The sequence below is a fragment of the Mesocricetus auratus genome, unplaced genomic scaffold, assembly GCF_017639785.1.
Source record: "Mesocricetus auratus isolate SY011 unplaced genomic scaffold, BCM_Maur_2.0 Super-Scaffold_100691, whole genome shotgun sequence".
Classification (NCBI taxonomy): Eukaryota; Metazoa; Chordata; class Mammalia; order Rodentia; family Cricetidae; genus Mesocricetus; species Mesocricetus auratus.
This window is the reverse complement of record NW_024429267.1, coordinates 1,411,642-1,482,714: the sequence shown is the minus strand read 5'-3', so window position 1 is coordinate 1,482,714 and position 71,073 is coordinate 1,411,642. Positions and strand designations below refer to the sequence as shown.

Genomic DNA, 71,073 nt, shown 5'->3' with positions numbered 1-71,073 from the left:
TGCTCAATCAGGGGCATAGCTTGTTCTGAATCACCAAAGATGCGACTGGCGGCCTCTGTCATTCTGGCCACAAAGTCTGAAAATGGCTCTTGGGGTCCTTGGACAATCTTTGTAAGGTGTCCACTGGACTCTCCCCTTTTGTGAGGGCCTTCCATGCTTTAATAGCGGCGGCCGACACCTGACCATAGACGCCCCAGATGTAGTTGGTTTGATTAAGGGCATGTTGACCCTGACCTGTCAGCATTTCAAATGTCCACTGCCTCTGATTCTCATCTTCAGCCGTGGCATTAACTCTAGCTTGTGCCTGGGCTGCATCATACCAGAGAGCCTTCCATTCCATGTATTGTCCCATGTTGGGAAGCACTGCTTTCACTGTCGTTTGCCAGTCAGTGGGAGTCATGGCAAAATTAGCAAGCCTTTCCACCTGTAATGTGGTAAAGTTAGCATTGACCCCATAATTACGAACGGATTCGGCCAATTCTTTAATTTGATTGTAATCTACGGGGGTATGTACTCTTCCGCCTTCCACATTCTCGAATACTGGAAAAGCCATTTGTATTTTTCTCCGTTCCTCTAAAGGTAAAAAGGAGTCAGTACCAGTATTCAGCCGAAGCTCATATGGCGGAGGCGCTGAGGGGCGTGAGCCCGCCGGATTTATAGGCGGTGGCCTCACATTCATTTTTGTTTTCAGTGGCCGGTGTCTATCAGGGTGATATCTTTTTTCCTCATACCGTGCCACCTCCTCCTCTAGACCACCTTCTTCGCTAGAATACAGAGTGTCAGAATCAGAATTATCTAGCTCCAAGGCTTCTAGCTCTACTGCAGGGTATAGACTAGATTCTGGCTTTTTCTTTTTCTTAGATTTGTTAAGGGGTGAATGATAACTCCCTTCTTTCTCTCCCCTTTCTTAACTTCCTGGGGAGGGCCTTTTTTCTTAGACATGTCTTTTCTTTTGCGAGCTCCCATTCTCTCACTCCGTTCAGTTTCTGACATGCTATCCTGAACTTCCTCTAAGGTTCCCTGACTTTCTATTATAGCAGGGTGACAGGCCTCATCCTCCAAGCAGTTTTTAACTAGCTTCCAAATGGCTTTGGTACCTAAGCAGAGATCTCCTTCTGCATGCTTCCTGTCTAGTTCTTTACCTAGCTTGTTCCATGAGGCCACAGTGAGGGACCCGGAACAAGCATACCATGGTGCCACTCTATCTACCTCCTTCACAAAATTTTGAAGTGTTCGTGGTGCAATTTTAAGATCTCTTTGTTTTAGCACAGTCTGTAAGGCTGTAACCACTGACTGTGACGACCCCATCGCGCTAGCGGCTTATCTAAAAAACGGCGCTCAACTCCGTTACCAGACTGACAGCACCAGACTGACAGCACCAGACGGACAGCGCCAGACGGACAGCGCCGTTCTGTCAGCACCAGCCACGATGAAGGAGAAGGACAAACAGGACTAGCACCAAAGCCTCCACTGACCCGTCCCACGGTGATGACAAACTAAGGCCAAAGTCGAGAAAAGGGTTGTTCAGGATAAAGCATACCTCTCTGAACCTACGTCCCTGCAGTTCTGAATCCGCCCCGTTTTCCGAGGGGTCTCCCGCGGCGCCGGCGATGTTGAAGAGATCCCGGGTTTCGGCACCAGATGTCCCGCGCTACCGTCTCGCCAGCAAGAACGACGCAGAACACTCGGATCCTTCTGCAGTAAAGCTTTAATGCATCTTGAGAGATAGATGATCAGCTTCTTAGAGGGAGACCCCAAGCTAAGAAACCCAGCCCCTTATATAAGCCTAGGAGCTCCGAGTGAGATGTGTAGAGCCGGGATTGGTGGTTTGCACATCACCCCAGATGACGTCACGGGAGAGGCACAGTTTAAACGGTTAACTCCAACTGACAGCGACAGTTAACTCTAACTGACAGCGACAGTTAACTCCAACTGACAGCGACAGTTAACTCCAACTGACAGCGACAGTTAACTCCAACTGACAGCGACAGTTAACTCCAACTGACAGTGGATGTCAGCGCCATCTTCTAACGGCAATAGCGATAGCGAGGGCGGCTCCTCACACACTGTGATCTTCAAAGAAACAAACTGAGGAAGCTCAATCACTTTCCACACCATAAGTGTTCAGGGTTGTCCAGGTCCAGGTCCAGGGCAGAGCCTGTACCCCTGGGAAAATGCTGATGTCAAGCCCTGTAGGAAGAGGCATTAAATGCTGCAACTCCAGGCCCCACTCTGCTGCCTGCTCTTCTAGGATATCTGGGCAGCTGGGGTGAGCTCAAGGTAAGATCAAGTGAGGTCTGGAAAGGGAAGGGGGCTTTTAGTTGATCTGTGGTCCCCTACAGGAACAACTGTCTCGTCCCTCCTTCCTGTGTCCCTGGCCTGTACTGAGTGTCCCCCCCCCTTTTTTTTTTTTTTGGTTTTTTTGAGACAGGGTTTCTCTGTATTGTTTTGGAGGCTATCCTGGAGCTCTCTTTGTAGACCAGGCTGGCCTCGAACTCACAGAGATCCGCCTGCCTCTGCCTCCCAAGTGCTGGGATTAAAGGCATGCACCACCAACACCACACCCAGCCTGAGTGTCCCCTTCTGATAGCATGGGGCCAGTAGGCTTCATTTAGGGCAGGAAGGGCAGATTGGGCCTCCACTAAGCAGAGCTACCCCAGGTTTGAAGAAAGCAATAGTCGCTCAGTCTCACACCAGGAAGAAGGCAGGGGCTAGCATAGCATTTTGGCCACAGAAGACTGTGGGACAATGCTTAGAAGTATCTTCAGAGCACTCATTCTAGAGTGGCCACTGTGTCATGCATCTGTGAGAGGAGTGTCTCAGCTCCAGGACACTCCAGTGTTCCATATGGTATTTCCTAAGAGGAGGATTCCCCTACCCCTGCCTTAAGCTCTAGGCTCTGCCAATGGGGCTCAGGTAGAAAGTCCAGCACAGACAGCAGAATGGAAGGAGCACTGAACTGCAGTGAGCCATGTTGTGAGTACGCATGTGCATGCATGTATACACCAAAGTGTATGTATTTGCAAGAGTGACACACAAGGAAGCACTGACTGTCAGCTGAAGCTCTGAGGTCCACCAAGAAACTGACCATGTGGCTGTTTGGGGAACATGAGCTATGTCTCCCAGTGACAGGACATGTGACATTGTACCTTCAGGTACTTGTGAGACTGGGCAAGTTTTTAAATCTCCTGTGGTTCAGACTCCTCTTTCTGGTCCTGGATATGAAGGAGAACTGGGAGACAGTAAACAGACAGGACATGTACCCCTTGTTGTCATACCTTGTGCCCACATAACATCCAGAACACAAAGGCTGGCACCTGTCTAAGCTTGCCCAGACAGCAAGAGAAGGGGCTTTCATCCTAGAGAAGGGAGCTTCATCAAAAGAGAAGGTTCAGGCACAGAAAACCCTAAAACCTGGGCCATGTACTCACAGAGAACACTTCAGATAGTAATCATTGTTTTCTGAGAAGCAAGTCTCCAAAGGGCACTTGACATGCCTTCCCGAGAGGCACTCCAAGAACAAGCATCATGGCTTGCTGGGAGGGAGGATCACATCAGGCAACCAAACTCACAAGCTCCACTCTGCACAGATGATGAGAGATGAAGGGGTCGGAGGCTGAGAACTGGTCAGCACCTCTGCTAGAGCCTGACTGTCAAAGCACAGGTTTCATGGAGCTGAGCATCTATTATGAATAAATCTAGTTTGTGTAGTTTGTGGGTGCAGAAGAAAATGGAAGAAGAGTGTAGCTCAGAATCATAGTGTCTACACTAGATGGGTACGTTTCTAAAAATAACTATTATTTAAGTACTGTAAATGTTGTCTATTTGTAAATATCTCTATGAAAATATAAATAAACATATTTTAATAATGAAATCATTGTCACTTGGTAGAAAATAAAAGCTGTTCGAGGATGTGTGTGCGTGCCATAATCCCAGAACTTTTGGGACGGAGGATGAGGGGAATCAGGAGCTAATGGTCATCTTCAGCTACAAACTGAATTCAAGGCCAGCATGGATTGCAGGACATCATCTCAAGAGAGCAAGAGAGGGAGAGAGATAGGGGGAGGGGAGGGAAGGGTAAATGCTGCTACAGGGAGGGGTGGGAGATATATCAGGTAGCCTCTGATTTCTGAGCTCATCATTACAGAGCAGAGCGCCCAGGCTGGGGCAAGCACGGAAAGGAGTCCCGGGGATCGGGTGTGTGCCCCCAGTGGGCTGGCCTCCAGCTCACTGCCTCTCAAGTTAGGGTGGCCAGGCTCTGGCCCACATGACCATGTCCTGGTAGAGGGATTCATACCCTTTCTTCCCCCACCCCCATTGTCCCCTGGGGGTTATTCCTACCAGTTTCAGGTGACTCCTCTGACTCCTGTCATCACTGAGTCTCTGGATATACTGGGGTGGCACTGGTTGTTGGCATAACTCACAGGAACCTGGGCAGCTCCAGAGCTGGCAGGACACCCTGAAAAGATCCCCTCACTCTCCCCCACAGATGGACAGCAAATTATGTAGGGCCCTGTCTTAGCTTCTTTTCCTGCAGCTTTGATTAAAAAACAAAACAAAACTGTGACAAAAGCAACTTAAAGGGAAAAGGCTCTCTTTCGTCTCCCAGTTCCAGGGCACAGTCCATTGTGGCAGAGAAGACAGGAGTGTGAGGCGGCGGTTCACATGGCATCCGCCATCAGGAAGCAGAGAGCAATGCATGCTGGTACTCAACTTGCTTTCTCCTTTTTATGGAGTCCAGGATCCTTCCTAGCCCATGGAATGGTGCCACCCACAGTGGGCAGGTCTTTCCATCTCAATTAGCCCAATCAACAGAATCCCCCCAACCATGCCCACAAGCCCACCCAGGCGATTCTAGATTCTGTCAAGTTGTCAACTGAGACTGGCCATCACAGCTGTGCCCCAACTCAGCCAGAGGTAGCAGAGAACATACAGGGGACATGGCTGGTCTGGAAGAGGTGAACCACTCCTCGTGAATACCGGTGTGTGTGTGTGTGTGTGTGTGTGTGTGTGTGTGTGTGTGTGTGTGTGTGTGTGTGTAAAAGAGTGTTTATGTACTGAACCTGGAAGTCTTCTCTGTTGAGTTGAGGGGTCCTGGAGAAAGGGCAGAGGAAGTGCTGAAGTCTCACAGCAGTCATTTGTCATTTGCATGTTAAGCACCCTAGGCCAAGCAGGCTCAGCAAGAGGTCACAGCTGGGCAGTCACCCTTCTAAGTGTGGGAACTGAGAGGGGGCAGTGCACACAGCTTCTGAGTTCTGAACCTTGGCTGCCAGCTCTGGAGGGTGCTCCCCACCTCAGCAGGGCGCCTGCCGGAGGTGCTGCAAGAGGTCTTGTGAAGGGAAGGCCCGCTCAGACTTCACTACAGCAGCGCAGGGTGGCCGCAACTGTAATCCTTCTCGTATGGTTTTTAAAACGTCTGAAAAGCTGACGTGGTGACACACGCCTTTGGTTCCAGCACTCAGAGGCAGAGGCAGGCAGACCTCTGAGTCTGAGGTCAGTCTGGTCAACAGAGTGAGTTCCAGGACAGCCAGCGTTACACAGAGAAACCCTATCTCAAAAAACAAAACAAAACAAAACAAAACAAAACAAAAAAACAAAAGGCAAAAACAAAAAATGAAACAGAGCAGGAAGTCTGAGGCTGTAGATCAGTTGAGAGTGTTTGCCTAGCAAGTACAAAGACTTGGGTTAGATATCCAGCATGGCAGAAATCCATCCTAGTCTTATGTGTTTGTGATCTTGGCACTTGGGAGGGAGAGGAACAGAAGTTAGTAAGTTCAAGGCTAGAGATTCCACTTTTTTTAAAGCCCTGAAGTCTGAAAGAATATTTACCAAAATGAACAGGACAGTGGGGTGACCTGGGAGCTGGGATACAGTGACCTCTATGACTGTCAGAAACACAGCGGCCTCTGACTGTCATTCTTTTTCCTCCTTGCTTATCTGTATTTTCCCAATTCTCCACACTCTGAATTCATTGTCATTTGAAAATGGTAATGCAGCGAAGCACAGGCGGCACCCACCGTGGAGACGGCCGCCTCCATTCTGGGAAAGGGAACTGAGGGCAGGCAAAGCTGGGGACTCAAGCCTGAGGCCTGGGGGGAGGCAATGTCCCCCCCTCTGAGTAGTGCAGACCCCTGCCTGGGCCGCCCAGCTCACCGGCTTGTTCCGGCTGTGCCTGGCTCAGACAATGTGAACGCACAATCATTCATTATAACTCAATTACAGTGATTAAAGCTGGTGGCATGCAGAGGCAGGAGGGAGTATTGCCAACAAAATTTACACTCCGTGTCATCAGCAAGAGATAACAGCAGCTGACAGGCCCGCTGCCTCCCCTGCCATCTGCTCAGTGTGGCCGCCTGAGGGGCCAAAGCAGCCGCTGTGCTCATGGTGGCCCAGAGTACTGAGATGGGCTGCCTGGGGCCTGGCTAGGATTTGAGCATGGGGCTTATGAGGTGTAGGGAAAGTGGGGGTTCTGGGCCCCACACACAAAGAGCTGGCTCTGACATCCAACATGCAGAAGGGGGTCTGAGGGAGGAGGGATTAAAACTGCTCAGGGGTTTTCACCCACCGTGGCACGGGTCCTCGCCATATTCCAGATGAAGGAACCGAGGCCCAGATACACTAAAGCCCAATCAGCAAGAGAGTCAGTCATCTGGGGGCAGAGTCATAACTCAACCCTCCCTCTGGTTTTCATGGAGATGGTAGACAGAGGGATGTGGGAAGTTGGGGTCACACTCTGCTTCAGGAAGATGGAGCCAAGCTCAGACCATACACTCTGGGATCCAGGATAAGTCCCCGGTGATTTAGAGCAGAGGGTTCTGATGTAATGCAGGAGTACTAAGTCCAGGCAGGGCTGTGGAGAGATAGGAACGTGCGGCAGTTGCCCTGGATATGGGGAGACTCAGGTTTTGGCTATCAGGGGGGACTGGAAGGGGAAATGGAGGCTAAAGTCAGAGGCGAGGGCTGTGCCACAAGGCTGAGGTGAGACAGACAGAAGAACAGAACTGACTGCCTTTGCTTTTTAAAAAAAATAGCTTTTATTTTATGTGCATTAGCATCAGATCCCCTGGGAACTGGAGTTACAGATAGTTGTGAGCCACCATGTGATTGCTGGGAATTGAACCTTGGTCCTCTGGAAGAGCAGCTAGTGCTCTTAACTGCTGCACCATCTCTCCAGCCCCAGGCACTGCTTTTCTTAATGAGGGTGACAGTAAGCAGGCCACCCAGAACTTGGGATTTGCAGCTCTAAGTTTCTGGACAACAGGACTCCTGCACACTGACCCAGCAGAGGCACTGGTTCCCATGGTGGAGGGTCTTTTCTGAGCGCCATGGACCACTGATGGTGACATTGGGATACAGCAGGGAAAGGAGCATGATGAGATCCCTCTTTCCCTTGGTTGTTCTAGAACTATCTTTCTTTGCATGCTTTCTTGACTTTATTTATTCATTTATTTTTTGAGACAGGGTCTCATGCAGCCCATGTTGGCCTCTTGTTATGTAGCCCAGGTTGACTGTGAACTTCTGATCCTCCAGCCTCCACCTCTCAAGTTAGGCAGATGTCACAACACAACGTAATGCTTTGTGCATGCTAAGCAGTTGCTCTGGTTGTCACTCAATCAGTTCATGATCCTCACAAAGCCAGAGCCATATTCACCATGGTCGAGTCCACCCGCCGACTGCCCTCATTTACTAGTCCTTCAGACCTCACTCCATAAAGTTCTCCTTACTCCAAAACTCAGTAGGTACCTTTCTAATGGGTCCCGCAACCTCATGCAGGTGTCTGGGAACACTAATCAATGAATATTGCAGTCATTTAGGAACAAGCATGTTAGTTGTCTTCAACCCCCAACAACAGCTTGGAGGCAGGGACTAGGTCCTCTTAGCTTTTGTTTTTCTTTGTTATTGTTTGGGTTATTTTGATACAGATTCTCATGTAGCTCATGCTTGCCTTGTACTCATAGGTAGCCCAGAATGACCTTGAACTCCTGATCTCCCTGCCTCATGAACGCTGGAATTTCCGGCTTGTGTTACCAAGCCTGGTTTCTGGCTGGGTCCTGTTAGCTTCTGAAGTCTAGGGCCTACGAGACGTAGATCTGAGAAAATGGCGTGGCAGCAAAGACGCTGAAATAGGGGGAGGAAAGCCGACAGGGGCTGCCCACGAGAAAGAGGACCAGTGTGGAGGACAGGAGGTCCTGGGATGGTTGCCCTCCCCATTTCACTCACATATCCACTCCTGTGCCCACCAATTCCTTGATGTCATCTACCTCTGGCTTCCAGGAGGTGGATGGGGCAGATGATGGCCCAGGCTGCAACTTGGAACTGTGGCTTGCTAAGCCCCTGAGAGGGGGAAGCTATGTTCTCTCCCCTGTCCTTTGCTGGTCAGGTCACTTAGAGACTGAGACACTTGGAGGCACAGTAGAAAGCATGAACCCCAGACTGGAGAACACAGCTACCCTGGAGGGCACAGTCCCTGGAATTCCCCATCAAGAACTGAAAGAGGAAGTTTGAGAGGGGTGGTGGAGCTGGGGAGGGTGGGGAGGGCTGCCATGCAAAATCCAGGCACCTGGCTCTGGGTGCCCACCTTGAGCAACTAGTCCCTGTGTTCTGCAATGCACCGGGAACTTGCAGATTTGACAGTTCCTGCTTCCAATGCACGTCTAGTTCATTCCCTGTGTTTTCTGGACCTCAATTTCTCCACTTGTAACACAGAGGTTCTACCAGAGCAGGATGCCCCAGCCGGTAACTTCACAAGCTCCTGCTTGCTGCCAGCACACAGAGCAGGCACTAGCAGTCACTTTCTTGTTGCTGTGATAAAATACCCACACACAGGCATCTTAAGGAAGGAGGTGGAGATGTTTGGCTTACAGTTCAAAGGTAGGGTTCATCATGGTGAAGCTGTCAAAGAGCTTAGGGCCGCTGGTCACATGGCATCTGCAGTCAGAAGCAGAGAGAGCTGAATGCCGGTGCTCACCTGGCTCTCTTTTTGTCTGGTCTGGCACAGAATGGTATTGCCAATAGTTAAGGTGGTCTTCACATCTCTGTTAGCCTAATGCAAATAATATGTCATAGGTATGCCCAAAGGCCTGGCCCCAGCGTGATTCTCAACCTGCCAAGTTGGTGGTCCTGGAGCAAGTTAGGGTGTGAGCGTTGAGGTTCCTGCTCCTCCAAGATGCTGGCTTACCTCTCTGGAAGGACTGGGGACAGGTTTAGCTATGGCACACTGGCCATTGTCAACTCCTGAGAAAATGGTTTTTATTTAGAATTTCCATATCCAGTTACATTTGCTTTCAAGCCTAATTTAAAGATAAGCAAGCCTTTGTCATCTGGTAGGTTCTGGGCTAGAGAAAATGTCACTGGAGGCAGTTTACTGACCACTGTGACTCTTGGGTATCTGGGTCCAGGTGGCTCTGCCCAAGGTAGAGGGCACTTGGAGTTCTCTAAAGAGTAGCCCCACGTTGGCTCTCCAAGCCCTTTATGGTCATGTAGGACCAAACTACTCAGCGTTTTTGAGTTAATCAACTCAAAGATGAGTGTGTCTAAATTAGCTCTCCTCTCAACCAACTCCTACATATCCTACAACAAGTTCAGACATCATCTTCTCTATATCCCTTCTGCTCCTTCTAAGAGCCACACAGACCTCCTGCTGGGGACTCCTACAGCATGCTTTTCAAGTCAATGGTTACTAATAGTGACGCTTTGCGATTGGTGGTGTTTGTTTTTCCTCTCAGCAGGTGCATTCTGGGAGGGTGTGGCCCTACTTTGGTACCCCTGGCCTCCAGCCCAGGTCTGCTTTGCCTGTGTTGCTGAATGCATGCATGACTGGATGGGTGGGGAGACTTGACTTCAGGGTCTGAGCTAATTTTCAGATTCTATTCTTTCTACTTCTCTATTTAAGGAAAGGAAACTATTCGTTGAAAGCATGGTCTTCCAGGCATTCAGTAACTGCTGACCAGGCACCCGTGTGAGACAGGTGCTCTGCTGGGAGCCAAGTACACAGTAGTGACCAAAGATACATCTTTGTCCTCCAGAAAGTCACAGGTGAGCGGCAGAGACAAGGGGCAAAGGGATACAGCAAAGAAAGGATTTGACATTCACCTTAGCTTAGGTGTGACCCACTCAAATTGAGTCTGCTTTGGGAAGGAGAATCAGGCACATCAACAAGGCCACAAAAAATTCTGTAATTCCGTATGTGGAATATCAGCAGTTCTCAGGACATCAACACACACACACACACACACACACACACACACACACACACTACCTCACATGAACACATACATGCACAAAATCCACCACCTTCTCTCCAGAAAGGCCTCCACACAGTGGCCATCCAATCAGCATCCAGTTCCCCTGGTATGAAGATTATGGAGTCTAATTCTATTCTCACTGAAAGGACCCGGGTACGTTGTGGGGAAAAGCAGGTCTTTCTGTGATAGCAGACCTTCAGTGGCCTGCATGGGTGCTGTTAAGCCTGTTGGGAAGTCCTTACCAAGTCTCAGGTGTCTGGGGGCTTCTCAATGAGGACAATCTGATAAGCGGTGAGGACAGCATCTCTTGACGGAAACACACCAAATCTGTTTAAACCCATATTATCATAATGATATTTTCCAAAAGAAATCTTCAGAGGGATCAATTTAAAAAACACCTCTGTGTGTGTGTGTGTGTGTGTGTGTGTGTGTGTGTGTGTGCACGTCTGCCTGTTTGTGTATGTGACTGCAAACCCACGTGTCACGGGTATGCATGTGGAGGTCAGTATTGGTCCTCACTGTCCACCTTATGTGAGGTAGTGTATCTTGTTCACTGCTTTGTACACCAGACTAGCTGGCTTGCCTCCAACCCCCATCTCACTCTAGGAACACTGGGGACTGCAGACAAGTGCTACTGCCCCCACTCCCTGCCCCCCACAGGGCTTTATCCAGTTCTGGGGACCCATAGAAAGTGCTATATCCACTGAGCCAACTCCTCAGACCAACTGGTCAACTGCAGAGGGCTCTAATGATATTACTGCCATCTCATTACTGTCCTTGCCTTGCTTTGTCACTAAGCTATTAACTTACTATTAAAAAAAAACTAGAACATAAAAGTAGATCACACACTTAAATTGTACTGCTTCAAGGTGGCAAAATGGTTGAGGGGAGCGGCAGCTTCTCTTTTGCTCCAAGATTTAAAGGTACTTTGACTTATATTGTCTCCCATGAAAGCACACCTGGTTCCTGGCCTCCCTAACTCCATTCTGTCCCCCTCCAGCTCTCTTTTGCCTCTTTACCCATTTTTCTCTTCCCAGAGTCGGAGTCACTGTCCTCTGCAATTACCCTGGGTTTCAGAAATGACAAGATAGATCAATATCCCTGAAACAACAGCAAGTATTACAGGACAGATCGCCCCTGATAAGATCACCCCCAAAGGTGGCAATTATCCAGGATGGAAGCCGAGGCTGCATCTCAGAGCAGGAGCAATCATCTCCTGGGAACCAGATTGCTTCCCTCACAGAATAACCACAGTAACAACCCAGTCACATCACTGACCTGGCTAGTTACCCATGCTTTCAGCTATGCAAACCCTGCCCCTCCCAATACTTTCCTTTCCTATAAAATCCCAGCATCCCCTACAGCGCCTTGAAGACAGATCTGGGTTTACTCCAGCTCTGTCTGTTTTTTCCAGTGAGATCCCATTGTCAGTGCTCCTCCTTTGTGACTCTCAGAGTTGGAGCTTTTGACCTAAAATTTCAGCGACAAACTTTGATGAGCCAGCCGGGAGAAAGAATGCCTTTTGAGCACTAGCCAAGTACAACGGATCAGTCTCGGGTGAAGAGGGGAGACTGAAGGTCCCACACAGTTGCTGGAGTTCCTTTTATTCTTGGGACTTTTCCTAATCTCCCAACTTGGGGCTTCCTCCTACTATGACTCAGTGAAGCCGAGAAGTAAGTGTACGGATCCACAGTACGACCCCTCAGTCCTTTCCAATAGAGCACACTGGGCCTCCATTTGTGTGTGTGTACGTGTGTGTGTGTGGGGGGGTGTTGTTGATGTTTAGTGTTTGGTTTTGGTTTTCCTTTTGGTTAATCTCTGAAATTAGGGAATCAAGCTGTTTTTTGTTTGTTTGTTTGTTTTGGCAAGCAAATTTGAAATTGTTCAGGAACAGTGGTACCAAAGCAGGCAGAGATACAAGGCACCTTAAAGAGCCAAGGTGTTTGAGAAATCTCTGCTAGGCCTTATGTAGTACTAGTTCTGTACTATGAGGAAGGCCCCAGGAGAATGCTGGTCCAGCCAAGGAGAAGATCATGTGTTTTATGAAACACAGACTAAGAATGCACTACATGCAAAAGATGGGTAGCTTCATGTGAATCATTCCATGTTCTTTTTTCATTATTTTACAGTAGCAATTATTTCCTCAGGAATGTGAGCTGAAATGTGTAACCTACATCAACCTGAAATGGCACTTTGGCTAAAATCTGTCCCACTATTACTTTTTAATTTCTGGAGTGAGAAGCTGGCCCTACTTAGTCATGATATTCCAAACCTGGGCTTCTAGAGTAGTATTTCACCTGCACTAATTATTTAATAAATTTATCTAATGATCATCGGTGATGGCCATTACACAGAAGGAGAAATTCCAGATAACTATGTGCTTTCTCAGAGTCCACAAACCCCAAACGAACTGAGACACTCTAGAGCCATCTGTGACAAATGCCTGACGAACCTGGGAGATTATTTTGGCTCCCAGCTTCAGTAAATCACAGTGGTGGGAGGCATGGTGGTGGTGGTGACTGCAGCTAGGCTGGGAAAGCTGGGCAGCTACTCTTCAGATCTGTCTATAGGTCAGGAAGGAGAGAGCTCAGACAGGAACTGGAAGTGGATATCATGTATCACAGGATACCAAAGCCTGTCCCTAGTAACCTACTTCTAGAAATACCACAAGTCTCTGAGGTTCCACAAACTCCCAAAGCAGCAATGCTAACTGGGCACCACAGGTTCAAACACAAGATCCCTTAGAGAGGCTTGACTGTGTCACATTCAAGCATAGCAATGATATTTTAAAATTACTATTAATTTGTTAAATGGTGGTATCCAGATATGTTTTACAGTTAGAGCCTACCTTTTGAGTTTGGTAAAATTTTTACTACTTCAGCGATGAAATATCTGTGGCTTCCCAGATAAGAGTTCAGTGGAGGTGACTGCATCATGAATGGATGAGCTGGGGTGGTCAGGAGAGATTTCCTGAGATGGCAGTACTGACGGGTGATGGCTATGTGGAGTCATTTCACTGTCCCCTCAGCTTTCTGTGTTTGTTGTTCACAGTGAAAAACTTAACAAACCTTACCCACATTGTTTCTGTGTGACACAGCTGTTCTTGCCTGCTAACAAAATTGTCAGCATCTTGACACCCAGGGGTGGCTTATGAAGCCTCCAATATACATTGGTGGGTGATAAGATGCAGGGCTGGAGACCTGAGAGATCAAGTGGCCCAGCAAGCTCTAGGAGTTTTGTCCTTTGCCACTGGGGATTCCAGGCTACCCTAGGCCCTTTAAGTCATCAGAAACCATTGTAGCAGTGACTCCAGGTGGAGTTCAGATCTTCCCAGCTCTACTTTTTTTTTTTATTAAATTTTAAACCTATAGAGTTTATTTGTTTTTGTTTTTCGAGACAGGGTTTCTCTGTGTAACTTTGGGGTCTATCCTAGCACTCGCTCTGTAGACCAGGCTGGTCTCAAACTCACAAAGATCCTCTCAAGTTCTGGGATTAAAGGCGTGCCCACCAGCCCAGCCTCTATAGAGTATTTTAAATATTAAAAAAACCAAAAAACATGACACTACCAAAGCCACTACACAAGTTACTAAACTATAAGCATTTTAATGTTTTCTCAAGATTTTTTTGCTTTATTTCTCTCTCTCTCTCTCTCTCTCTCTCTCTCTCTCTCTCTCTCTCTTTCTCTCTCTCTCTCGTTCTGTGTATGTGGCACGAGTGTGCTAGGTATCAAACCCAGAGCCACATAAATATTACTAGGGAAATCACTGAGCCATAATCCCAGACTTGCATTTTTAAAACAATACAATGAGATAGATGAATCTGAACTCTGCCAACTCTCATTTCTCTTCTTTCTCTCTCCTGGTTGTGTATGGTTACTCAGGTCAATATATACCTGTGTCTACCTCATCTGTACCTATTTATATTCTATTATGTAGCATCATCTATTTATCATCTATATATCATTCATCCCATCTGTTGTCTATTTACCATCAATCTAGCTAGATATTTATTTAATGTCTATGCTCAAATAGTTGTTTTACATTACCAGAACCATATCTCTGGGACTTGCTCTTTCCAAACAGCACTGTGTTTTGAGACTTAGTCTAGTTGATAAATAAAGTTCTGGTTCATACATTTTAATACTTACAAATGATTTTTATCACATAAGGAAATGCATAGGTTTTGAAAATCCCTTCTTCCATTAATGAACAGGTTGTTTTAGTTATTTTTGTTCAAATGAGGAGGTAATGTTGGTACTACCTATATTTCTTTGTAGGCTTGTTGAAGAATTTCTTTGGAGGCCATTCCTAGGCATGGGGTTGCCAGGTCCTTGAGGCATGATGCTTCCATGTCAAGATTGCCAAGTTGCTCTACAGAGTGGTTGAACCAATTTACACTCTCACAAAGTATTTGACAAGATGAATCTTTCTCCATCCTAGCAGTTTCCTTCTGTCAAACCTACACACTGGCCAATCCAGTGGTAGAGAATTGTTCCCTCTGTGATTGTTTTCAATTTGCATTTCCCTCAGAACTAACAAGATGGAGACTTTTTGAACCTTTACCCCTCTCCAGTGTATTCCTGCCAATGTCTTCTACTTATTCCTTTAGCTTTGTGCATTCCTGTACTGATTCAGAAGAATCTGCATTTAGTGTACAATCTAGATACCCTTGTTTCACTGGTACAAAGTATTGCATTGTATCATTTTATTACTGTTTTCTTATTTCTTGTTTGGCATTTCTTGTTGTAAAAGCAGTTTGAATGCTAATATCAAATTCATCTATCTATCAATCATCTACTTATCTCTCATGATAATAGCTTTATTTTTTATTTTGTGTTCAGCGGTTCTTTCTCTCCTGGTGGTTGTGGGGTGAGTACAAGACCACAGAGTCATGCATGGGGTCTTAGCTACCAGTCAATGAAAGTGAAAGTGATTGGACCTTGAGGGCAGCTTGGCCTTCATTAATGGCTCAATCCATTGATGAGCTCAAAATCTGAGCAGACTATTCAGAGGCAAAGGAACTGTGGGAAGTGGGACCTGATGTAGGCAGTAGGTTGCTGGTATCTTGCCCTGGCTCCTCCTTCTTATTTGGTCTCTGTTTCCTATCCATTATGAAGTGAGTATTCTCTGCCAACAGGCTCCTGCTGCCAAGATGTTTTGTTTCTCCATAGGCCAGAATCAACACACGCAAGGACTTTGAGCTGATGCCTCTGAACCTGTGAGCAAAGAGAAACATTGCCTCCTGAAGCTGTTAGTGTTTGTTTATTTGGTTGGTTTTTTTTTTTGTCACATAGATGCAAAGGCTGACCAACACATTATTAAATATTCTATCCTAAAGCTAAAAAAAATCCATCATTCACCACTACCCCCACACCCAGAATTAATTTTTGCGAGTTCTGTAAGATAGAGAGCAATTTGCCCAACCTAAATTTGGCTATTGGCTGGTAATGTACCTTAGTGGTAGGACACTTGCCTAACACATGCAAAGTCCCAGATTTGCCCCCTGCACTGTGGGTGTGGGGAAAGTTGACCCACTGTCCAGGAAAGGCTTGTGGAATAATGCTTTCCTCTACTGTGTATTTTGGTCTCATTCCCTCTTCACAGGATTCATCTACAGATTCCATATAAATGTGTTTTGTTGGTCGGTCTACACTGCACTGGTAGCACACTTTCTTGTTCTTTTATGATGTCTTACTCCTTCCTTGTTTCTCTTCAAAGTCATATTTGATATTTTGGCTCCTTACTCTTCATATACACTTCAGTATCAGATTACTCAGAAAACAATCTGCTTGGATTTTGCTTAGTATTACATTTATAGACTTCTTAGAAAGGCAGCTTTTTAAATGAAATTGAAATTCCTCTTCATTCCCTAGTTTAGCTTGTGACCTATAGTTTTTTTTTAATCTTTGATACAATGGTGTGGTTTTTACCTCCATAAATATCTTTTGTAGACTTATTCACAGGTAACTTTTCTTGTTGTAAGTGCATTTTCCTTTATATTGGGTTTCCCATTGGTTTCTGCTTAATGGTAAGAGTGCTACTGATTAATGAATATTGATCTTGGATCCCACCATTTAACTAAACTCTCTTATTTGCTTTAATTGTTGTGTATTCTCTTTATATGCAGACAAGATGCCTGCAAGTGATCACAACCCTGCTTCATTTCAATCACTGCATCTGTGTTTGTCACTTAAATTTGCCTTTATTGCATTGGTTAATTTGGGGGGAGTAAATATCATCAAAGCACAGACACTGACAATGCCATAATGAAATCTATTACTTTGTACAATTGATATATGCTAATAAAATTTTAAACCATAGAAAGACCATTCTTGTTTTTTTTTCTTGCTAAAATAGTACTTCTAAAACTTTATCGTAATTTAGTACTTGACCTCAGGCTTAGTAGCTTTCTATTTTGATACTTTAAGAAAAGTCATAAGAGCTAGAGAGATCACTCAACTTTTAAGAGTACTGTCTGCTCTTCCAGAGGACCAGGGTTCGAATCCCATCACCTACATGGTGGCTCACAACCATCTGGAACTCCAGTTCCATAGGATCTGACATCCTCTTCTCTATTCCATGGGCAACACACTACACAGACGTACCTGTAGGCTAACACCTATACATATGAAATAAAACCAAAATCTTAAATACATTTTTAAAAAGTCATGAATGGGTATTGGTTTTTGTAACATCCTTTATCTGCTTATTTTGCTGGTAAGTCTGAATCATTTGGTGCACATGAAAATAATGTGTGCTTTGCAAAGATTGGTTGTGTGGTCCTGCCTCATAACCCTATCAATTATGTCACTTAAACGTTTTCTATCCTTGTTTATTCCTCTCTGGGTAGTCTACCAGTTCCTCTTAGAAGCTTGTTAGAACCTCCATTTCTCATCATTGGGTCAAGCTTTGCTTTATGTAGTTTGGGTGTTAGTCTTAGCTTGGGAACTCCTCATTATGCCTTCTGGGTTTTTATTTATTCAAGGGTTCTCTTTCAGATATGCTAATAAAATTGATGTAGTCCAACACATTGTTTTGTTTTGCTTGTATGTATTGCTGTATATGTATGTACATGGGTGAGCTCCCTTGTGTGGCACATGTGGAGAAGAGAGACTGGATATCTTTCTTACCTGCTTCTCCACCTCACTCTTTGAGGCAAGGTCTCTCCTTGAATCCAGAGTTCACCATTTCAGCTAGACTGGCTGGCCAGTGAGTACCCCAGGATCAAACCCCCAGGGCTGGAGTTCAATGCTCACCCCCACCATGCTGAACTTTTTACTCGTGTACTTTTGTCTTTGATATGGTTTCTATTGCTGCAACGAAACACCGTGACCAAAAAGCAAGTTGGGGAGGAAAGGATTTATTTAGTTTATACTTCCATATCACTGTTCTTCATTGAAGGAAGTCAGTACAGAAACTCACACAGAATAGGAACCTGGAAGCAGGAGCTGATGCAGAGGCCATTGAGGGGTGTAGCTTACTGGCTTGCTACTTGTGGTGTGCTCGGTCTGCTTTCTTATAGTACCCAGGACCACCAACCCAGGGATGGCACCACTCACAATGGCCTGGGCCCCCTCCATTAATTACTAATTAAGAAATTGCCTTTACAGGCTTGCCTAAAACTTGATCTTATGGAGGCATTTTCATAACTGATGTTCTGTCCTTTAGATGACTTCAGCTTGTGTCAAGTTGACACAAAACTATCCAGAACAGCTGGGGATTCAAACTCAGGTCCTCATGCTTGTTCTGAAAGCACTTTACACTTAAGCTGTTTCCTCAGAACCTCAGAAGTCCAGCTTATCTGTATCCTTTTAGTTTGCTGGTTTATTGTTGGGATTGGACATTCTAGTCTTGCTCTTTTCAAATCTGATAATTGATAGGTTTTGAAACATAGAACTATATAGCCCAACACTGGTACAGGAAGACTTCCTCCTGTGAATTCCAGGAGATGCTGTGTTCACATTCCATAGGTCCTCCCTCTTAGTATCATCACAGAGGGCGTGCTCTGAGCCAGGGAGAGTGTGTAGTGGAGGTCATAGCATTGGAAGAGCCTGAGCTGGCCAGGGGGACAGACATCTTTTCATCTCTGGGCTTTTTTTTTTCCATACTCATTACTCCAAGATTTATAATCTCCTTCCACTAGGAATCAGTTCTTTCTGAGACTCTTAAGCATGCCCTCATGAGTCAGCCAATCTACCATACATCCACATATCCAAACTAATCCAAGTCATTCACCCATTTATGACCCAGCCATCCATGTATCCATCTGTGCACCATCCATACCTATCCATTCCTCCATTCCCAATTCATCCATATCTGCCCATCTTTTCATTCATATACCCAGTCCACACCCAACCATCCACACATCCTACATCCTTTCTACTTCCATTATCTATATCTATCTATCTATCTATCTATCTATCTAATCATCTATCCATTCATTCACACATCCATCAGCTTATCTATTTGCCTGTCCACCCACCCATCCCTTTATCTGTCTATCCATCTATCCAGCCAATCAACTACCCAACCAACATCAATGTCATAGAAGTTCTACATCTGTGATGTAGACAAAAGGAATATATTCATAAAGTTCCCTTATTGATGGAATTGTTGGGTCATAGGTTAGGATCTTGTGGAACAGTTATAGACATGCAAAGAAGCTACTTATGAAGCTCTGACTAAAATACATAAAGCACTGTAGAATATTAGCATTGCCTTGATTACACACTCATTCATCAACTAATACTAAGTGCTGTGATGTGCTAAATTCTGGTGTACACACAAGTCAAAGTCCTTGTTCTCAGTTCACTGTCTGACAAGGGGTCAGAAATGGTGGATTTATTAATGCAAGTTAAAGTAAGGAGGGGAAAGATAGGGTGCAGACAGTAACTGTTAGTGCAGTTAGAATGGGTATACCACCCAGAGAAGGTCCCGAGTGTATTCAGTGAGCATATCCCAGTATTTTTAAATGTCAGGCACATTGAGAACCCAGTGGTCTAGAGTCCAGCATGGGCGTTGACCCCTCTGCTCCTGAGCTGTAGCCCTGCTCCTCCTCCCTATTCACCTCTATCCTTTGGCTAAGTGAGGATCTTCTTTGCCTAGGACTCTTCACCAGTCTGCTCTTAGCCTGACTTCAGGCTGGGAACACCAACAGGGAAAAGGCAGCAAGAACTGGAGTTTGAGAAAGCTGGGCTGGAGCAGGAAGGAAGAAGGTGGAGTTAAGAACTAGATGGAGTTGGGTTGGGCATAGTGTTAGGATCATGCTTCTTCCCCAGACCTCAGAACATGCTGTTCCCTCTCTCTGGAACATCCCTTCCCACCTCCCTCCTGTATGCCACCTACATCCTTTCCCACATGCTTAGCTCTTGCTCCTCCCGGGGCCCCTTTGTGCTGAGTCTCTTGCCCAGATTAGAGCCTCTGCCATGCCATCACAGCATAGTAATTGACTTTGTTACTGTCTTAATGGCTAAGAGCTCTATGGAGGTGCTGTCTTGTTGATCCTTGCATCTTAGCAACTAGAACCAGGCCCAGTAACATAGATGACTCTATCACATAAGCACCCATTGGAAGGATGGATGGAATAGATGGACATTAGGTGGGTGAAAGAGCAGATGGATGAGAAAGTAGGTAATGAAAAGCTGGTTGATGGGAGGATGAACAAGATAAGCCAATCAAGAAGTTCTAGAATAGTTCTATGATTGCTCAGGACCATGTGCTCTCCCTGAGAAATCTTGCACCAGTAACGCTTGAGAAGGCCCAGGAAGCCTCACTCCCTGGGTTAGAATGCTCCAAACAAGCTGTTGAGTCTTGCCCAATGGGCAGTTTCCTCCTCCCTTCCTGTCCTTCCTGGGTGCAACAGGTGATAGGTTGAGATGGTTTAGGCTTGAATGCCCTTTTTTAAAAAAACATTGAAGAACTCATTATAAATAACCCTCCAGACACCAAAGGTGACTTTGTAATTTCTGTTTGAGTTGGTGGCTGGGGTGCAGTGGGGTGAAGGTGAGACAAGATCTTACTCTGTAGTCCAGGCTGACCTGAAACTCACTATACAGGCCAGGCCAGCTTCAAATTCACAGCAATCATCTTGCCTCAGCCTCCCAAGTACTGAGATTCCAGGAGTGAGACACTATGCCAGCTGGTATAAGTTTTTAAATGCTTCACGAGTATAGGATATGCTCACTATGCAGACTAGGCTGGCCCTGAACTCAGAGATCCACCGCCTCTGCCTTCTAAGTGCTGGGGTTAAAGTCATGTGCCACTACTCCTGGGCCTTTTCCTGGTTTTTGTTTTTTTAGTGTAGACTATTTATTAATAGCAAAAAGTATCAAATAACTATTAGATGAAAGTTTAATACTTGTCTACTTTAGCTTACATTCAAAATGTTATTTTCAAATTCCCTGTTCTTAAAAACAATATTCTCATAATTTTGGACAGTGGCTATTTCATAACACCCAACAGCCTTTTGAAGTACCCCTTTAGCCCTAACATCCAGGTCCCTGAACCCCATTCTTTGAGCCCTTATAGTTAATCATCCAGAGATGTAGGCATCTGGTAGGCAAAAATGGCAGAGGGGGTGTTGTGCTGAGAGTCTGGAAAGAGTTGTCTAGTCAGGTGCCATCACAAATGACCTGGACACTTGTACATACCCCAGTGGGGACAAAGGTTTAGGAAGGGATAGAACTCCAGACATCCTTTCTTACCACCACCCAAGCTCTGAACTTGAAAAACTACTCTAAGGGGCTGCCGCATGCTGTTCATCTGAGGTCTGGCCTGGGTAGCTAGACCTAGCTGCAGAGACCCACCGGCAACAAGAAGAGCAAACACTGCAAACACTGAATGCCAAGAGCCTAGATTTTGCCGGGCAGTAGTGGCGCACACCTTTAATCCCAGCACTCGGGAGGCAGAGGCAGGCGGATCACTGAGTTCGAGGCTAGGCTGGACTGACAGCCTCCAAAAAAAACAATACAGAGAAACCCTGTCTCGTGAAAAAAAAAAAAAAAGAGCCTAGATTTTTTTTATAAGAGCAAACTAATAGGGAGTGACTTCTTAAAAAGCCTACAAAAATGGTATCAAGGCCTCTGCTACCCTCCATCCTATTTAGGGGGCAGAGGCTGAGGTGATTTGGGGCACATCAGGAGGAACATTCAGTAGCCCTTTTGCTGCACTGGAATCATCATGTCAACATTGACTTCTAAAGCCAGTGTTCCTGGCAGAGGGTGGGGAAGGGGAGGCCTGAGGAAGCTGGTGAGCACTGAGGTGGGACAGACTTTGTGAGTTTGTGCGAATCTGGCTTCTCTCCTTGGAGCCTTGACCAGATCCAGATATCTGGGCTGAAGGGCCTTTCCAGAAATGGGTGCTAACAGTGGCCTTCTGTTCTTGCAAGGCTCATCTGTCACTTAGTAGGGCTTGTATGCTCTTCCCTACCCCCAAGGCTCACAAGCCCCAACTCCAACCAGCTAGAAGCTGCTACCTGCTCCTAGGTATATCCTAGGTGGAAGGAGAAGGTGGTCTGGAGGGGCTATTGGTGAGGGTCATGGCCTACAGCATCAGGTGGAGTTCCTCCTCCCTGCAGTCAGCCCCCTATTCAGCAAAATGACGCAAGTGGACAGCTGTTCTCTCTCCACAAAGACTGCGTCATTCTGAGACCCTCACTTAATTGCTTATTCTCTTTGCATGAAGGGCTAGCAGGCAATTGTTGGTGTGATTCAGTGAGTCTGACACAGTAACAAGCAGAGACATTAAAATCCTGGGTCCTACGAGAGGCTTATTTCAGTAATGGGTGTATGAAGACCAGAGGATTAATCTCCATCTCCTCTGCTTTCCCAGCCTTCCCAGGGTCACTCACCTGGCCTTGCTCAACATTTAAAAAGCACGACTGTGACCCCTGAGACTGAAAATGTCTCCTGTCACATTTACATTGAAGAAAAAAGGTTTTCGGGATCCTGAAGGTCATGGCACTCTTGTATTTCACTTGAAATTTCTTAATGATTTTTCCCAAATAGCTTCCCATGGACAGCCATGCATGAGGCTGGTGCTACTCCATGGCCTGTCTGCCCCTCGAGGCCCATTTCAGTCAGTGGTTCCTGGTTTACTGCCTGGTGCTTAGACCCAGACAGTGATGTAGCCTCAAGATTATGGAAAGCCCAATAGCCCTGTACAGTCTTTTAGGGGGTGGATGGAGGGATGCAAGGCTTTGAGGTAGCATGGGTATAGAGCTGTGTGATGAGATGCAGCCCAGGTTCCAGAATGCACCAGGACCAGTCATGGCCCCCACTTCCCCAGGCATGACTGACATACTGGAGGGAAAAGGTAATTAAAACACAACAATCAAACCAACCTTTTTAAATAGTAACTTTTAAAAATATAAAAACAGCTCATTACAATGACTTTTCAATTTTCTTTTTTTCTTCAGGAATAACTCTCTTCCACCTTAACCCTCCCTTCTGGCTAGAGCCTTAAGTGATGGCCAGTGACCATCTGAAACCCAGAGGCAGATGGACAGACTCCAGACAGGCATGACGCACACCTCTCTCAAGAAGGTGCAGGGTGCCATGGCTTTTCCATGTCCCAACATACATCCTGTTGGGGGCAGCCACTCAGCTGGAGCACTGGAGATGGGCAGATTTCACAGGCGCTCTCCTTTCTTCCTACACCAAGTCCCTCATTATAAAATAATCCATAAAAATGCAATATAAAAACTCTCTTCCAGATGCTACATCCATGGAGTCCCCTAGCAGGGCTCACACGGTCTTTAGCTTTTCCTTAATAAAACAACAGGAGACCAAAACAAAACAAACCTAATACCACAAACATTGGTACCCAAGGGGTGATACCTGCAGATGACAGTTCATCTGCCCCAGCCTATGACAGCTGCAAGTTACCACAGTGCATCAGGCTGTGGCCCCCAGCCTCCAGCCCTGCCCAGGAATGGGAAGAGAACCCATCTCCTTAGACTCACGGCCCTGGGGATTCCCGTTTCACCCATTTGGGGAGCAGAGAGGTCTGAGAGCAGGAAAGGGGAGAAGGCATCTTATGAAAGGATATCACTTCTAATTCTTTTTATTCAAATTAAAAAAAAAAAAGCACCCACACCAGTTGCTGTTTTTCTCTGGTAGCTCCCTGAGCTGAGTCGCTGTGTCCTCTCCCCCCACCCCCTGCCATATGGAATCCTTTCTAGGCTGCGCTGGAGGAGTCAGAGAGGGAGTTAGTTCCCTTGAACTTCCATTCCTCTTCACAATGATTGAGTGTGCACCAAAGACAGAGACGGGGCCCATGGGGACGGAAAGAGAGATGGATAGGGAACAGGAGAGCAAGGCAAGAGGCGGCAGGTGGAGCAGAGGAATCCACAGGAAATCCTCGCTGTTCCTGTGGATGATAGCCCAGGCTTGCCCATCCCACACTGCCCATCTGTTTGTCTGTCCATCTGCCTAGCACTCCATCTGTACATGCCGTGGCCGGTGGTGAAACCCGTGGAGGTATACTTCATTCCCAGTGGGCCAAGCTGGTTTGCCTACCCCTAGGGAGCTTCTTAGTTCACTCCCCCCACTTTCTCTTCCTGCCTACCTTCCCACACAGAAACATCTGTTAAAAAATAAAATAAAAAAAAAACAAGAAAGAAAGAAAGCCACCACCGTGAGTGGATTACAAATACAGCAGGCAAAGTACACGGCGAGCATTGTTGGGAAGGGGCCTCCTCCCTCACTGGCCGGTCAGCAACCACAGTCTCTTATTTACATTGTTCATAAACCTCGTGCACTGCACAATCAGAACGAGGCACCCCTCCCCAGAACAACAATGTGGTCTACTCCAGTGTCCCCACCCCAGAGTAGGGAGGGGACAGGTAAGAAAGGGGAGAAAGAGACAGACTCATGAGGATGTCCGTGGAGGGGAAACGGAAGCAGAAGCCTCCAGATAAATCTACTTGAAGTATCTGCCAGCACTGGTAAGGGGGAGAAGAAAAAGCCCGTCAAGTCTGTCAGACACATCAATCCACGAAGGGGCGTGCGTCCTCTCCACCTTCCGGAGTGCAGCCCCACAATGCTGCTCCCCCATTCCTCTGCCGTCCTCGGGGGCCTGGCCAGCGCCTCCCTGTCAGGGCCGCGTGGGTGTCTCCCAGAGTTTGACAGGCCTGTTAGAGTCCTTGTTCAGTAGATGACCTCGTAAACTGTGGCCTTCTTGTCACCAGAGCCTGTTACAATATATTTGTCATCTGCTGAAATGTCACAGCTCAAGACAGATGAGGATTCTTTAGACTGGAGGAGGAAGACATGGAGAAATAGGAAGACATTTAGTATGGGGAGAAAACAGACAGGAATTCACTCTGGGTACTCCCCAGCACTCCAGGGCTCTGATCGAAATCACCTCCCACTCTCCAGTTCAGGCTAGGGAGAGCCCCGCCTCCTCTAGGGCTTGCAGAGTCCGCTCCCATCTGCCTCTCCCCTGGCTTTAGTAGGAAGGCCTGAAGGTTGGCAGAAGGTTTAAGGATGAAAACAGGACACAGAGCATGAGCATCTCTGCCAGGTTTACTGATGAGAAGGAGTGTTTCAGAGCCACAGCAGCATCAAGGGGTGACTCTCAGCTGGGCCAGCCAGAAAGACTGGTACCAACATAACCAGAAACCTCCCTCAACATAACTAGAAGCCTTCCAAGTGACATGTGTGGCACATGGGACCAGACATTTAAGCAGGAAGCCATAAGTGGTTTGCTGTGATTGTGTGTGTTTTAAGAGCAAGAGTGACTAAGAAAAAACGAGAGCCAGTGATTCTGAGTTATACTGTGGAGGGCTTTGTGTGTGTGAGATGGAGGGGGCTCTGGACCTTTAAAACCTGTAAAAATGCATGTCCATGCTAATGTCTCTTCATACTGATGGTTGGGTGGCCCCAGCTGCCCAGAGCCAGCCATGCTCACGTTATTCTACTCTCCAGGTGCCGTGTGACTGAGTCCCTTCATAGATGCTCTTACCCTCAGGGATCACAACAGGGAGAATGTCTCACTCTAGTCCCCACATCCTCCCCTCTGGGGTCCTCCATCTAGTAGGGGCTAGGCAGGGCTGAGCCAGGTCTGCTCCTAGCTCCAGAGCTGCCCGGTCCTGCCTCCTGCCACCCTCCCCCATCACTGTGGTCACATGCTAACTCAGGAGTGGAGAAGATCAGAAGGGATATACCTGGAAGATGCTGGCTCCATAGGGCGTCCTCCAGGCATTGAGAAGGTTGTCTTTCCCAGTGCTCACAAACCACTTGCCTGCAAGCAGAGACAAAGGAATCCTTAGACTGTGGCTTGATGCAGAATGTAGCAAAACCTACCCCAGATGTGCCTGCCAATCATGGAGATGCTGAACCAGGGCTTAGTCCTATGCTGTTCTCCACTCCTGAAAAGCAGTTACGAGAGAGGCTCACAGACACCTAAAGGATGCCTTTCTCTGCTGTGCAGGGGGAGAGCCAGGAGGAGCCAGAACAACACAGTAGGATTCGGTTAACCGAGCTGAGTGCTTCTCCCTAAAAGATGCCCACCGAAGCCACCCGGTCAGTGGGTCCTCCCCAAGGTGACAGAGAGCATCAGAAACAGCAAAAGCCAACAGCATGGAGCATCAGCTGTCAAGGAGCACTCCCCTGCAATTGGGCTCCTGGACGTGGCTCTTAACATCTCCCAAAGCCACATGCTCTTCCCTGACAGTTTCTCTGGGACTAAGAGTTGGCACCAAGTGTTTACAGCTACATAGAAGCTATGGCCATAACCTTCAGAGAAGATCCAGTTCAGAAGTGTCTGGGGCCCTGACAGTAGAGGGACATGGGCTCTGCTCACTCAAAGACTGTGGATCCCACTCTGTCCCCACCCTTTAGCAGACCAGGCTGCCCATACTGGCTCCCATGCCGGGCTGGGACCCCAGGGCTTACCACAGTAGGCAAACTTGAGGGACAGCACACAGCTCTCATGCAGGTGCAGCTGGTACTTGTCGGGTTTGGTGTGGTGCAGGACCTCCACATTGCTGCTCTCCATGCCCACGGCCAGCCACTCCCCAGTGGGGCAATAGCCCAGGGAGAAGATCTACCGGAACAGACAGTTCAGTGTATCCTCTCCTCTCTCCATCTCCAACACTTACCAAGCCCAGTAACCAGTTGTGTGCTGCCCTCCTGGGAGAGGAAGTCTTTTGTACCCCCACTGAGGAAGCTGGCTCTGAGGGCAGGGGAGGGGGCTCCACTTAAAATGACTCTGCAGGCTGCCCTCACTCCTTAAGAAACTGGCAACTACCACACTCCGCATTAAGATACTGAATGCTAAAATAACAAAGTAAGTCTAACAGCAAGAAATAGCAAAGGTCATGGTCAAGGCTTTTAGGGCCTTCAGTCAGGTGCTCACTCCAGAGGTGGAAGGGAACTGTAAGCAAACCGAGGAACACAGAGAACAAGCCGTGGAACTACGATGAGTCAAATGTGTCCATCTCCAAGGATGGACATTACTGCTCCTCCCAACCTTCCCAGATGGCTCACGCTGGTCCCTTGGCAATCAGGACTCTGTGTGGTCCCTCTGTCCCCTGAAAGGTGCTGGGGCCTGAGAGAGGAGGGAGCATAGTGCTTGGGCTACACACCTGGGAGGTAAAATCATGTTGCTGTAGCTGCCGTCCCTCACGCAGGTCCCAGGAGCGCACGGTGTTGTCCAGGCCCCCAGTCCACAGCTTAGTGCCATCATGAGAGATGTCTATACAGCTGGCCCCATCTGTGTGGCCCTGGAACTGCCTATGAAGGCCAAGCAAGGAAGGAGGGTGAGCCCCAGGAAGGCCCTGATTACTAATCATCCCCAAGCAGTAGGTCAGCTCTGCAGCCAACCTGGAGACTGGAGGTGCAAAGAGCTGGATTGTATTCCTGGAACCCTTGAACAACATGAAACAGAGCTAGAGACCAGGCCCCCTCCCACTCCATTCAGGGGTGCTACCGAGGATAGGTCCCCTGGGAAAGGGGGTAAGCCCTCGATTCCATATGTGTCCAGGTGGGCCCCTTGGTGAGCCCACTTTGCTCTAGAGAAGGCAACAGAGAGGAAGGCAGGAAGATCCTACAGGATCTGTATGATGTTTAGGGTAGCAAGCCCCGCCTTTGGTACACACTCCTCAATCTAGTCTCTGCATAGTCAGTTTTTAACTACCCTCCTAAAGCTACATAGTCTATAAGGCAATAGCCCACAACATGCCCCCAAGGGTCTCATAGGTAACACTGGGAAGTGACTGTGGGCAGACATTGCTGTCCACCATTGCACAGGATGGTATGACTCAAGACACTGCACCAAGCCCAGTTCACACAGAACCCAAGCAAGCAGCACACGTTGTCTCGGAGGCAGGACACAAAACTGAGCAGCTCTGCCCCACCCAGGTCTCAGCACTAAGCAATGCTGCTTGCTCTTTCTCCCACCCTCTGCTGTCTGTACTCAAGCTGCTTTCCCAGAACTGCTCCAGGCTCTGCCTCACCCCACCCCCACCTTCTCAAAAGCGCCTCAAGGAGTCCTCCCCATCAGCTGCCCTTTGCCTCTGCACCTGATCACCCCTCGCACCTCCAAAAGCGCCACATGGGCTGGGTGAGTATAAACACCCCTAGCTGCTCCCTTGCCAGCCTCACCTGACCAGGGTCTGGTTGTGCAGGTCCCACACTGCAATGTTCCCATCACTGCAGCAGGAGAAACACACTTTGGCATCAGGACTGATGGCCAGGGCATAACAGGCTGGGGCTGAGGATGTCAGCTCAGCCTTGATGCGGGGTGTGGGCGAGGCCAGGTCCCAGATGGTGAGCGTGCTGGCCTCACCACCCACAATGAGCGTGCGCCCATCAGGGAGAAGCTTGCATGAGCGGATGTAGTTATCCCTGTTCTGGAACGAGAAGAACAGGGTTAAGTGCTACCCACTTGCTTTCTCGTGGACAAGAACACCACATTAGGTAACTTAGCATCCTACGAGGTATCTAAGCTCCTGACAGTACTCCATCCTCAAATCTATCCCCTTTCAATTTCTCATGCCTTTCTCTAAAATCTTGAGCCTAAGAGTCTTATTGCCATCTCTACTTACAGATGTCCCAGCTAGAGCCAGATTACCCAAAGCTGTTCAGCTAACCCAGAGCTGAGCCTGGCAGTAGGCCTAGTGTTTTCCCCCGTGGCTGAGTCTGCCCTGCTCCCCTTTGCCTCCTCCATGCTACAGAAGATGCCCACGGCCCTGGACTCTCACCAGGCAGTCCAGCTGGGAGATGGGACTCTTGCTGCCTGGCTGGCTGATGTCCCATATCTTCACACAGCCCTTGCCACCTGTGTAGACGTGCCGTGTGGGGTTGCTGATGGTCACAGCACATACCACCTCCCCGTGGCTGAGTGTGTTGATCTGCCGGGCATGCCTGGGAATTCCGGGGCCTGCTAGTGCATCATGGGGGAAGGGCACAGGCTGCATCTGCCCATCAGCGCTCACATGGAAGGAGTATGCCCTGCAAGAAGGAGGTGGGTCACTCCCGCCATCCACCCTAGGCAGTCCCTGAAGCCCCTCCCAAGTCAATGTATTTTCTGTCCTATTCCAAGCCCCTCTCTCCTAAATGCCTTAAATCCAGGAGCTCCTTGGTACTGGGATGGCTCCATTAGGTGAGGACCTACTTAATATTCCAACCTTGAATTTTATTTCAATTATACATCCCTGCTATGGAATGTCCTTTCGCGTGCGTGCATGCGTGTGGGGGGGGGGGAGAAAGAAAGAGATACTAGGGGATGGGAACCTTCCTGGCCCTCTAAAGGCCAACAAAAAGCCACAGGGGTCCACTTTGTTCTGCCCATGTTACTACTGTGGGTGCCTTCTCAATAGCCATGGTGACATGAGATCTCTTAAAATACAGGGCAAGTTTCTATGTGGTACACATGGCTCTCAATAGCCCACAGGGGCAGAGAGCAGGGTAATGTGCTCTACAGAAGATCAGGGGGACTAGAGGCAGGAAGGATCTGGGGTCTTTACAGCAAGTAGAACCTGAAGGAGTCTCCAGGGCCCAAATGGATCCATGCTCTGCTTACAGGCACTCTGACCCTCCCAGAGCCAAAGAAGCAGACCTCTGCATCCCTCAGTTTCCCTGGAGGAGGGGGTTTCTGGGACTGATTTCCTTGGGCCTAGGATATTGCATCCAGCAAGACCCTGTGCTCAGGGGATGGAGGAGGGTATTATCCTTGTCTACCCCATGAAGCATGCAAGAATAAACCAAGCACTTACGGTTTCCCTCCAGGAATGGAAGCGAGACTTGAGGGCAAGCCTGTGGCCCGCATAGGGGGATGAGGATCAAAGCCAACCTGTGAAGAAAGGACAGCGGCTCTGTGTCAGTTTGCCACCACACATTGCCCATGTCCCCATGATCACAATCATCTGGGCCTGCTGCACCCTGTGACTTCTCCAAAACCAGGTGGCAGCATTGCTGAGCAGAGCCCATGTCAGAGAAGGCAGATGCTGGGAAGGGCATGCGCTCTGCCAGGACAGGAACACACAGGGTGGCAATATAAGCCCATCTCTGAAGCAGTGCTCTCTCTGCTCCGTTTCTCTCCTTCCTGAGTGTACAGGAAGTGTAGAGAAAAACTGTCCTGAAAAAGCGAGTCCTCTCTGCCAACTTTAATCCTGTTTGTCCACACTGTCACCACCAGCCCCACCTCCCAAACGCCTGCTACCTGGCCAGATGTCACTAAGCTCTTATTGGGACACTTATCCCCTTTCAGGGTATAAGCCCTGGCCTCAGACTATAAAGGGTAGTCCAAGAACTCTCTTTAGTCATTTGAGACCAATAGGCAGGTGGCAGTGAATCTGAGGCCTGCCACCCAATAAGTAAATGTCTTCTCTCCCCAGAGCAGCGCCAACTGTCCACACCTGTGCTGGCTAGTTTCAGGTCAACCTGACACAAGTTAAGAGTTATTGGAAAAGAAGGAACCTCAACTGAGAATATGTCTCCATAAGATCTAGCTATAAGGCCTTTTCCTAATCAGTGACTGATGGGGGAGGGCCCAGCCCATTGTGGGTGGTGCTATCCCTGGGCTGGTGGTCCTGGGTTCTATAAGAAAGCAGGCTGAGCTAAGCCATGGAAGCAAGTCAGCCAGCAGAACCCTCTGTGACCTCTGCATCAGCTCCTGCCTCCAGCTTCCTGTCCCGCTTGACTTCCTGCCCTCACTGCTTTGCTGATGAACGGTTATATGGAGCAGTGAGGGAAATGAACCCTTTCCACCCCAAGCTGCTTTATGCCGTGGTATTTCATGGCAGCAATAGAAACCCTACCTAAAAAATACCCAGGGGTCCCTTTCAGCATGCAAGGACATGTACCATACCAACCCTGTTAGCTCCCACTCCCTGCCCAATGCTCCCCCACCCAACCCCGCCAAAAGGAGCCAAAAGGTCTACGTACAGCTCCAAAGCTCACCATTGGCGATCGGCCATAGGCGGCAGCTGCAGCGGCGGCGGCGGCACTCATCTGGGGTGGGATGTTGTGGAGGCCGGCATAGGCGCTTGGACTGGTGAGGGAGCCATTCATCTCGTGGTGGCTCATCATGGCAAAGGGTGCTGCATAGGAGCTGGTGAGGGAGATGGGTGTGCGCAGGGCCGAGGCTATGAGGAGGTGAATAAGGAGGTGGGCATCAGTGGGGAGTGGGCATCAGAGAGAGTGGGCTCACCCTTCTGCTGGACATAGCTGGGGTCCTCCATTCTGCAGCAGCCTACAATGAACCTGGATTCTTGATTTCAGAGCTCAAGGATAGGCTCAGTTCTTTCCAGAGGACAGCACATGAGGCCCAGACAAGAGGGCTTACTCAGGGCCTCACAAAACCGTTAACAGAAGTGGACACATGTCTAGTGTAATGACCTGTCAGACACTCTTTTTCCAGACTGTGATGTACCAATGTCACAGATCCTCATAAACCCTGATATACCAATGTCAAAGGGCCAGGCTTCCATTTCCTTAAGCCTGATGTTGAAGATCGCCAGGCAGACCTGTGAAGCCCCAGCTTGAACACACTCCCATGCTCTTGACCATCATCTGTTTGGCTCCAGCTTGGCCAGGGACTACCCTCCCTCCCCCCCACCAGATCGCCCCGGGCCCATGGTGCCTACCCATTATACCTATCGGGTCCATGCCTGGAGGTTTGCCCGGCATTGACCGGAGCCCCGGGGTCGTGCTGGTGCCTGGAGTTGGGGCATCATTCCTTGGCGTTGGTGTATTGGATTTGAGCCCAGGTGTGGAAGATTTGTCGTTCTGAGAAGGGAAGACAGAGACCAAGAGACGCCATGAGGATTCCTTTCTCCCAAGAGCTGGGCAAAATGCCTAGCCCTGGTCCCACACGAAGCCAAGCATGGGATGAACAGAAGTCCCTACTTGGCAGGGATTGTGATGAAGGTTCTAATTTAAAGAGGCAGAAACCAAGGCTCTGATACATTCAGTAGTGAGAGGCTCAGGCAGTATGGGTTAATGACTTAAATGCAGCCAATCCCAACGGCCACGTTCTTTCCACACCCCAACTCCCTCCCACCCACCCTGCAAGTGGCACAGCTTGAGCTCTAGACTCTGCACATCTCCCATCTCCCACCCCCCCGTAAGGTGCCAAGGCAGACCCCACATACATGACCAAGGTCTTTGGTCTTGGAGGAGGGTGTGCTACTGGAAGAAGCCACCGAGGCCGGGCTGGTAGGGGCATCTTTCTTCAGGCCTCGGGTTTTGTCCAGCCCATTTTCAGGAGGGGAGTGTGCTGGGCTCACCCGTGGTGTTGCTGGGTCCTGAAAACATAAGTGTTATAGAGTTCTGAAAATGCAGGTGGGTGTCCCTGCCCTGGCACAGGACTTGGGTGGTAGGCAGTTATCTCTTAACAGCTTAGAGCCTGAACCCTCCACCTACAGAGAATTTGTCCCAAACACCCCATGCGGGGACTCCCTACAACGGGGCCTACCCTTACCTCATTGGAGACGTCCACCACCAGGTCGTCACTCTTGTCACCATCACTGTCCTACAAGCAAAAGAGAAACCAACCAGTCAGTAGGAGCCCACATCCCTCCTGATCTGCTCAAGCCACCTTGCACCCCACCACCTTCCCCAGCTAAACCCTGAAATCCACGCTGCCTCTGCTTCTGGGCCCTCCTGGGTGCGTTGTAGCTCAGCCTCTGGGCTCTGGGGTAAGCAGCCTCACTGGCCCAGTCCTGAGCTTTCTGAAGGCGGACCCTACTCCCCAGCTGGTATTCTGGCTGCAGTCATTCAGAAGGCAAGTCTCATCGCTGTATTCCCATCACTCTGGGGCAGGCGGTGAGATTCATTTCACAGTGCAGCTGAGCTTTGTGTAACATGTTCAGAGCCGCAGGGCAGCCAGGAGGGCCTAAGAGGGCTTGCTACAAGCCCCTCTAGTCTCAGATCTCACCCGTTTGGGTCTGGTAGTAGGGGACACATAGCCATACTCCCACTAGGATTTCAAAGGCCAAGGGTCATATCAGGTTGTCACCAGCTGTTTCTTGGTGGCTAAATGCCTGGGATGGACTGTGAGGACTGTGCGGCTCACACTCAGGTACAGCAGGGCACTCTTTGAGCATGGGTGCAGCAGAGAACTGTCTAGAATAGAGTGTTCAGCTCTCCCCAGCCCCCAAGAAGACTGGGACAATTCACCTATCCATTTCTCTCCCAATGCCTCCCCTGACCACAGGACGGGTACGAGCCTCCCTCTGGCCCACCTGTACCAGCACCGGTGTCTCAGGCTTAGAACCCAACACCAGAGTTGGGGCCACAGCCCAGCACCCAGCCCTATTCAACGATGCCACTTGCCAAGTCCTACATACATATCGGCTCAGGCTGTCTTTCTCCTCTGCCTTCCGCTTCTTGGCTTCCATGCTGTAGTCAGCAGACCCCCGGTGCTTCTCACTGGCCCGGAGGCTTTCTGAGGGTGATACTGAATTGTTCTGGAAGAAGAGGACCTTGGGGTCAAAACTCCATGGTGAATGGAATATTGCACACAGCCTCTGACTCAACAAGAGCAGATGACAGAGGGCCAAAAGAAGGAAGTGGGCAGACAGACACTCTGTGTCTGCAGATCCGGTCCACCCGTGATAGTCCCAGGGCACCGTGGGCCCCTGGGAGCTTCCCTAAACTATCCTCAGTTTCTGAAAACTGTTTATCCAATAGTGAACCCTACAGTAAGTGGGCTGTTTCCTGGTCTGAGGCCAAGTCCCATGAGGGCAAGGGGCACCTGTCACTCAATTTACTCAAAGAGGAGTCTTTTAAGGCCTGAGCCACAGGCGGACATGCACGGAACTTCAGTGTAAGTTCAGCAGGGACAGAGTAAAAGGCAGTGACTGGGCTGCTGACAAAGCCCTGAGTGTCAAAGAGCAACTCCAAGCCCCTCACAAACTGAGGAGAAACCAGACTCATGAAGACACAAAGCCTGTCGTGGGGTCACTTTCCCCTGAAAAGATAGGACTCCCTCAGGGAAGGGACCACTGTCCCAAGTAAGACAGCAGGGGCCCTGTGTGGTTGCAGACCAAGCTATGGTCTCCAGCAGAAGGCAGCCCGGGGGACATGCAGGGTTTCATGTTGGGCGGAGCAATGAGAGTTCTCTTCTTCTGCTACAGAATGAGGGAGGAGAAGAATCCCTAGGGATGACAGGCCCAAGAAAGAAGAAAATCTGAGACAGATGTGTAGCAGGGAGGGTTGGGAATGGGGTGTCCTGAGGCTGTGCACACAGCGCGGGAGCCTTTGGCAAGGGATGTATGCAAACCCTGAAGGCCTGGTGTCCCCTCAGAATTCAGTGTATGCCTCCACCAGTACCCCAGCATGGCTTGAATGTGAAACGCGCCCCACAGGCCACTGTGTTAGAACACAAGGTCCCAACTGATGGCACTGTTTGGTGAGGTCTTGGAACCTTCTGGATGCAGAGTCTGGCTGGCAGACACAAAGCCATAGAGGACTATAGGCAAGCTCTGATCCACCCCAGCTTCTTCCTCACTGTAGCCATGACGTAAGCAGTCGCCCCACACCCCCACACCCCTACCCCAGCCACAAGCTGCTCTTGTAGCCACGAGGGACTGTACCCTCTCAAACCATGAGCCAAATACATAGTCCTTCCTCAATCCAGTTATTTTACCACAGCAATAAGCAACTGATACACCTGCCCATGCTTAAGACTGACACTGATGTCAGGAGTGATGGAATGAATAAGACCATCTCTGCCCTCCCTGCGAGGTCTAGGGAAGAGAGTGGCCACAAGTCTACACACAGATAGACACAGGCTAAGATGCATGGTTGAGTCATGTGGGAACACAGAGCGAGATCTGCTCACAAAGCAGGGCACTGAAGGCAAGCAGGGTGATCCTTCACTTCCTTCCCCGTTTCACTACAGGCCAATGCTGGCCCTGGGACAGGGTTCACTGGAGGGAACGGGGTGGCCAGCAGGTGGATGGGTTTGGGGAAATGGTGCGGGAGGGAGCCAGCCGCAGAACTTAATTTCCTTTTGGTTTTCTGGGCAGCCCTTCCCTGCCAAGTTTCTGCCTGAAGCAAATTAAAATGGCAGAGTTATCAAGCCTTGAAGAAAAAAAATGGAGGTTATAATGGAACTGCAGCTCAACCTTCCCCGCAGCCGGGCGAGCGGCGGCGATGCGCGCACAGCCGCAATTCAATTAGTTGCTGCAAGCACAGGCAGAAAAAAAAAATCACCGTCATTTCATTTCATTTCCTCCGATGGTGGCGGCCACCCTGTGCTAAGCAGAAATGCTTCCAGCCCCTCAGGCTGGCTGCCCCTGCGCGGGCGGGTGATGGAGAGAGGGAGGGGACAGGGTGGCTGCTCGTGTTTCTCCTTGCGACCTAGTGCGAGAACAGGGAACTCTTTCTTCTCATGCAGTCAGGCTGAAAACCCTCGCCGCTACCGGAGAGTCATGTCAGGCATTTAGCGGCATCGATCCAGCCCGCCTCTGGTTGGCAGGCAGCCAAAAAACTAAGTATTTTTTATTGCTTCAGCTAGGCAAGGAAATATGAATGAAGCTACCTCTAATTGGACTCCAGACTAACCCCTCTGGGACAGCTTCCAGCCTGTCCACCCGGCCCCCTCCTCTCTCTGACACAGCCTTGTCCTTCCTGCTGGAGGCCTCTGCTGTTGACAACCTGTTTTCCTAAGGCTGATTATTTCAATCTCCACCATCCAACACTGTGGCCTCAAGGACACAGCTCCCACAGTCCTCGCCCTCCCCATTCTGAGCTGCCCAGCCCTAGGATGGCATGGGATTCACCCCAGTTCACTCTCCAGTCCCTGTGTTGAGTCTGCCCAGATCAAATGCCAGGGAGCACTATGGGGCAAAGGGCTGGGCACTTGGGGTCTCTCTGGGTTTGTAGCAGAAAGCTTTCAACAGGGGCACAAGGCCAAAAGCGAACAGGTATGAAGAGGAGGGTGTCGGCTTTCAACTACCCACTTCCTGGAGAAGGCCAGTGCTGACCAAGAAATGAGTCCTTCCGTAAGAGGTCTTTCTATCAAAGCCTGTCTGAGCAGGGTAGCTCCCATGGTATGCATAAGGAAACTGAGGCTCAGGTCAAGACATCACCCCGCATCTCATAAAGCTGAGACTGAACTGGGGGTGGGGAGAGCAGACAGGACTCTGATGGGCACACTCCTCTTCTAGCCTTTTATGTAGGCAAACTGCCTCTCCAAAAGAAAAATGCCAGTTTAAGGATCAACACCAAAGCAATCCAAATGGATTTTCAGCTTTAATCATTCCTTTCTTCTGTGCCTAGTCATTCCTGAGCCCAAGGGGGAGACCTGGATTTCTGAATACATAGGCAGGGCAGGAGGAGACAGCCGACCCGGAGGTTTGAAAACCGCCTGTGCGGAGGGAGGGATGGGAAAGGAAGGCAGGTCAGGGCAAGGGAGCTTCCTGAGGAGGCTGCTGCCTGGATAGCTAGTTAACGGTCTGACATTCCAAGTCCTACTTAACATGAGGTAATAACCCAAAGCCATCCTAGCAGATTAGATGGTCCCGGATCCGAGCATGGCGATGAGGAATAAAATAGCTTTGCTAATCGCTGGAGGATTTTTTTTATCCAGACTCCACTGCGCTTATTCAGAGGGCTTATTCACTTGAAACAGAACCTCAGAGCCTCAGTGTGATCAGAAAGATTTACAGCAAATCTCTGAGCTGGCAGACACGCAGGCGGCCTGGCCTTAATGCCTGCCTGCTAGCACTTTCTTAAACAGAGTGAAAGTGCAGAGAAGGGAGAAACCTCTGGCATTTGAAGGAAGGAGACTCAGGATAATGCTGGGAGCAAGCATCCAACCTATAGCGGTGATGAACCGTGGCCCAGGAGACACACCAGGGTTTAGAGTCCTGGACTCAGCCCAATGACTCCAACAAGTCCCATAAAAGATGCAAGGCTAAGGGCTAAGGGCTTCAGCTGGCTACTTCTGTAAGGGGAGTTAGAATGGCTCAGGCAAGAGCCTTCCACCTAGAGATGATGGGCTTCCTTAATGGAAGGTCACTTTCAAGAGGACAGCAACTCCTACCCCTAGCACTAGATCTGTAATGGAGACACTGTCACCGGCACATCAGCCCTGAAGCCTGGCCTTCCAGCTTTGGGCACACATAAACAAACAATAACCCCCCCCCCATCTTCCACCCACAGAGCAGAACTGGAAACTCCGGGGTTAGCTGTGGGCAGCACAGGCTACTTGCCAGGCCTGTAGTTCTAGGAACAAGCCCCCAGGCAGGTCCACCCTCCTCCCGTACCCGCCCACACCAACATTCAGAGCACCCACACTTACCGCACTGGACTCTCTCTCTGTGGGCAGGAAGGTCAGGACAGGAGGAGGGTCAGGACCCCCAAGGAAAAGGGAGGGAAAAAAAGGTAGAAGGTCACCTTCAACTCAGCTAACTTTTGTATTTACTAGACCCACCTCTCACTGGCTAGGCTGACACTAGGTCCCTGGGTGACAGTTCTCAGCTTGGAAATTGAGTATCCCAATGCACTGGTCCCCTCCCACCAGTCCCCAGCGTGGCCTGGGAGGCCCATGAGTCCTCTTCTCCTTGATGTGTCAGAGGAACCTTGGTTTGTTTGTCACTGCACTTTCTAGAACTGGGAAGGTTATTGCTTTAAGAAAAAAAAAAAAATTCAATGGAATTTCGGAGTAACTTTTACTGCTGTTTTCTTAACACCATTCTCCAAGTCGTTGCCAAAAAGCCCCAGTCACTTAGGCCTCTGGTTACACCAGTCCAGCTAAGCAGCAGCTCCCAGGGTCCTCTCCTCCTCTGCCAAGAAGGCATATTAACAGTTGGTCTCTGGTTCCTAGGATACAGCATGGACTACGGCTAGGATGGTGACTCCTCCCCCAAAGTCCCTGGGAGCTGGGAAGAAATTGGCCATGTTGCCCAGTAAATATCTAAAAGCCAAACACACATACAAGCTGGTAACTTTATTAAGGGGCGGCATGGGGGGGGGGGGGGAGCAGCAGGTCCTTTTTAACTCTGATGTCCTCCTGATCCCTAATAGTGCTATTGCCTGGGTCTTCAGGAGGAGCCGGAAAGGAGTTCTGATTCCTCAGCTTTCTAGTCTCCAGCTGAGTACCGGTGAGACCAGTACTTAAAGATGGCCCACTAACTAGTCTGAGACAGTCTCAAATACCTAGGGCTGACCTTGAACTCACTGTGCAGTTGAGAATTACCACAAGCTTTTGCATCCTGCCTCCATCCCCTAGTACTGGGCTTACAGCCATGCCCTTCTACCCCCATTTGTATGGTGCCAAGGAATGAACCCAGGGCTCAGGCGTGCTGGGTGAGTACCCTACCAACCGAGCAACACCCCAAGCAGTGCTTGAGTACTGTGAACTTCTCCACCGCTAGGAACCTGACTAGAGGAAGGGGGTAGCAACAAAAGGCTACGATGGGGCCCCAACTCAGGCTCTTAAAAAGGCCCTCATCCAACCACCAAAGCACCCTGAAGGACATGGTGGGCTGGCCCTATTGGGAGGATGCTACTGGGAGGATGGGGGCTAGTCTAGATAAATAGACTGCTTCCAGGGCAGGTCACTGGGTCTAAGCGCTCAACGGATGAATCCAAGTGTTAGCTAACTCCAGACTCTAGGTGACAGTACTTGCCATGTCCACTCACAGTCTGTCTTCCAGCCCACCCTGCCCACACCAGCCCACCCCAAAGCCACACCTCTGTGATCCAGTTCATGGTGGTTCTTCTCATCCTTCACTGCCAAGTGGGCTTGGCTGCCCAGGGCACCGAGTGCCAGCAGCCCGGAGCTGCTTCCTGTCACTGGGGGGATCCCAGGAGGTTGGAGGCCTGACGGGTGGGGTGGCAGCTGGACCGGGGGACCATGCGTGGCATGGGAGAGGTGCTGTGCCTGGAGTTGCTGCTGCTGCAATGAAGTTGGTGGTAAGCGATGATAGGTCAGACAGGGCAGAGGATGAGCCACCTCTGCCCCTCCCCCTCGCTCCTCCACTGATAAGGAAACACCCCTCCCACTTGCCCCCTTAGCCCACATGCTCATCTTGCTGAACAAAATCTGTTAATGGACTGCAACGCAGAAGATTTATGTCTCCCAGTGTCATCCCCCAGCTCCAGTTTCAGGACAGTTTCCCATGCCTGTTTCCAAGCCCAAGATAAATAATGCATGCATTTAAAACCCACACGGTCACTAGGGCTTCCTTTCAATTGAGAGGAATCCATTTTTAAGCTCATAGCTCATGCATACATGCCTTTAACATCAGCAGCCAGCTCCTCCCACCCAAAGCTGGAACCTGGGCAAAGCCTCCATGATCCAAAGAAGCCCAAGGCTTGCAGAGTGGGGACAGGGTAGACCAGAGCAGAGAAGTACCAGGACAGGTGAAATGAAAGCTGATGTCCTCGGCCATCAGGGTAGAGAGAACACAGAGCCACAGAAGCGGGGAGGGAGAGCAGAGCCCTTGAAACCAGATGGGTCAGGAGCCATGTCCCTGTTCTGGCACTTACTGGGGGAGGGAATCAACTCCCTGAGGCTCAAGTTTCTCATCTGCACAAGGGGGCAGCACCTACTGCAGGGGACTACATAAGGGAATGGGGGTTGGGCACGCAGCCACTGCTCAGTGGGCTTCAATGGCAGTCACTGGCACTTCCACACTCGCATGGGGTTCTCACAGGGCTCTCCCGCTGTTCTAACAAGCTGAGTACTCCCTGCCCCACAGTAACAGCCATGCTCCTGTTCCTCCCCACACGTAATCCAGGGCTCTGCTGCCTGACACCTCTTCCCACTGCCAGCATCGAGGCTCCTCATCTCATTTCGTCCCCAACCCCAAGCTCCCAGCTCAAGAGGCTTCCATGTTCCCCCTGCAGCCAAGATGGAATGCTCCCTTATTCATAAGACTATGCCAAGAACCACTGGCATTGTGGGACAGGTTATATGGTATTGAATATTTCTCAGGGATGGAAATATTTCTTGGAACTGGCTGGGCCTTTGGGTATGCTTGTCCCCACCCACGCACACATCTTTCTTCTTGACTACTCCAAGGCCACTTGTATGTGCATATAAAATCCCTGGGCACTATCCAAAAGGATCCTGTAATTCAGACAGTCACCCAGTGGAGGAAGGGGAGTGCCCATTTTTACAGAACATAAACTGATCAAGGAGCACTGGAGCTGACAGCCGGAGTCCCCACTCCTAAATGGAATCTGAACTCTTATCTGTCAACCACTAACACCATCTACAGAGTATTCCAAAGAACTTCAAAGCACGAGGGAAGAGATGAGGGAGATATACAGCAATGATGTAATAAGCCAAGGCATCACCATGGGCTGAGGGAGCTTGTACCCGTGAAACAGCAGCTCTCAAAGTCAACAGGACCTGGGGAATCCCTACAGGTATCTGGTCAATGATTAAACGCTTCCAGGATCCCCCCAGACTGCTGACCTCCCTCGACCACTAAGTCAAGCCTGCTGTGGCAGCCTTACACTTCTGGCCCCAGAGGCTCCATGTCTTAGCTCTGTCTGTAGAATTGTTACCCACCGTCAGTGCCCTGAACCACAGAGGACCTGTGATGACCCCACTGCTTGCTAGGCACCTGTGCAAGCGTTTGGTGGCCACTGGCCTTAAAAGTGATGTGACTCTAGGTCTGCCAGTGTCACAGCAGACCTAAGCAAAGGGAGCAGAATCATAGTGTGCCAGGCAGACCTTCAAGTCTAACACTGAACTCTCACGAGAGCTAAACACAGCTCCCCCACCTTCCCTTTTAAAGAAAATGAACTTTTAACATCTTCACAAAATAACACATGCTCATTGTAAAAAAAAAAAACATTTCCTTTAAGATTTAAAAGTTTTGTTCTTTTTAAGTTCCCTGTTCATCCCATCCTCACGAGCCACTGTCAGTCTGTCTGGAACCCAGATTTTTCAGATTCACAATTTTCCGTGTGATTCTCCACAAATGAGCTCTTGCTGACCATGCTGTTATATGTCCCGATTTAAAGTGTTCTGAAGAGAAAAAAATTAACTTTCCTTTTGAATGACTATACAGTATTCCACGGCATGGCTGGACCACACAGCTTTATCTAGATACCATTACAAAGATTCTTCACTGGGGCCCTGTTGGGTTTAAACCCCTTGCTGGGAAGTCCTTCAATTCTACTGGCGATAATTACTTAGTAAAACCCCAGAAAGCAAGGACTTGGGTACTTAATCCAGAGTGCATAGTGCAGAACTAGTAAAACAAGATGCCTTAAAGAGACAAATGGGGTGTCACTGGCCGCAGACATGCAAAACTATGTGCAGGTTTTGAAAAATATACTCTCGCCCTTCCCAGTAAGGCCTCTTCTCCCACTCCACTCTGCCCAGTCAAAACAGACTGCCTTCTCACTCTTCTGGTCAGAGGAGATTTCCTTTCTCAGTTTGGAGAACTCAGACCCTGGAGCCAGGCAGAGCAGCTGCAGGTGGATTTCCAGCTCCATCTACCAGCGGTGAGTCCCTGGACAAGGCATCTGACCTCTCCTACAAAATGGACGTCAAAGTGAAGCTCATCCTTGGGCTGTGCAGGACGCACAGTATTCCACAGAAAAGCAGAGATGGGTGCAAGCAACCTTAGCAAATGGGTATAATCATCACCGTCGTCTCTGAGCAACGTGGCAGTTTCCGGAAGACATGGCCATCCCATTATCCATGTAGCACCCCCAACAGTCCTGGCACATCCCTCTACCCACGTTCCGGGTGAGGAAGAGAAATGTTAGAGACGGCTAGCAGCAGAGAGGTAGGGAAATAAGTCAGCAGACAGTCTTATCCAAAGGTGGCCGATGCACCCTTGGAGGCCCAGCTAGTTGGAACACAGTGTCAGAGGCGTGGGGCAGACAAATATCCACAGGTAAATCCATAGCAGACACAAACTTGTGACAAAAGGTGGCAGCTACTCAGAGATGGCCACAATGCTCTTCTGTGTCTCAGCAAGGAGCATCCTCTACAACAGGGGCAAGAAGAACAGCTGGTTCTATACAGGCAGAAACCCCCAGTCTCCTTGGGGGTGGTCTGAAGGTACCATGGAGCCGGCCCACAAGACTTCAGAGCAGTGGAAAAGCGGAGTTGTAATTCTTCCACAAGGCAAAACCGGATGCAAACGGACACCAGTGATCTTTGGCGAAGTGTCTGCTAGCAGTGGCCTTGGTGACAATAAAGTGAAGCCAAGTTTTCCCTTTGATGGGACCATGAACAGCTGGCAATGAAGTGACGCTCGGGCAGGTAGGAACATGGCCTGTCACTTCCCTGGGCCGACAAGCAGGATGCAGCCACCCTCAGGCTATGTTTCTGTCCTTTGCATCCTGCCCTGTGGCTTGAGAGCAGAAGTACTCAAATATGGTTTAGTTTGAGTGGGAAGTCACGCTGCTTTCAACAGAAGTTTTCTCGATGATAGAGAAATGTCATCAACGATGAGGTCTGAGGCCACCAGCCTACTTTGGACTGTTCCTCCTGATGCTGCTCTTCTCCATTGTGAGAAGAAAGCAGTCAGTGATTCTCCCCTTAACCCCAGAGGGCTGAAATACAGAACCAAGAACACTCCTGAACATCCGCTTCTCCATCCTTGACCATTTCATGCCAAAACATACATCAGAGCTCATGTCCCGGTGGTGGCTCCTGTGCACGCCATCCCTGAGTGCCAGGTGCCCATGGTCTGGGATTGGCAGGCGTAGTTGACAGCAGAGGCTGCTGGGAGATCTTGCTTGAAGAGCATGTGTAATCGGATTACACACCTCATGCTTCATGCCTCTACTAGCTGATTAGATGCTTCGGTTCTGAGGTTCATAATTCGAGTTAAACTTAGGGAAGTTATCTAACCGCTTCAATCCCAGAGCCAAACAGGCCAAGAGCTGCACCAGAGGAAGCAGACGGTGCCTGGACAGCACCGAAGATACCTCTCTACTCGCAAGGATGGGGAAGAGCAGGTCTTCTACACAGCCCAGTGGGTACCCAAGGCTTCCCAAAGCATTAGAGCTTCTGGGCGTGGCAGTAGTTTTTAGAGGTCACAACGATCTATGCTATCCCTGCTTCAGAGACAGGGGACAGTCATGAGGGCCAACTAATTCCACACGCAGCAAAATCTGAGCCAGGATTCCCAACTTGACATTCCCGTTTTACCTCAGCCTCTGGCTTCCCAGGGGCTGATGCTAAGGTAGAGCTTCTCTACCATTCTGTTCCTTCTAAACTTCCACCAGATGACCCCTACTCAGCCATCTCACCCAGCCACTTCCTGGAGTGAAGACAGGAAGCCCTAGCACCGTGGCTTCACAGACTCTGCATAGTCTGGGACAAGCTTCAACTCCAACCTCCCTCCTCCTCTTCTTCCTCTCAAGAAAAATATCGTCAGCATTTCACATACATCTACTAAGTAATTCTCTTGCCAGTCCAGACCGAGTAGCCAAGCACCCGCCATCTCCTGGGTAAAAGGCCTCGGGTCTACACAGAACCCTGTACGAAGCAAGTTCTGGAAGAGACTCCATCTCTAGGCCCAGATTCCCCAAGGGGACATGAATTCCCAAAGGACCAACTGGGAGCTGAGGATGGTTGGCCAGCAGCCCAAGTCCCTTCACCTGTCCTTCCTGTCTGCTCATACCTTCTTATTCTTGGGTGTGACCTGTCCTCTCAGAGGAAGACCCTGGGAGACTACAACCCTGTGATATGCTTCTGTCTGCACCCATGCTCTAGATATTGCTGGTAGCCCAGCTAAATGAGGACTTCAGGAAGCCACAATCAGTCAGCTGGAGCCAGGTGTGCTACTAGAGACCCGGCTATCTGAGGAAATTTCAGACTGGAACATGCCCCTCGCTGTGTCCTTAGCAGGGTGGCTCCCCTCCCTCCTCCAGGAGAAAAGAAACAAGACCCTCGCTGGAGGGCAGTCAAGCACAGCTCCCCAGCAGTGGCCTGCCCCAGCTGTTGGCAATCCCTGCCTTGTGAGACTCTGTCAGGCAGAGCGATTAGACGGCTGCCTGCCTAATGACAGGGCGATGGCCGCATTCACTCAGAGCCCAAGAAGCAATTACCTTGAAAATGGGGGTCACAGGCCCCACTCGTGGGCTTTAATTGAATTCCAATATCTGCCTAGGGCTGCCTTGACCTAACTTGTAGCTTCCTAAACGCTACTTAAAGGAACTGGAGCCAATCCAATGGTGCTGCTTCCCAATTTTACTTTTTCTTTAAAAAAAAAAAAGTATTTTCACATGTGGATCTTAAATTCCAAAGAAGGAGTGGAAATGGAACTCAAGTGTAACCTCTTTAGATGGGTGAACGGACTTGCCCTGGAGACCTGGAGGAGAGGCCCTGAAGGGAATGCAGTCAAGGAGCTGGAGGAAGACTTCTGAACATCCTGGGGTTTATAGCCCACCTATAACTCCCTGTGCCATCACTGTAGGACATAGGCCATGCACAAGGATGCTCTAGTCAGGGAGGAAGAGTCCGTTCTCAGGTTGGCTTGATGGCTAAATCCCTGTGAAATAACAGCACTGGACCAAGCTAGAGGTCTTCAACCAGAGGCCCTGTTGCCCACATAGATACAGGCAACATCTGGAGACATTCTAGGTACATAAGGACGTGGGGGTGGTGCTGTTACACTCAGTGAGTACAGAGCAAGGTTGCTGCTGAATATAAAAAAATGCAGTGCAACCAAGAATTACCTGGTTCCAAATTTCAACGGTGCCAGACCATGGGTTCTATGTTCCAGTAAATCACGCCCCAACCCACACCTACGCTCTTCTCAGGAAACCCTAGTTAAAATCAGTAAAAGGGGGACTTTTGGGAAGAAGGGACTTAGAGGAAGTGGGACAATACAAGTAGACATGGGGGGGAGGGTAGGGAGGGGGTTCAGTAGTGGGCAAAAATACTCCCTGACAAACCTGACAGTTTGAATTGACTATGGGGTCCCACAGAGTGGAAGGACAGAACTGGCTCCTGCATATCAACACACATGCTATGACATGTATGACCACACATGAGTTCAACAATACTTTTTCAGAAGGGGGTAATGGGGGTAAACAGGAACAAACTACACTATATGTATGATTAAAGTATCAGAGAATAAACTTTAAAAAGCATTTCTTAAAGAGAATCCTGGGCTAGAGGATCGCAGAAGATACTTCAAGCTTTAAAATACCATGGCTTTTCTCCCTAGGGTGCTGCTTCTCAGCACCAAGCCTCTTGCCCTTCCCGCACAGCAAGTAGGGTTGACTTTCCCCTCAATGCCACCAAAAATCAATGCAGGCTTCAGCCCTCCCCAGCCCCCGGCAGAGGGAGTACCACCAGAAGAAACCCACTGAACTGCCTTTGCCAAAGGACTCGTCCAGGTTCCATCAAGGTGTACAGCTGAAATTCACAAGGATGTGTGAAGAGTGCTCAGCCATGCAGCCCAGCGCAGGGAGCAGCAAGACCCCAACCCCATACTGTCACAGCAAGGTGCACAAAAATACACAGCAGAGATGGTTCTGACCCCAGGAGGCCAAAGAAGGGCAGCCCAGCCTTGGAGATGGAGGGGAGGTAGCAGCCAGGCACTGATCAGTACCCTCTAGAAGTGAGGGACACGAGATGCCAGGGGATGTGGAGGCTAATGACACTACAGGCAGACTGGAGACGTGTCTGGTGTTTCTTTTAGGAAACAATGGCGGGGTCAATGTGGAAAGAACCCGCTGGGTCCAAGTCCTCGGCTGCCTAGGGAAGCTGCGGGTCACGAGGCTGCCATTCTTTGAGAGCACCTAAGGTCAGAGTTCATCTCTGGTTATGGTAAATGAGAGGAATAAAAGGGCTATACACACGGTGAGAGGCAGATTGGGGAGTCCACGTACCCCGATGATGGCGTTCAGCTCCGTCATGGTGACCTGCTTGGCGCGTTCCACTGCCTGCGCCACTTGCTGCTGATGCTGGGGGGAGATAAAATATGGTCAGCTCAATAGCCTCCAACACCGGGCACCGGGAGGCTCTCGGGACCCTTCCCCAGAGAAGACGGAAAAAGACCCACTCAACAGGGCCAAGACACAGGGATGAGCTGATAAGTGATGGCCCTTTCTCCTGTCAGTCTTTTCAGTGAGAATAAAGGACTTTCTAAGGAAAACAGAGATGAGTGCCACACATGACTACTGGTCCACAATCTCCTCAACCTCACACGCAGGGAAACCTTTATCTTTACAATATGAACATAATAAACTGGATGTTACACATTGGAGTGATTATTTTCTAGCCATGGTGCCATTACTGCAATCATATAGGACATCATATTTCAGGACATGCACCTATAGCGGCTAGTGGTGAACTAAACAGAACTCGTGGGATTTACATTCAAAGGGCCGAGGAGAAACATGAATCTGATCTATGGCTACCAAAAGGGAGAGCAGAGAGTCTAGCTAGAACGAGAAAGTGAAAATGGCTGAAGGAACTCTAATGGGGTCTCAGAACTTCTGAATGCAATGATGTGTTAGATTGAACTCGAAATTCTAACAAGTACTCCACCATGGTGTGGGGAGGCTAAGGGAAACCTTTGCACTCAACATAGCCAAACCTAAATCTGTTCTTAAAAAACTAAAGTCTATTATTAAAAATCAAGTTTCATACATTCCCTAGAGCCCCGAGGTAGCACCAGCCACACACAATGTCATCTCCTTTACTAGGTACCCAAGGCACCACAACATCTAATTACTCTATTTATTTACTTAGAACCTGGTCACTACCTCAGATTCAGAACTCCACCAGGGGAGCTGATATGGTCCCAGATACGAAGGCAAGTAGAGGGTGGGTACTGGCCCTGCTTGTGTTGGGAGTGGAATCAGACAGGACAGAAACAGGGGTCAATGAGGTCAACCCATCATTCTGCCCCGTACCTCTGGAGCATCTTGGAGATACCACCCTCACAATGCTAGAGTCCAGCCCTTGCCTCCACTGGGGGTTCTCTCAAGAGTAAAGTGACAAGTATACATGTCATTCCTTTGGAGAGGGCACTTTGCATCTGGGGAGCCAGCACCCCACACAGGGTCTGACTTCTGCCACCAACCAGCCTTATTAGAAACAGGTGCAGAAAATATTCCTGGGAAAGCAGAGGCCGGTGAGGATGTGTCAGTAGGACATCAGTCATAGAGCTCATCACTGTTGTAGATGAAGACCAAGACCTTCTCCCTGGATTTAGATATGGCAGAGAACCATTCTCCCACTGAAAAAGGAGTACATGGTCCCTCTGATGTGAGCTCTGCTCCCTGATGGCTGGAGAAGTCTTGTCAATCCTATCAGCTAGGTCAGTATGACAGACAGGGCTGAGCTCTGGCTATAGAGACCTGGCCGAACTGTGCTGCCCTGGGGAGAAGAGAAAGGAAACAGAAGAAGGCCTTACCTCTTGTGACAGGAAAGGCATGATCTGGGCTAAAATTGTGTTCAGTCTCTTTGCAATCTCTGTCTGCAAAGGAAAAAGACACCACAAATAAATCAAGTCACTGAAACACCAAGACAAGTCAAAGTGGTACATGTCACACACTGGCGCCTGTGCACACGCCCACTGCAGCCCCTTACCATAGGCTCCACGATCACATTTTAGAAAGCTCCCATTTCACAGGGGAGATGGCCTATGTTAGGCAGGTCACAACTGGCATCCTCTACAGAGAATCCCTCCTATATCAAAACAAAGACCACTCCACATTCCAGAAAACCCATGACAAAACCAAAATCTAGTGTTCAAAGAGCTGATCTGCCCAGTGACACCCCAACAGGAGAGCTCAAAGACAAAATAGCCCCTGAGCATCATGGAGGGAAGGGTTCTCCCAGAGGCAGCCTCACATGCAGAGGGGTATATGGTTTCAGCATTCCTTCTAACCCTTGAAGAACAATCAGAAAACACACTAGGAAGTCTTCAGCTCTTAGGGCCTCATCTGAGAGTGGAACCCAGTGGTTCCCCACACCCTCATACAGGCTGCCCACAGAACAGCAGACCACTTCTCTGCCCAGCAAAGCACATGTTTAGAGTACCAAGAGCTTCCAGCGGGATCGTATGTGACTCAGATCTCAGATCAAGAGTGCTGCTAAATGGTTAACTGAGCCCGACAGGAAGGCCTGGGACACTGACAGACGACTCTTGGAATTGGCTTTCTTATCTTGTCTGAATCCTGAGCAGCCAGGACTAAGGTCTCAGAGCGGCCTTCAAAGCTTTCATCAGCTCACAGCAGCAATCTTTCAGAAAACCATGACAACAGCCTTTTAAAAACCTGTGATCATCTGCATGTCAAATGATTCTGCATGTGAAATCTAGTGTGCCTCAGCTAAACAATACCCGCAAAAGCTGGCCTTGGGGAATTCCTGGGGCCAGCACCCCTTCTGGCACTAAAGAAAATGACTCCAGTTTGTGCAGAGAACGGGTCCTGACAAGAGCCTAATGGGCTTGGGCAGCCCTGCATCCTATGACCACAGGGCCAGCCAATCCAACCCAGAGAATCTGCCCACCACAGTGCAAGTTCCTGGGTGGAGACAGGCCATGAAGGAACACCTGGGTCTCCTCAGGAACAGGACCAGTGTTTCCCAGTAGGCACTGCTCCAGGCGGTGAAGGCCTGTCCCTCAAACTGCAGACCATCTGCATCAGTACGGTGGTTCCCAATTTCCAAGCTTTCTGGGAGTAGGGGCAAGTAGCATTCCAGCTCAGAGCTGGTGGGACCTGTATTAGCAATGGAGGCAGACAGCAATAAGGGCGCCACACACCAAGGTTTCTCAACCTCACTGGTCATAAATTGTTCCGTTGGTCTGTCTTGTATATTGCAAGATTCTTGACCACAGCTTGAATCTGGCTTTTTTCCAGAGATGTCTGCCATTCATACTATAAGGACCCTAGAAGGGTCACTTTGCAAACCCTAAATTAGCCTACATAAGTAGGAAAAATTGTACCTTAAACTTCTTCCTCCACAGACAATGAGTAGGGGAAGGGATGAAACACAGGCAAGAGAGTCAGAGTTCTAAAATCAGTGAGCTAGCCTGCAATGTACTCCTAACTGACAGAGAACGAATTCGCTCATGTCACATGTGCTAACTAAGACAAGGAAAAGCAAAACATTAATACATCATCCCGGTTGCTGAGGAGGCACACTGGCCCAAGCCCTCTTGCCTCAAACAACCAGGGTAGCAATGACCAGAAAACAGTATGTGTTCAATAAAGCTGTGGGTCTGGAAGACAATACATGCTCAAATTATCTGACCAAAGAATAACATGACTAGCATTTCTCCTTTTCCTCTGTGTCTGTGTGGTACAAGCATGCTGCCTGTGTATGTAGAGGCCAGGGCCTGACATCCATCCTCTTTTACCTAGCATCTTATATTTTGATACAAGATCTCTTACTGAATCTGAAGCTCACCACTTCAGCTAGGCTGGCAAGTCAATGAACTCGTAGGATCCTCTTGACTCTACAAACTCCAGTACTGGGCATTAGTGGCTGAGCCATCCCCCCACCCTGTGCATGCATGTGTGCGTGCGTGCGTGTGAAAATTTCATGGTGTAGAGTGCCTGTGGCCACCATTCCCAATGTGAGCAACATCTGTGAGAGGGGCTGTGGTGGACACAGTGTTGACAGACAGCTGGAAGGAGGGTGGGGGTGGGCAGTGGCCCAAGCCCTTTACCAACAGGGTGAAAGTATATGCCAAGCCAGGCCAACCTCAAGCCAGCTCACTGGGTCTCTCGTTGCCCCATCAATTCCCCACATACACAGGCAGGAAGGCAGAGGCTGCCTCTGATCCCTGCCAGCCATTTGACCTACTACAGCTCACAATGGTTTCAGAGCTTACATCCTCTAATGCAGGTCAAGGGTCAGGACCTTGGTAGTCAAGAGAAAATGAAAGAGCTGGCCTTCCCCTTCCCCGCACCTGTAGCAAGCTTGTGACTGCCAGCTTCCTACAGGAAACATTGCCCACCCTGACAGGCCCAAAGGCCAGTATCCTCTGTCATTAAGAAAAGGGATCCCCTGGGATTTTGCACAGCCATGTTCAAGTCAAGGCCTGGGAGCCTGGCCACCAAGTAACCGCAGCTGGATTGCTCAGGAGCCCTGAGGGTGGCTGAGACTAAGCTGTCACGCAGTGTCACTGGTCCTCCTACTTCACCCATCTTCCACACACCCACCCACTAAGCACAAGAGCTACAGAACAGCCCCAGAGACAAGAACCTCTAGAAGCCTGTGGTACTGACAGTCAAGCATGACAGAGAGGCTGCTGGCTGGCACAGAGGATTCAGAGAAGTCACCAAGAGCACTGGGGGGGGGGGGTATACATCGAGAATACACCTGGAGAACTTTTATAACCACCAGGCTTCTCTGTCTTGGGACTTGAGACCTGCTTGTTTCCTGCCCTCCCTTGAGGCGTGAGCTGTTGACTGCCACACTTCTCTTGTCGACAGAGAAGCACAGGCTGAGTGCTCCCCATCTTGTACCCAGGCTGCTCGGTACTCCAATGAGTCCAAAGGTGATACAAACACTATTTGCCAAACAATTTCTTGGGAGGGTAGTACTAAAGCAGTGGTTCTCAACATGTGGGGTACGACCCCTTTGGAGAGGCAAACGATCCTTTCACAGGGGCCATATATCAAATATGCTGCCTATCAGATATTACAATTCATTAACAGAAGCTAGATTACACTTAGGAAGTGCAACAAAAGGGATTTTATGGTTGGGGGTCACAACATGAGGGACTGTATTAAAGGGTCGCAGCACTGAGAAGAGGAAGGGGAACGAGCCACACACAGAGAACCATTCTCCTTGTTTGTTTGCTTTGTTTTACGAGATACGGTTTCTTTGTAAACCTTTAGAGCCTGTCCTGGAACTGGCTCTGTAGACCAGGTTGGCCTCAAACTCACAGAAATCCACCTGCCTCTGCCTCTGCCTTCCGAGTGCTGGGACTAAAGGTGTGCACCACCACCGCCCAGCCAGCCAGCCAGCACCATTCTTAAGAGCAACAGGGAAACATGTACCTAGCTGACTGCTACCAACACTCTTAGCATGTGTCAACTGTTACAGCCCTGCTGGAAGGCACCTACCAACAATCTCTATTTTCCAGATGGGGAAACTGACACTCAGTAATTAAGCGACTCCACTAAATGACTTCCGGCCAGGAAGCCAAATTTCAGTAGGTTGAGACAGCTCAGAGAAATGTTTTTGAAAGAAAAATCGACCGTCAAGGCTAATGATTGACAGCATTTCTGATTACAACAGCTGTCCAAACAGCATTTGATCCAACTCAAACAACCTCTAAGCACCCGCTCCAAAAAAAGGGGGACAAGAATCTAGATGTGTGATTTCGACAATTAGGGCAGGTCACAAACCACAAGCTGGAGCTAGAGTGTGTACTAGAAAATTCCCAGCGGACGCTTAGGCACAATCTGTCACCAGTGTGGCAGCTGGGGCACAGCAAGCCCAACCCATCCTCCCCACCTCCTGGGGACACTGGCACCTCTGCCTGTGAGCCAAGTCTTCAGATGCACCTGAGAGGTGGCAGGAGTGGAGGGTGGCTTGCTTTGAACATTCTAGCAAAAGGTGTCTGGGAGGCTGCGCTGGTCTTTCAACGTGCTTTTTATGTACAGTTCAAAGGTGGTGGCACTGTTGGTAGAGAGACACTGTTACTAATCTCTGAGACACAGGCAGAAGCAGCCAGGGAAGGGCCAGGGACCCTTGCAGAGTCTGTGCTACCAAATGGGCATTGGGGAGGAACATCTGCCCTGAGTCTCTGCTGAAGATTGTTAGGCAAATACGTGACAGAAAACAAAATAGTGGGGGGCAAATGTAACTTCCCAAAGAACAATCTGTTCCCTGGGTCTCCGTAGCTCCTGCATGCTTGGTCCTCTCCTCATCAAAGCAAGACCTCTGGATGCTGAGGGTACTTGAACACTCTGAAAGTGCGCTTCTATAAGAGCAATCTACTACCTGCATCTGCTCCAGCTTCAGACCATCCAGACCCTTGACCTATGACACTGAGTTAAGGAGGGGATGGAATCAACTCTTGGTCCTCATCCCCAGCAATCGCTCGCTGAGACCCTTCAGCATCCAGTCAGACTTTGGTCCATTTGTCTCCTTTAACTGACCATACCAGACACAGTACACAGTGTCTCCTGCAGTCACTACTACACTAGACAATCTCACCACTGTTAGCGTCAAACTGCCTGCTCACCCACACCTGAAGACTCTGAGAACACATTCTGTTTTAACCTCAATCACACAATAACCAAGGTGCCACGTTAAGGAGCACCGAAATCTGTAAAGAAAAGGCCCAGCTTCACCTCCCAGCTGTCTCCACCAAGTTTAGGCAAACCACTTTTCTTCTCCGGGCTTTCAAGTTACCTGGAAAAGGGAAGGGCAGACCAGGCAGCTCATTTAGGTCCCGGGGGCCAGATTCAGACTTTAGACCGCCACAGCCACATACTTGTGGAATGGCCTGACTGACTTGCTGTGTGACCTCCAACTTCCCACTTCCTCAGATAGCTCTGCAAACTGGAGCGCCACATCAACGCCTGAGTGGAAGAGCAGCGGGAGTGTACCTCGCCATGCCCTGACAGCTGGATGAGTGAGTACCAGACAGGGGGCGGGCCTGCTATGGTGCTGGCTCAGGCTGGGCCTGATGGATGGCCTATCTTCTCACGAGTTTTTCAATCTGCATACAACTGTCCTAGAGCCTTAAGCAAGAGAAACACGACAGGCGGGACTGTGAGGAGGTGGAAAGGCCTGCATGTATGCTACTCCGTGAGCTAGGGTCCTCAACTACACAAAAGGGAGAATGTTCGTGGGGCACTGAACCTTGAACTCATCAATCTGGGAAGGCCAGCTGGTCACTGAACTTCAGGGAGTCAGCTTGTCTCTGTCCCTCTCCCCCAACTAGAGTCACAGACACACTTTAGCAGAGGTTCAGGAATTTTACCAACTGAGACATCTCCCAAGCCCCCTTAAGTTGCTTTGGTCAGGGTGTTTTGTCACAGCAACAGGACACCAACTGATACAAGCCGTAATGGCAAATCGCTAAGTACCTCCAGTACAGATCTTGGACACAAAGAAACACTCCTTCACCAAAACTCTAATTACTAGGAAATAGCAGGCTCCTGGTTACAACTCTAAAATAAGGGTGTTTTGCTTGGCAATCAGGACCATGTCATGTGGTAGTCAACATTTGAGTCTAGAGAATCATTTACAGATAGATACATGTGAGAAAGATACGGGACAGACAGACGCCTGCCTACCTGAAGTGCAAGTTACACTTCAAAGCCACACAGAACCAACGATTTTTTTTTTTGGTTTTTATTTATTTATTTATTTTTTGGTTTTTACGAGACAGGGTTTCTCTGTATTGTTTTGGAGGCTATCGGTCCAGCCCGGCTTCGAACTCACAGAGATCCGCCTGCCTCTGCCTCCTGAGTGCTAGGATTAAAGGCATGTGCCACCACCGCCTGGCGAACCAACAATTTTCATCCCAGCTGTGTCTTGCCAGCCGATGTGATCTCTGGAAAGTCCGATCCGGTCTCCGAACCTCCAGCTAATCCTCTAGACTCCTGCATTTTGAATCAAGTTTTACCTAGTTCTCTGGGTAACTAAAGAGAACCTGCTTCATCTTGAATTACACAGGGAGGAGTTTGGGTCTAGGAGCTGTGTGCAGAGGGAGCCGCCAACTCTGGCCAGGCTTCCTAACCACCCAACAACCAAGTGTTAGAAGATTCAAGAACAAAGTATCTTGGCAATCTTGACTTGACGTATCCCTTGTATTTCCTGGGCAATTCTAAATTAATAGTCCCTCAATTACTGACTAAGATGGTACCCTTGGCCAGGCAGTTTCTCCTTGGGTCCAGCCAGGTGGCATTATCAACAAAGGAAAGAAAATCAGGGAAGGGGGAGGAGCGCGGCAGCTAACAAAAGCCAGGGTGGTGTTCCCAGGCCCCATTCCCTCCATGCCTCAGACCCTGCTGTGGAGCGAGAAAGGGATAAATGATCCACTTAGCAGCCTGGGAGACGATGCTTGCTGCTTCTGAGGGCAGAGGGAAGGGGGGGCTGGTTTACATCACAGATCGCTTGGTGATAGGTGAGCCTCTTTAAAGGCTCTCTTAGCACTGACATATTGATCAAATTATATATAACTACAACACCATTAAATATTTACGCCTTCTGAAGAAGCCTGCTGGGGTCTTTATGCTAGGAAGACTGAGTACAAGGAAGGGCCTGTGCCTTCCCATGACCCCAAGGATCTTTGTCTTACAGGACAAGGGCAAGGCTGGCCTGGGACGGATGCCTCATGCACCAGCCCCTGTGCCCTTCCCAGGAGAGGAAGGAACAATGAGGAGGGCAGGGAGGAAGGAAGTCACCCGGGCTTCCTAGTGCCTGGGGTTTCTGAGTGGTGACATGACCCTTCTAGGCACTTCCCTGAAAGAAATCAGTCTTCCTTGTTCTTGTAAGAAGTCTACATGCCAGGCAAGCGAGAGGGGGAGGGGCTGAGCGCGAAGGAACTGCACCTTTGTCCCAGGACTGTCCTTGCAGCATGGAGGAGGTGTGGGTAGGGGTGTAACACAGAGAGCTCTCCAATATGCCCAGGTGCCAAACAGGGGCACCCAGAGGGCCATGGAGGCACTGAGCCCAGATGACAACCCACGTCCCTCCCTGAGCTCTAAGACGCTAAGACTTTCATTTCTCTGACTCTCACTTTCCATCCGCCCAGCTTCCTGTTAACAAGATCCAATAATCTTTAAATATTTGTTCACTTTAATTTCTTGGTTCCCAAACACATTAAACTGCTTGCCTCCCACCCCCTAGGAAGGGAGACCGCTCTCAAAGAGCCTGCTTGTATGGACAGAACAGAGGGAGCTTTTCAGATTACACCTTCCCCCCAAGCTGCCCACTCATCCCAGGAACCCCCTCCCCTTCCCTCCACCCTCCCCTCGGATAACCTCCTGTTCCCTCCCCCACCTTCCCAGACTCCATTGGCCAACTCCTGTGAGGAGGAAAAATTCTCAATTCATCCCTGTAGGGTTGCCATGGCAACCCCCAGCCACCTAATCCCCCCCTTGGAGCATTATGCAAATCTCCCCCTTGCCCCTCAACAGGCTGTAAAAGTCACATTACCCTTGCTGAGGCAGCTCATTAAATTTTGGGGGTCTCCTCACCAGGTCAGGGCTACAAATGAAACCAACAGCTTTGGCATTTTGAGGACAGGGGCTCTCTGGGAAACGAAGGTAGCATGAAGGGGAAACGAGGCGGTTTGCAGCAGACTGGGTAGGCAGAAACAGAGCTCTATTCTATGAGAGCTCACAAGCCCCAGCACATCCCCTCCTTAAGTTAAAATTCAGAGGGTCAACCGGTCTCCTTTCTTCAAGTAAGTCCAGGCATTTTACAGGCCATGGAGAGAGATCAAGCCCGGGCACTGGTCTAACCCTAACCCTCTCAGACTGACACCCTCCCATTTCACAGATTGGGTATATTGAGGTCCTGAGAGGGCAAAAGGGTTGCTCTCCACAGATCAGGAGAGAAGTAACCAAGTCTCCCAGCTCTAAGAGCCTGACTGACTGTTCCGTTACACCAAGGGTCCCCTCAACCAATGCTGATTCTGGCCCTTAGAGGACAGGACAATCAACAATGTCTGGAAACATTTGTCAGAACCACAAACACTGCACTACTGACAACCAATCAGTGAGTAAGAGCTCAGGGGCGGGCCTGAATATGCCCCAATACATGTGTTTTTACTGAGAAGACTTCTGAGCACTGGAGCCAAAGCCCAAAGCGGTTCTGGGATGGGCACCATGATATGGCCCAGGTCAAATAGACGTGGTGTCCTGATCTGATCCTGCCAATGGGTCCGCCCCTGAGACCACACACAAGTCATCCAACCCCTTCAAACAGCACCTGCTCTGTGGTGCCTTGAATGACACACATTCACTGCAGGGTTGGTATTGGAGTGGCCAAGCAACAACATGAGACAGGTAAGTCTATGAAGCCTGGCCCCTTCCTCTCCTCTTCTCCCTCTCTGAAGCTGTGGAAATTTTGTCCCACTGGGAGAACACCCCATCGAGACCTGTCTGTGTGCTAAATTCCTGGACGCCCTCTCCTATAATCCCCATCATACTTCCCAAACCCCCAAATGTCCAGAAAGTCATGTGCCACACAGGGGTTAGAGCCTCTAGATTTAAAACGTGGTTCTTCAGCCACCACAAGGTCACATTTTAGTAGCTTGGTAGTCTGCGCAGCTAATGGTGACCACGTTGGGCAGTGCAGATACACAGCACCGCCTTGGGTGTGAAACTTCTGGACAACCCTGCTCCTTTAGCACGTAGGATTACATATGCTAACACTCACAAAAGCTCAGAGGTCAAGCAGCTGCCCAGAGTCACACTGGTGGGGTACAGATCAAGGGACAGAGATAAACTCTAAAGCCCCACTCTAGCCATCCAGAGAATCCCATCCCCCACTTCCATGATCCTGGTTTTCTGTCTCTAGAGATCCCTGACTCCCACAAAAAAAAAAACTCCCACTCTACTGACATCTTCACTGTCACCCATGTAAAAATTGGCTTGTCAGAAATCCTGTCGCAACCTTGCAGGCCTAGGAAACGTCCCTGGGCTTTCAACATAGAGGCGTTCAAGGGATCTGCAGAGAAGGGATCTCCTGAGAAGCAGGGGAAGAATCCGGTGAAAGAGCAGGGTGGGGGAAAGCTAAAGTCTGCAGGATGCCCCTCCCCCCACTCTGTAGTATCAAATCCACGACAGGACTGTGGCAGCAGAGGGCAGCTGCTGGTGACTGACTCAAGGAAACTCTTCACTTCTATGGGATAATGGGTGAGATCCCTGAGGGGCAGAGGCAGGAGCTTCTATGAACTGATTCCTCCAGGCTGCCCCCAGGACTTCTACTCCCAGGCAAAGCTAAACAGGGCTAGGGTCTTGTCCTGGAAAGAAGTCAAAGGGAGGGATTCTGCTGGGAAAAACAGCAGTGATGCTTAAAATGAGACAGGGTACCTGCTTGATCCCCGAATATCACTCCACCTCACTGTCATCCAACTCTACCACGCTGGTCACCAGGCCCCACATTCCAGACCATCCCACTGGAAGCCTCTTCCCAGTTGGAGGCCATTGTGAAGGTGAGGGCATGATACCCACTCGAATCCAAGGCTAAGACTCACTCCATCCTTGCACACCGGTCTATACCAAACTACCAACCTCTTCTTCAACTAGCAGGTGTGTGCTGCTTGTCTGACTAGCATCCTCAGTTTCAGACCGAGTCAAGAAAGACCTTAGGAGTCGGGCAGTGGTGGCGCACGCCTTTAATTCCAGCACTCAGGAGGCAGAGGCAAGCAGATCTCTGTGAGTTCAAGGTCAGCCTAGTCTACAAAGCTACACAGAGAAACCCTGTCTCCAAAAATAAAATAAAATAAAAATTAAAAAGACATTAAGGTCTTGGGGGAATGGAGGTGACCTTGCTTTGGCCTCTCTTCTCCCTCAAAAGGCTGCTGGACTGGGTGGAGTTCAAACCCTTCACTTTCAACCAGAAGGAGGTGTTCCTCCCAACCCAAGTTGTACTACATAGTCCCTTGAGACAGGACCAAGGAGAACCCTGGCTGAGTTTGTGTCTCCATCTCAGGAAAGATGGAGCTTTCCAGTGTAAATTACACGCTTTACCAACGTCAGAGCCATTCTCAGAATTACAAGCAACCAACCCAAACCTAAAAGAGGATGTAAAGCCAAGATAAACAATGACCAAGCCCTCAGAGCCCCGCCACCAAAAGCCAAGGTAAAGCAAGTCTCATGTTTTCCTTCAGCCTCAGCTCCCTCACAACCCCAAGAGCAGTGTCACCTGACCCTTCCTCATTCCTGTCACCACACCTCATCTTGTCACTCCTGCTGCTCCTTCCCCCTCTTCCACTTTTGGCTTGATAGCACTAAACAACCCTGTCCCTCAGTCCTACTGCTCCACACCCCCACCTCTCCACATTCAGGCCTACAAGTGTCTGGCACTCTTGCTCCAGAAGCAAACGGCCCACTATTTCAGATGAAAGTGCCTCATCTGCTTTCCAATCAGGAGCTGTACGAGTCTGAAGTGGCTACATTACTCTCATCTATGACATTTGCAAGATCACCAGTTTTTGTGTTCATATGCAAAGATGTAGTAGCTTGTCTCAGAACTTTGGACTGTCACTCAAGAGTGGGCAGAGGAGGAGCTGGACAGATGGCTCAGTGGTGAAGAGCACTGGCTGCTCTTCCGGGACCCAGGTTCAATTCCCAGCATCCACATGGCAGTTCACAACTGTCTGTAATTCCAGTGCCAGGGGATCTGACACCCTCACACCAATGCACACAAAGCTAATTTTTAAAAAAAGTGGGTAAAGGCTCCTACCTTTTGCTGGGAGAACTTAGCTAGGGAGAGAGACATGAAGACCACCTACAGCTGAACTCCAGGTACTGAGAAGGTGTCCCTGCCTCTCTGACCTCACCCCTACCCTCCCATAGTTAGCCACTCTGTTCTCACTTCACCACTCACAGGGTGGCTGAGGTGAAGAGAAAGGGAGGGGGGCTTCTCTGCTGTCCATTAAAATCCGGAGTTACCAGAGATCTCTCCTGGTTCTCCCCAAACTTGGTGCAGCCTTTCAATTAAGAATACCAGCCCCAGCCGGGCGTTGGTGGCGCATACCTTCAATACCAGCACTCGGGAGGCAGAAACAGGTGGATCTCTGTGAGTTCGAGGCCATCCTGGTCTACAAAGCGAATTCCAGGACAGTCTCCAAAACAATACAGAGAAACCCTGTCTCGAAAACCCAAAAAAAAAAAAAAAAGGAATACCAGCCCCATACTACCCACCCTCCTGGTTTCTAGAAATGTGCCTTAGATCCAAGGGCTCTTCAGAAGGAAGGACCTCCTGAAATCTAGCAGGTAGGAGGGCTTGCCACCCAGTCTGGCGCCAACAGACTGACCTGTTCTCCAAATACAGGCACGGCAGCTTCTACACTCAGCCATAGCTCAGTAGCCCGAACCCCCTTGCCTCCGACTGTCATACAACAAGCCAGCAAACAAAAGGACTTGAAAACTCTATGCCAACAAGAACCAAGTCTCCTGGCTCCCTCCTTGAGAAACTGGAGGCCCTGGTGTCAGCAGGAAAAGGCTGGCCTGCAGTTTTGGGTCTGGAGTAGATGATGCCTTAAACAAGCCCAATGGATATATAACCCTCACTGCTCTCAGGGCGGACCATTCCTCTCCTAAGTTCTCTTAGCCATAACAGGAAGGGAGTCTTTATTCTGAAAGGCCAGAGAAAAAGAAGGAGCCAAGAGGAGGAGAGGTACAAGAGAAAGGAAGAAAGCATCTTGGATGTGTCTCAGAGAGCATTTGTTGAAAACAAGGTATTGTCCCTTTAAGCATATAAAAACAAGGCCCTTGAGCATGTAGTTCTCACTCTGGTACACAATTATGGGTGCTTTCAGCTGTCTAGCACTACTTCAAGAGCGCTCTTAAGCCAGACTGTCAATGGCATGTTGAAAGCTATTTTGCTGGCTGCTATCATTAATAGCAAAGTGGAGAGCTGGGCTGATGAGAATTAAATATGGGGGAGGGGCAGGTCATACCCAGTCATTACAGAATTACCAGTATGAGAAAGGAGACAATGCCACTTTGGGGAATAGAGTTCAAACCAGAGCATGATGGTGGGGAAGCAGACAGGGGAGGCCACAGACGCCCGGAGCATCCCCCACCCCCACCCCATGCCAGATGGACTGGAGCCAGCCCTGGAGAGCCATATGGGGACGGAGGGAGCCACTGAGTCGTAGTGAATGCGAGGGTGGAGAGGCCTTTGGATAATGCAGTGCTGCGAAATGTCACCACCTCACCTCACTTCACAAGTGCGGTCCCTGCCCTCCCCCAATCCATTCTTCCTGACTGTAGCTTCCTGAATGTACTTCCCTGACATCCCAGGAGCTGTTGTCACCTGGGAGGAGCTCTAGCTGCAGGCTGCTGCCTTTAACAACTCCCCTCCCACCCTCCTTTTAAGGCCCACTCCAGTAACAGTCCTTCTGCAGGGACATCCTCTCTGACCCATCTCATCTCCGCTTTCCCAGGAAGAGTGAAGCAAGTGTGTGGCAGCGGCCACATTAGCGCTTACCTCACCGCATCGCAATTACTTATTTAGAGGCCTGATGCCCCAGCGGAGGGAATGGTGTCTTATTCGTCTGTGTAACCAAGCCCGGCCCACACCCAAGCACATCCCAGACCCCTAATGACCGTTTTGGGAATGAATCCAACTCTCTCATTTTGCTGATGAGGAGACTGTGTGCTGAACCACAGAGAGAGAGCAGCCTGTAGACAAGCAGGCAGCCCACAATTACAACCCCCCCCACACTTCCTTCCCAGGGCCCTAAGCAGTACAGGTCCACCCACCCACAACCCAAGGAAGGAAACCCCACGTGTTTACTGAGCACCTATTACACACTGTGTGTGCTTGGCAAAGGGGCATCCTCCATAGCTCTGAAATGAGATAAGGTTCACATTGTGTTGCACTGGATCACAGGAGAGAGCCCCGCTGAGAGTTGTTTACCGTCTCCTGGTGTCCCAGCATTTTGTACAATGATACAGAAAAGCATTTTCTTATGTGGAAAGGGTATTTATTCCTTGGCTAACTCTCTCCTGCAACAATATGGAATCGAGGGCCTCAATAAAGACGACTCTTTCCTGAGTGGAGTGAGGATTCCAAAGAGGTCAATGAGGAGAGGGAGGAGGAACTCTCGGCCACCACCCCACTCCTGCTTCAGGGAAGCTTCTGGAATAGTAGAATCAGGAGCAGGGTTTGCAGCAGGCTTGTCTTATTCTAGTTCTAGAGTCATCTCAATGGTCAAATGCACAAGAGGGAAAAGCCCCGTTCTACCATCTACTACAGACGGGATCCAGAGGAGCTTGAGATGAGAGGCAGCCTTGAGGGTTAGGTCACCCTCTAGCTGGATGGGACAAAGTAAAAGGAGCTTCGGGCTCAATAATTCACAAGGTAGAACACGGATGGCATCCTTCTGGGGAGATCACACAAGCCCCATATTTCCAGGGAGGAGCCAAAAAGCAGCTGATGTCACACAGACTCAAGGGTGTGAATGAAGCAGCTCCCAGTACAGAAATGAATTTCACAGCTCAACCCAGATGCCACACAAACAGACACTGTCCTGGGATTAGTGCCACACCCCCCATCTTATAGCCACCAAGGTCTGTCAACTCTTTGGTAGCATCTTTCTGGAAAACCCTGTGGCCTGATGGCTCTTTGGCCACACAGCTCCTTAAGCTACTTTACTTGAAGGTCTTCAACTCTTTTCAGCCCTGTGTAGATGGCCACCTTGTGGTCAGGGTACAACAGTCATGGGTTTTACCACCCTCACCTCATCTGTGAACCTGCCCTCTGTGTTATTGCCAAACACGTCAAATCATTAGTTGTGCAAATAGCTGGAGAATGGAGATGGGACTGTGGACACAGAGGGTTCAGCTGACAAGGTTATACAACCCCAAACGGGATACTTTGGACTTTGGTGGAGCCAAGTTTGCAGCCTGAACCTGGCTGGATAATAGCATGGAACAAGCGGAGGTAATTAAAAGACATAGCGTGCTATGAGTTACCAAGAGACTCACTACAGAAGAGTCAAGGGGGTGGAGAGGAAAGTCTACAGCAGCAGCATTATCACCACCTGAGTTATAGAAGTCTGGGTATGCCAGGTCCAGTCTCTGAGTCCCCGTTTCCACATCCATGACTTTAAAGGTTTGGATAAGAAGTCAAAGGGTTCTTCCAGCTCTGGGACTCTGGAACTTAGCTGGGTTACTGAAAACAGTGACTGTCTAGTATTGGCATGCATGATGCTGCCCTCAAATCAAAAACGCCTCGAGTCAGTTTGCCAAACATCAGAGGGTGAAAGGCCAGTCACCATGCCTCAAAGCCACTGCATGGCAGTTGCTCTGGAGTCTGTTCTAAGCTGGCTTTGTCATTTGCTGCTGACACGGGAAAGGCGCTGCAGGAACAAGACGGGAACTGATGAGATGGCCAGCCATCATTGCTTCCCTGGCCCTCGCTGAATCATCCTTGACACCCTGCCTGGAAGCAGGAGCCTGGAGGAGGTGGTGACCTCTTCAAGTCCCAGGCCAGGCCTGTGATTCTGGAATCTTTGCTTTACCATAATTAGGGAGGGAGGCAGGCAAAAGAGTAGGAGGACCCATTTATTACTTCTCTGGGATTTGACAGCTTTTGAAGGGAGGGGGGCAGAGAAACAGCCAGGGACATAGCCCGCCACAGTGAGTTTAACCTCTCAGTAAAATAAAAACGGGCTGGACGTACCTCATCAGCTGCCCTCTGTCAATACTTGGGACCATCTGGCAGAACGCAAGGTTCTCAGCTAATTGGCATTTCCCATGGAGCCAGTGAAGAAGAGCTTTTGAAAAAATATGTGGTGATGGTGGGGTGACAGGAAGACAGAGAGAGAGAGAGAGAGAGAGAGAGAGAGAGAGAGAGAGAGAGAGAGAGAGAGAGAGAGAGAGAGAGAGAGAGAGAGAATGTACATGCAGGCTGAGGATGGCCAGGCAGACTTTCCCAAGGTGGTGCTAGCTCTGTAGACCATCTATTATATAAAAGTACACACAGTCCCCACCCCCACTCACTTAAAGATGAAGAATCCAGCCTGTTTGTTCCAGGCAGATGTAATCACACAGTCAAGTCTAGAGGGCAGGACACTGCATGAATAATTCAGGCACTCAAGTCACTTGATTGTGTGTGCAGATAAAACACCAGTCAACCGCTAAACAGGTCAGCTGATAAACTTGTTTGCTCAGGCCTAACCACCATCGCCAAATGCACCCAAGACTCACACTACAATTAGTGGCAGGGTTTTCTTCTACAGAACCCTGCAAGCCTAGGGAGTGGCTAGCACGCCATTAGGTCAGGGCTGTATTGCGTTTCTCCTTTCTCAGGCAGGGTTTCTCCACCTCTTTGCCTCTTTGTTCCTACACAGCCACAGGATGAGTTCACCCAACCCAGAGACTTCTCAGCACGAATTCCTGCTGGGAAGGGGCTAGAAGGCAAAGGTAGGCACCAGGAGCAAAGGGCCGACCTGCAGAACCCAGAGGCTCTGCAATGAGCTCTAGCTCTTGCCAAGCTGGCTTCCCTGATGCCTTGGTTTCCCCACATATAAAAAGAGGGCAAAGATCCCTCTATCCACCACTGAGAGGATTAATGAAGACAATGTGGCCAGATCTCAGGCATTCTCCCATCTTAGAACCCAGCTTGGGGAATGGCCAGGAATCCTAGCTGAACACAGCTGCTCTGTACACAAGCCAGACAAACCCCCTACCCTCCCCCCACACAAGAGCATTGAGATACTTAACCCTTCTAGGTTCATAGCATCCCCAGGGCTCAGAACAGCTTTGCTCTGCCAGCCAAGGTGACTTCTTTGTACCTAACAGCCATCCACTCAGACATGGGCAACACCACCCATGCAGACCTCAACATGCAAGGACATATTACACCTTAATTAGAAGCTCTTACAACAACTACTGCTATAAATTTTGAACCTGGGTGCAATTACCCTCTTTAAAACACACCCAAGATACTACTCACAGAGGAAGGAGAGGACTGGAGAAAGGGAGGAAGTGGTACCTTGCATAATACCCCAAAGTCCTTCAAACACCTGAGACCCCAGTTTCATTTTATATATCCCTTCTAAACCAGTCAGGCCTGGGCCAGTTCTACCTAGAATAAGGTTCCCTAGGAGAACCTTCTTTATATATAAAGCAATGTCTGGTTATTATTTCTGTGGCCCAAGAAGTGAAAATGCGGTAGCGTCCATGTATGCATGCCTAGGGAACCAATTCCTCAGGAAACCACAGCTGGCTTCCCACATTGCTCACTAAATGCTGGCCCCTTTCAGGCTCCCTTCACCCAACAGCGGGGCTCCCTACAGTGGGGAAAGGAAACTAGATTCAAAGGGCTCTATAGGAAGTCACTGGAGCGGGCAGGAATCTGCACACTTCCCCTCAGGGTCACCTGCCCTTCTCACCTGCCCTGAGTCCTGCCCCCCTAAAGAGCAAAATTTAAACCTTGTAAATGACTGTTAATTTAGAGCAGAAAATCCATTCAAGTCACGGTCACCAAAGGCTAGAATGAGTCAACAGCCTTCTGAGATTTCAAGAACACCAATTGTTAAAAAGAACAACCAGCCTGCGCCATTTATACGTGCCAAGTCGATGCTAATCGTCCGCCAAGCCAAATTATAGGCAGCCTCTCCTTGGAACACAAATAGACAAACAGGCCTCTCCCACAGCCTGGCCTAGCTCAGGACTAACTACTGATATGCACTGAGATAAAGGGTGTTTCTATTTGCTGGATTTGAGGTATACTGTTATTAGAAGGGTGACAATGTGGGGTAGTTTACATATCCATCAAAGGATACCACACTAGCTAAACTGGTTTGACTTCTGGATTACAGAGCTCAACTGCCAGCCGTCTCAAAAGGCCTGGCGAGGCTGGCCCCTGGGCAAGCTACTTCACCCCCAGGGTTTCAGCTTCCTCCTGCAAAATGGGGACATAGCTGCCTTCAAATGAAGAGAGTTGAGAAACTCCCTCCTAAATGCAAGGCACAAGGATTGCATTTCACTCTGGCTTTAAGTTTTTTTAGGCCGTTAGTGGCTTCATTCCCTTACATTTCGACAGCTCAGCCTGGCTTTTAAGGCCCTTGAAGTATAATCTTATCAAGGCAGTACATCACGTTTTTTTTCTTCAAGAAAAAGAAAGAAAAGGGGGGAAGGAACCCCGCCTGCATTTCCTTTTTGAGAATTTTACATTAAAACAGATAAAAGCAGTCAGCCAACTCCAGAAGTAGGTAGCTCAGATCCTGGGGTACCTACAGTGCAACTTTCCATCAGGTCTTTGGTTCTTTATCTAACCAGATCCCAGACCAGGCCTAAGGTCACAAAACCAAATGCTTACAACTCATCATAACCAAGGGACAGCAAAGCCCTCCAAGTAGGCATCCCCTGAACATTCACCCTTAATAGCCAAGTGGGAAGACCAGAAGAACCAGGTCCATTTTCAAATCATGACCCCCTCCAAGTCAACATATTTTAAGCTTTTTATACACATACATATTTTAATTAAAAGAAAAACACATACCTGTTTGTGCATTTCAATATTCAAGCCATAGGACATCTCATAGTACTACAAATTAAAAAAAAAATGCCATTAGCAGGCAAAACAGGGATACTGTTCAGTTTCACCTTCCCTTCCCCCAGGCTTTGGCCAAACCATTCGCTGGGTCCAAAGAAACTGAAGTCCACCCACAAAGACAGCCTATGGAGGTTTAAAAGCTGACACCAGGAAGTGGGCAAGTGCTTCTCTCCACTCAAGAGAACATTACACACAAAGAAGAGCTCCCCTCCCCTCCCCAAGTACCCCATGTGCCACACATGCTGTTTATACAAGGTGAGCTGGCTCGACAGGGAAAGCTGTACACCGCCTCCTCATGTCCTCTGAGAGTTATTTAGCACTAGGTGGAAGGTCTCTTATGTGGAAAGGCTGCTGCGGCCTGCACTTAAGTGGCTCCCATGCCCACTCCCTAAAGGACGATGTCAACTAGAAGGAAGACACTATAAAACAAGGTCTAGCTAGGGGGATCCAGACTCCCAGCTGAGAAAATCCTCGAGGAGAGGACACAGGGGCAGAGAGCTTTAAAAGGTTCCTCCAGTTTGGAAAAATTCTGGGGAAGGCAGGCCCTTCTGTCCCATTCTGGCTAGATCCCAGCTGCCAAACAGAAAAGTTTCCGAACACTCCCAGGAGGACTCCAGGAGGGATTTTTATACAACTCTGACACCGGCTCAACCAACTTTATGTTACTAACCAGTTTAAGGCAACCAGTCCCCCCGGGAAAATCTTAAAAACACAAATGAGAAGCTCTTTACAAAGGTGGCCTGGAAAGCAGGTTTGTTTCTCTTTCGGCCCCTTCTCTCACCAGCCCTCCTTCAAGTGGCTGGGAAGAGGAAGCTGAAGAAGGGAGCCCTCCAGGGAGGCTGTCTCAGGCCTGCGACGGTCCCAGCTGAACCCATAGCCTGGGTGCCCTGCCCTGCCCTCCCTCCGCCCGGCTGCGGGCTGCCTCTCACCATCACGTAATGGCGCTGCATCTCCGTCTTCTCGTTCGCCAGCTTGTCGTACTCCACTTTGAGGCTGTGAGGGCAGGAGGAGGCGCTCAGGCCTGGATCCTACACGGCCTCCTCAGAGACCCGAACCCCAGGGTTTCGGAGAGCCACTTTCTCCACTTCCCCGGCACCCTGAGCACCCCCATTATCCAGCATCCTCTGGGCAGGCGGTGGAGGTGGCCATCCACCACCCGGAGCCTGGTACCAACTCCAAACTTCCCTTGATCTGCGAGGGGACGCATCGTGGCCACGCGGGGGCAGGCCTTTACGCCCGCTCAAGACCCCGACCCCACACCAGGCGGGATATTTCGGGAGCGGGGCGACCGCGGGACGCAAAGGGTTAAGGCGGCGCACAACGAGAGGGGAAACAAAAGGCGGAGGCCCCGCCGCCGGGGGTCGGAGTCTCCTCTGTCCCCGCGGGGGGCATCAGCAGCGCGCGCAGACGCCCTCCTCGCCAGCCCGGGGCCACCCCCGCCCCCCTTACCTGTGATACTGAGCTTGCAGGAACTGGAATTCGTCTTTGATCCTGTCGCAGGACTCGGCCACGGTGAATTTAAATCCCGGCTGCCCGGGTTGATGGGGAGCCTGGAGCCCACGAGGACGACACAGGGGAGAGGAGTGGGCACATCAGACGGGCTCCACGAGGCCCCTTGCCTCCGCTGGGTCCCGAGTTCCTTCCTGCCTGGCACCACCGGCAAGGCCACCACCCCATTGACCAGAACCTTCCCAGCAAGTTTATCTCCGCTCTTCCGAAGGGGCCGGGAAGGGGGCGCCCGGACCATCCCCAAAGCCAGGAGGGTTCCCATGGTCAAGTGCCGCGGGGGCGACTTGGAAGACTTGGGAGAGGGGCCGAGGGAAGTAACCAGAGTGCCCCCTCCAAGGCAGGCTGCCCCCCGGCCACTCGAACGCAATTACCCTTGGCTCTCCACTGCGCCCCCCCCCACCAAAGCCCCTTTGTGTGAGCGCACACACGCGCGCGCACCATAAAGGTAGCAACAAGCAAAATGGAGGTGCTAGATAAACTGCCTCGTTTACCCTGCCATGATAGATGCTTAAATAAGCCTAGTTGCAATTACTCACCGGATGTCTGCCTTGCGGATACATGGCAGGGAGGGGTCGCGATTCCGAGAGCTTGGAAGCGCCGAGAGCCCGAGCCGGGGATGTGCGGGGGAGGGGGGAGGCGAGCCCGAGCGGGGGGCGGCCGGGGAACCGAGAGCTCGCCCCCGGCCCCCCCAGCCCGCTCTCGCAGCGAAATCCCAGAGTCGGGCGTGCGCCCCAAGTGCAGACAAAGAGCGGCGGAGCAAGCGGCAAAGTCGTCGGCGGGCTCGCGCTTTGTGCGCCTAGGGCTCGGCCGGCTTCGGCCGGCCGCCTTCCCCCGGCTGCTTGTACAGTGTCAGAAGCCGGAGCTGTGCGGTCATCGTCGGCTCCCTGGTGGCTCCAGTGCGGATCCCGAGGCCGAGGGTGGGGGGGGTCCTCCTGCCCCTTCGCGGGTCACTCAGCAGGATGAGGCTGGAGGGGGGCGCGTCTGGGCAGCCCAGAGCATCCGGGGCGCGCGGGTCGGGTCCCAGAGGTGGCCGGGCCCGGAACTCGCAGCGAGAAGAGAAAGGAGGCAGGCCACGGAGGTGACGGCTTGAGGATCGAGGGTGAGGGCTGGAGCCCAGCGAGGGCACTTCAACGCCCCCCCTCGGAGATGAGAGCCTGCTGCTCCTTCTGCTCCCGTCGCCACCGCCAACCCTTCCCAGGGCCGAGGAACTCCAGGCTCAGTCGGTGCAAATCATGCGACCTGGAATCCTAACTCCAGCGGGCATGAGAAGCCTCGGCGAAGGGTCCTCTCTGATCCCAAGTAGAGCGTCAGCGTCCCTGGCGAGGAGCGGTCGACGTTCCTGCTACCTCGGAACGCGCAGGCTGGAGAGCACCGAGGGGAAGACGTAGCCCGAGCCCGGGAGCTCTGCGGCTTCTTTGCTTCCTCCCAACCTAGCTCTCCTCTCCGCGCCCCGACAAACCCCCCAAACACACGCACTCAACACACACACGCGCACACTCACACACACACACACACAAAGTGCCTCGGACCTGCGGATACCACACACAGACAGGCGAAGGGGGCCGAGCACGAGGTCTGAACTGCCGCGAGAGCAGTTCCAAATAGGGACTGAAAAGTAACAAAATAATGTGGCGGCTTCGCCTAGCGTTGGCCAATGGGAAAGCTAGGATCCCACGTGGGGCCATCGGACTCGGACTGCGACTGGGCGCTGCTGGGCGCGACGTCACAATGCCCTCTTGTGTCTAAAACTATGCATGAAAAGTAGCAATCAGGCCCTACCCGCTGGTGACTTTCGCTTGGGAGTGAAAAACAGCGCTCCTCACATCAGGAATTAACCGAAAGACATATAATAAATAGATATATATTATGGTGCTGGGCTGCTAGGGTTTTTTCTTTTTTCCCACGATCTACTAGCAAATAATTATTTGGCGGGAGGGGAGGAAGAGAAAAGGAATAACAACAAAAGGGGAAAAAAGGACAAGCTGTACAATCCTCAAAACCTGTGGCTGGGTAGTAATGGATCAGTTGATTCTGTAAAGGCGGCGTACGATTGCCCCCCTCTAATCTCATTAGGGCTGCAAAGCAGCCCAATTAGATACTATAAAACAAACAGAATCACTTTGTCAGTTTAATGTTTTCACTTCAGAAGATTTAGGACCGATAAAATGCTGGCTCCCCAAGTTACCTCCGACCTCTAAGATTGTTCCCCAAACTGAGTTTCTTTCTTTTATCCGTTTCTGTCCCCCTTCCCACCCTTGGGCGCCCCGCTTTCCTCCTTTGTTCATTCGCCCTTCTTTTCAGAAAGCCAAATAAACAGCGCCTCTGATGCGCGGCGGCTGCCGCCGAGGGGGACGTCTGAGAACTCTGGCTTGGCGGGCAGCGCAGATGGAAGGGCCCGGCTGTCTGCGGACAACAGGCTCAGTAGTGTGGTTGGCCCTGTTTGGGGTTCTTGCCCTTTGGGGACAGCTACGTTCTGGCCGCAGCCTTGTCAAGGCGGACTCATCAGCTGCGCTCCGGGCCCGAGATGGTGTAGGGCATGCTTGGAGTTGGGGTCCTCCTGGCTACGACCCAGAGCTCCGACCCGGTTTCTTGGCCTGCTGGCCAGCCCGTACCATATGCATCGGCAGCCACCCGTGGAAGAGCGAGTGCGAGCCTGGAGCGTCCATGGTCACCAGCCTTGACGCCCAAGGGGGCGCAGACATTCGATTCTGGGGCCCAGTTGCTCGCAGACAGGGGTCACCTCGGGGCATTCTGCCCACCCTGGGTCCGTAGGCCTCGGACAACCACCGCCAAGTGGGCCTCCCAGGTGTTCCCGGGTCCCTCTCTGCTTTCCCACCAAGCACGCACACAAGCTCGCACTCTGGGCCCGCTGCGGGCGCGCGCGAGCCGGGCGCGCGCCCCCGAATCTATATTTTCCCCTCATTAGGACCCCGAGGTTCGCTTTTGCATCTTAATGAGGAGCTGGGAACGAGCAGGGACCTCCACGTGAGCGGCTGCCCCGAGATGGAGCCTCCCAGAACCCGCTCCGGCCGCGGGCCACGACCGCGCTCTCCTCTTCATTTATTTATTCTCCTAAATAAAAACATAAATCGTGTAAGGCGCGCACCGAAAAGGGGAGGGGGCAGGGAGAAGCCCAGCTCGACAGATGCGAGCATCTGGCCGAAGCATCCATTAGTCTCAAAATGGCTCCTCTTTTGAGCTTCCCTTTCCCCTCCCCCTTCTTTGCCCTCCCCCTTACGTCATGGGTGGGCGCACCCGCTTCCTACCGGCCCGCCCCTTTCGCTCTTCAACCCCCACGTGGGGAGCGCCGGCCACGCCCCAGAGCAAGCCTAGAGACCAATCATAGAAAAGCAAAGGGTCTCTCGACTGTTGATTGGTGAAGATGCCGAGAGCTGTCAGTCCTTGGCCGGAGCTGTCAGTCAAAACCACGAGGGGTGGGGGAGCGCTGACAAATGCCGAGGCTTCTGAGCCTCCCGCTTGCAAATAGTGCTTGGAATGGCTGCTTAATTAGCTTTGAATGGCTTTTCCTTCCAGCTCAAACAATCTGTCACTACCATGTGGTATAAAGGAGCCATGCATAAAAAAGTAAGCAGAGGCTAAATATCAATTTGATTTTGTGTATCAAAGGAATATTTTATTTTTCTCCCTAGTAATGAAACGTATCAATTTAAATAATAAAAGGTAAAAACACACACAAACCCTATAAAAAAGAACAAGAAAAAGGAAGGAAAAAAAGAAAGAAAAAAGAAAGAAAATCAAAACCCAAACTCCACGAAGTTCCGACTAGTGCGCACGTCTGAAATAGGTAATTTCTATGGATCGCGTTGAGGAGGAAGTCTGAGACTCTCCTTCTCCACCGCCCCCCCCCCCCCTTTAAACTTGCATTTAGTGTTTTGTTGTCCTGGTCCTAGGAATGGTGGGGGAGGGGTGTCAAAGGGGAGGAGATACAGGGTTAGGGAGAAAGGAGAACTTTAAAGGGATCTCTTTGAAGCTGCTAATCAAAGTGCGGGGGATTTTAAGACCCCTTAAACTGGGGGTCCTACAGCAGGTCTTGATTTGGGAGCCTATGAGAGGGGGGGAGGTTGAGGGTGTGCTTGTCGCCCAGATTTATTAAACACAATGCCTTCAAGATGCCAGGGCCAAGGCGCCTGACTCTGCCTCCCTCTCCTCGGTCTCCCTCCGGACTGGCTCCGACGGCGCCCTCCCGCTGGCGGCCACGGAGGCCCTGGGTTTCCAGGTCGAGTCTAGGCGGACTGTGTACAGAAAAGCGCTGCAGCTCTGTCTCCAGTCTCCGTGTCTCCTGCCGGGGCAGTGGTGCTCCCGAGGACTCCACGAGTCAGCGTGTGCTGGTGCAAGGCAACCTCCACATTGAGTTTTCGTGTGAGCCCAGGCGCCAGCACCCGGCCTGCCGCACGGAGGATGAGTGTGATGGATGCGCTTTTGCACAGCGCCGCCCGCACGGCAGAGCCGAACTGCAGCGGCACGCCCCACAGTGAGGAAGGACAGCCCTTGAGCGTTTAATAGATACAAAGCAGGCCATGGTTACCCACTTCGTCCTCACTTCACTCCCAAGGCCTGGCTGATGGCCAGTCGTATAGGGTAGAAAAGAGGATGAAAACAAACACACAAACAGAGCTTAGTAATGGGCCCGAGCTAAACAGAGAGTTCAGAATTGGAATCCAGAACAGTAAGATCCACGG

General features: G+C 50.1%; 1 protein-coding gene across 12 annotated transcripts; it reads right to left on the bottom strand.

Moving 5' to 3' along the window:
- Window positions 1-22,584: 22,584 nt before the first annotated feature.
- Tle3 (TLE family member 3, transcriptional corepressor) lies at window positions 22,585-67,989 on the bottom strand. Of its 12 annotated transcripts, none has more exons than XM_005075585.4 (20): window positions 66,910-67,989; window positions 66,314-66,414; window positions 65,794-65,857; window positions 64,811-64,855; window positions 47,055-47,117; window positions 45,493-45,597; window positions 38,395-38,599; window positions 37,001-37,017; window positions 33,039-33,158; window positions 32,171-32,221; window positions 31,842-31,994; window positions 31,335-31,476; window positions 30,634-30,833; window positions 29,463-29,539; window positions 28,449-28,698; window positions 27,850-28,097; window positions 26,832-26,979; window positions 26,140-26,290; window positions 25,410-25,486; window positions 22,585-24,498 (listed from the first exon to the last, which is right to left on the bottom strand). In XM_005075585.4, exons 1-20 carry the CDS (start codon window positions 66,931-66,933, stop codon window positions 24,391-24,393), a joined length of 2,349 nt encoding a protein of 782 aa, XP_005075642.1. In that variant the 5' UTR covers window positions 66,934-67,989; the 3' UTR covers window positions 22,585-24,390. The 12 variants fall into 12 exon arrangements, with proteins under 12 accessions (XP_005075642.1, XP_012972886.1, XP_012972884.1 ...); XM_013117432.3 differs by having other exon boundaries at window positions 30,649-30,833; XM_013117430.3 differs by having other exon boundaries at window positions 31,344-31,476.
- Between the last annotated feature and the right edge of the window lie 3,084 nt (window positions 67,990-71,073).

Bases quoted from the DNA above. Each gene is read 5' to 3' on its own strand.
- Tle3 (XM_005075585.4), bottom strand. From the start codon at position 66,933: ATGTATCCGCAAGGCAGACATCCG. The intron at 65,858-66,313 runs GTAAGGGGGGCG...CTGCCCTCACAG, and splicing joins CTGCAAGCTCAGTATCACAG to CCTCAAAGTGGAGTACGACA. The intron at 28,699-29,462 runs GTAAGTGCTTGG...TCCTTCTTGCAG, and splicing joins TCCATTCCTGGAGGGAAACC to GGCATACTCCTTCCATGTGA.